The sequence below is a fragment of the Oreochromis niloticus genome, linkage group LG3 (genome assembly GCF_001858045.2).
Source record: "Oreochromis niloticus isolate F11D_XX linkage group LG3, O_niloticus_UMD_NMBU, whole genome shotgun sequence".
Taxonomy (NCBI): Eukaryota; Metazoa; Chordata; class Actinopteri; order Cichliformes; family Cichlidae; genus Oreochromis; species Oreochromis niloticus.
In genome coordinates this window covers 70869715-70935473 of record NC_031967.2, presented here as the reverse complement: position 1 = coordinate 70935473, position 65759 = coordinate 70869715, and the positions used below count along the sequence as shown (strand labels likewise).

At 42.0% G+C, this 65759-nt stretch overlaps 1 protein-coding gene across 3 annotated transcripts; it reads left to right on the top strand.

Annotated features, from left to right (window-relative positions):
• Positions 1–7387: 7387 nt before the first annotated feature.
• Positions 7388–39870, top strand: LOC102078666 (uncharacterized). 3 transcript variants are annotated; one of them, XM_025904228.1, is made up of 7 exons: positions 10483–11165; positions 11684–11771; positions 13161–13511; positions 21415–21738; positions 21830–21928; positions 22629–22946; positions 23019–23232. In XM_025904228.1, exons 1-7 carry the CDS (start codon positions 11058–11060, stop codon positions 23108–23110), a joined length of 1380 nt encoding a protein of 459 aa, XP_025760013.1. In that variant the 5' UTR covers positions 10483–11057; the 3' UTR covers positions 23111–23232. The 3 variants fall into 3 exon arrangements, with proteins under 3 accessions (XP_019212696.1, XP_025760013.1, XP_019212695.1); XM_019357151.2 differs by lacking the exons at positions 10483–11165; positions 11684–11771; positions 13161–13511; ... (2 more) ...; positions 22629–22946; positions 23019–23232 and adding exons at positions 7388–7526; positions 31074–31424; positions 35070–35402; positions 35510–35608; positions 38243–39870; XM_019357150.2 differs by lacking the exons at positions 10483–11165; positions 11684–11771; positions 13161–13511; ... (2 more) ...; positions 22629–22946; positions 23019–23232 and adding exons at positions 30289–30406; positions 31074–31424; positions 35070–35402; positions 35510–35608; positions 38243–39870.
• The last annotated feature ends 25889 nt before the right edge of the window (positions 39871–65759 follow it).

The window sequence follows — 65759 nt, the reverse complement described above, 5'->3', positions numbered from 1 at the left end:
TAAAGGTATGTTTCCTAAATAGTTGTGACTCATCTGAAGAAACCAGCAGTAACATGTAGCTCAGAGCTAACTGCAGTGGAAACAGGATCTCACTGCTGGAGTCTTTACTGCAGGTGGAGGGTTACACTCACAACATTTACACACAGTGGAGAACATGTGGACGCACACAGATCAACACCAGAAAGAGTTTCATAGTTTTATCACAGTTAGGGTGACCATATTTTGATTTCCAAAAAAGAGGACACTTGGCCCAGTCATGAAGAACTTTAATAAAACTGTTTGCTTAAAGAAAATTTTAACACATTTAAACGATGCCTTCTCTGTGCGGTTAATGAATGGTGAAATAAAAATGTGATATAGTCAACAAGGGCAAAAAAATAACTTAAAAGCCTCTGGAATTAAATAATGGTACAGAAATAAGGCCTCATCTGTATAAGAAAAAGTACCAGTACCGGGACGGTATGAGGGAAACTTCTTTTGCAGTTTGTCTGAAAAGCTGCAGTTGCGCTTTGGCATCTTTTAAACATCACCAGGCGCGCTGCAGCGCTGTCTGTCCCGTCTGTGAGTGCAGAACAACAACTCACAAAGCAGCAGCTCAGGGATGACGTCACACATATGGGTCCTCTGTAGGAAAACCTGGACATTTTCATCAATCTCGAAAATTCCCCCGGACGCCCCGGACAGAACGTGAAAAGTGGACATGTCCGGGGAAAAGAGGACGGTTGGTCACCCTAATCACAGTGTGTATTCCTGCCAGCAGACAGCTGTAAACAACAACATGAATTTGTCTGTGAGAGTCCAGTCTGGTCACAGGTTCAGCTTCAATGTGAGATTCTCTCCTTCCTCCTGGGTGATAAGAAGACTGTTTCACCTGGGAATGACCTCGGGCAGCACTGCTGCATTATCTTGTTTAGTTGTTGGGAAGGCCTCCAAACATGATCCACCCACGAGGCTAAAGAGCACGAAGGGGAAAGAATGTTTATCAAAGCAGACAAACAAAACACCATCCTGAGAGTGCAGCCATGATTCTCTCTGTGAGTGTGTGTGTGAGAGAGAGAGAGAGATACCTCCCGCTCAGCTGTTGCTTAGCAGCCGTGTTTACTCTGGCATGGAAACCTAGAAACTGGGTCAGGGTTGTGAGCTGGACTCTTACAAACAGCAGCAGCAGGAGGACGAACATTTAGCAGTGTGTTTGGCAGGACTGTGGTGCATCCATCAGCTCCTACACAGCGTGCCGTCCTACTGCAGAGACTCGAGCTCTGCTGAAAAACAGACCAGGTGTTTGATCCTGTAACAACACAGAAGTCCTGCAGCCATTTTCCTCTCAGCTGTGTGTGTGAGAGGTCTGCTGGGTCAGACAGCTTTACACCAACAAACCTGCTCAGCTCACAGTGTTCGTGTCACTGCGTCACATGACTGTAGCTAAGTCGCGTTTCCACAGCAGCGTAGTGAAAGATAAATGTGCCACAGTGGGAGCAAAAACACAACACTAGCTCCTTTGTTACAGGTGCTGCTATGTTCTTCAGTACTCAGCTGTGATCACATGACCTAAATGTGACCTGCTGGCTTCCCTTCAGCTTCCCTCAGTGTCACTTCACATTGTTCTTTATTTGGGATGTAACTTTTTTTTAGAGCATGGTAATAACACCAGCTCTGGCTTCAGGATCAGTGAGTATTGCTGCTCCTGAGGCCTATAATCAGATTTGAAGTTCTGCTCCTTTAATCAGGCCTACATCGTGTTTACTCTGAGCCCACAGAGTCTTAGGGACTTCCTGTTGTAGCTGCAATGTCTTCCTCTGATGTTGTGTAAAGTGCTGCCAGCTGAACAAGTGTTTGTGTGTGTGCACAGCAACAGAGAAGCTTTTGTAAAAACACATTAGTGATCACCTGAGTGTGATTTCATCTGTAGTTTGTCAGACAGTGATAAATCCTCCCTTCCCACTGTGACAGTTACACACGAGGAGCTGAGTTTGACACACCAAACATGTGACAGTTTGTGAGTGTTGTTGTGTTTAGAACAAACATTCATGCCTGTTTGTCAAAGGCATCATCTCCTCCTGTAGATATGTGAGGTAGAGTGTGTGTGTGTGTTTCCAGCTGGCAGTCTGTCCTGGTACTATAACAGCTGATTAGAGCCACACATGTGAGTGTCAGGATCACTCCCTTCACTTTTAACCACTTCTAGGCCTTCACAGGCTGAAAGTTATTGGGCAACATGTAAAAAGATGTGAAATGGTTTATTTCACAAGGGTGAGTATAGGCTGTGAGCGATCACAGGAGCTGGAAGTGTGGTAACTTTAACCTCAGTTGACTCAGAGCAGCTGTGCATCTCTCCTGCACCTCCTCCTGGCCTCAGTTTGTCCTACATGCCCATCAGAAAACAGAATACAGACATCAGTACTTCAGCCACCTCTCCCCCTGCTTGTCTGGTGTACTATAATATACCTGTCGAACTGTTTGATAAGCTGACACAACATTGTTTTATCTCCTGAAGGTCTGACTCATTGGAAGGAAAATATGAAGAAATGAAGGAAGAAAGAAAGAAAAAAGAAACAGGGGGATCTCCAACTTTCTAACATGATGGTAGAGCTGTGGAAATATCCAACATTCCCACTCGGATGGATGCATTGGAGAACAGCTGGGGGTTATTATGTTATCCCTGGTTATTATCCAGGGATCGAACCACCAACATTCTGATTAGTAGCTGACCTGCTGCAGTGACTGTGGATCAAGGTGCAGTTCTGCTAAAATGTTAAAAACCTCAGTTGAGCGAAAACATCTGGCATTTAAGATCCAATCAGCTTCAGCTCCTTTTTCTCTGTCGTGTGACATCATCAAACCTCATCAAATCTAAAAATCTGATGATAATAAATATCCATCCATCCTCTTCTACTTATCCGGGGCCGGGTCATGGGGGCAGCAGCACAATATAAGTTAAAGTGATTAATAATTAGTGTGAAATACTTATAAACCTTGTGACAGGACATGACTGGGAAACTATTTTTGCTGAATATTTTCCAGAAGTGTCCTCGACTGAGTATCCAAGCAGTCACAATAAGGGAGATATGTGTCCATGTTTGTGACCTTGCTTCGCGCCTCCAGACAGACAAAGACCTGATTATAGTTTGCAGTCTGCTGGGCTCCAGGTGACATAGGCTTCATTAACAGAGTGAGTGAGAGGATCTCTGCAGACACCCACATGCCAGGCATCATGACTGTGATGCTGCTCAGGATGAAACTGAAGCCAACCTGGAAATTCTTTTTTCACGTCTTTCATTTAGTTGAACAGTGTACAGAATCATTTCTAATGATTTAAATGTTGAAATGAATGGAACTGAAGGAGAAAATGGATGGAAAAGCAAATGTCAGGTGAACTGAAGCTGTGCTGACACACTGGGACTCTGCATGCTGCGTTTACTGTCTGCTCAGGACAGCAGAGCACTGCTGCACACAGAAGGGTTACTGTCTGCTGTATATGTGCACGTTAGCATATGCTACTTCCGGTGCGGAAACTCCTGTGGGGAGCTTTGTTTCCGGTGTCCTATTCGCGCCTTGTTTACGGTCCAAAACAAGCTAATCAAATGAATGAATCAAGCGGCGATTTACATTTCTATAGATGTCTTGGGCATTTACCCAATATATCTGTAAATGATGTTCATCGACTTGTCGATATTTTTTCCCCGCGCCTCAGAGCAAAAGAGAAAAGGGATTCAAATTTTATATTTCTCAGCTGTCCCTCATTTATCGCGGGTGTTATGTTCTAAAAATAACCAGCGATGGGTGAAATCAAGTAGCCAATTTTACTTTTTGACGGTGCAAAACGTTTCATCGACATACAGTACTGTACTTCAAAGTCACACTGCTAGCGATCGATGCAGCGATTCTGTACTGTACAGAAGAGACGTCACGGAGGAGATCGTCTGCAGCAGATCAGGACGCAGGACACAATGTGGTGTAAAAAAAAAAAAGCATGCAAACTTGCACTAAAAATCTGCGAAACAGCGAGGTGAAAGGTGAACTGCGTTATAGCGAGGGACCACTGTAATTTTGAAGGTAAGTCACAACATACCCTTCATAAATACTAATGTATAGAAACCCTTAGCAGCAATCGTTCATTTTTTGTGTGGCTTTTTTCACGGTTTGTTAACATGCTGTGTAGGTGTGTACTTGACTAGCTGATCTCGACATAATGGGGAAACATCTGGTTTGACTATTCTTCACCTGTAGTTTGAATGCTGAACATTTGCCTGTTTAAGTCATAAGACCAGTCACTATACAGAGATGTGCTTCTGAATGTGGACGATGTGTCTTCTGATTTTGTAATGCAGTTCTGCTTGTGTTGAGTGATGTAAACAACTGATCGATCTAAACTCTTTAAACGTCAAAATTGATCATTAGATTTTTTATGACACAACAGTGGTGAGTGTTCCCACCTTCTGCTCTTTGTAACTTAACGCGATCTTTCCGTTTTAGAGTTTTGGACATGATTTTGGAGTATATCTTCACAGTAGCGATTGACCGCAAAGTAAAGCTACTGGAAATGTACAAACCCACATCCGGTCTCAAACCAGGAAGTTAGCATTTTCTCGTGCACAGGGTCTATTAATCACAAAACACTTGTATCAAAATAATTTGATTGTTTACAGTTTATTTCTATTTTTATATATTATCATTTCACAATAACAATTTACTGGCCCTTAAAAATTAAGAAATTTAGCTGCAGTTTGATCATACTTATTTTACCATTTATCCACATACACTGAAAAAATGTACTTAATCAGACATTTGAATATATTTTTCATATGTTTAAATCATAGAAAAATAAAGTTTTACTCTTCACCTTGTTAAAGTGTCCTTTTTCCCGGTCAGCTTTCAGAGAGCTCACACTGAGTCTGTGCAGCTGAACATGGCAGACTGCACAGATCACCTCTGAGGAAAGAGGAGGTCGTTCAGCTTCCTCGTAGTTTCACACCTGTTGATGAACTTTGTGTCGGCCAAAGTTCATCAACATCCAGAATGTTTTCAGAGTGATGGCAATATGGGGGGGTGCAAAAATGTTGGGGTGCCACAGAGTAGCCAGAAAAGTCTGTGGGGCGGACAGTTCTCCCCCACTGCCAAGTTTGTGTTACAGAAGGTGGTGGGAGTCAAAGAGTACCACTCCAACAGCCAAACCCATCTGTTCTCTGATTGGATTGATAAATTTGTGATTGAAATGACATTGACCAATCAGCTGAAAGGAAGAAAAATCGGGTCAAAATTTATATGTGTAAGTTGAGAGTCACACACAGCCAGGGAACCTGAGCGCAGAGATTTGCACGTAGTTTTTTGCTTTGTATCTTTAACCAGACCTCAACAAAAAAAATTGTAACTCGTGCAAAAACATTTTTTACAACGGTGGCCAACAACGGTAATCTGGTGTGTAATAAGCAAGGGAATATTGCAGAAAATAGAGATTTTTGATGATAAACTGTCTTTGAAGTACACAGAGAGAGAGAGAGCTGTGCAGGAAGTGTGATTTTATTGTGGTGGAAACAAAACAGCGAAAGTAAGAAGGAATTTGTTTTTCAAACGTGAAGCTTAGTTTTGATCTTCTTTTGCTGCTGGTTCAGTAAATTTTGATCAGAGAGTGACAAACCCTGCAGCATGAGAATCTGTGGCATGTCTATGGGCTCAAATTGTGGTCATAGACATTTTGTACTTGTAACTCAAATGCAAGTTTTGTAACCTTATAAAATAAAATATGTGAAAGTTTTATGTTTGTGCATCTACAGATAAGAATTTGTGTTTGTGTAAAAAATTATGTGCAATAATGTGCATATTTCCACGAGAGAAAGCCCACGCCTGGACCGTCGTTGACCGCCGCCATGATTCTATCCTACATCACAGCCAATGTTCCCTCTAAGCTGCGCGAGTGCGCAATTGCGCACTGCTGGCACGGTCTCTGCGCAGAAAAAAATCTGCGTTGTGCATAAAAAAAACCTGAAATGAAATTAAAGTAAATATGTTAATAATTCTGTTTTGCAGTGTTAGTCAGTAAGTGACTGACTGCTCCCGTATGGGATTAGAACGATGCCACCTTATCCCATAGTCCAGCCAATAATGCAACGTTCATATTGAAATGTATTGTAGTTATTTATTCTAGCCTTATGTTTTATAACACTGTTCAATATTTCAGATGTTCTTTTATTTTATTATCATCTAATAGTTTCTTATAGTATTCCTTCTTACTACATCTTAGTATGTTAATCAACTTTTTTAAAAATATCTTTTATAAACATTTTCAGCTTCTTCAGTTTTCTGTCTTAAGACATTTCTGTTTAGTGCATTTTTCTTTTTACATGCATTTATTATGTATGGACACTCCATATATTTATGTTTTCTAATTGCTTTATTGGGCAGTTTGTGTTATATCATAATGTAAATATTCTAAGGAATTCATCATACACACTGACATCTTGTTTCTGACATATTTCACCCAGTTTTGTTTTATTTAATCGTTTTAAAAGCATTTATTGTTTCCTCTGTTCTTATTCATCTCTGATCTTTATTTCTGTCCAAATTATTAATCTTGTAATTACCTTCACAGACTGTACAAACTGGAAGATGGTCACTGATGTCACTACTGAGAAGTCACTCAGTGCCTCATTTATAAACGTGTGTCTATGAGAGCTGCAGGATGTGATGTGGCTCTGCTACTTTTAGAGATCAGGTTCACACAGTACGTTGCTTTAATGCCTGAAGATTAGGTTTGAACTGTTATACATTCAACACGTCATCAATCACTGTTTAGTTTAATTCATATTTTACAGTTGGTCATCCAAGTACTTCGAATTTTTCCCAGTTTCTAATGGTACAGTACTTTTTTTGGCTATCAGAGTTGTTTAAAAGTCTTTAGGTATGAGGGTTTTTTTAGTTTTTAAGAATAAATTTACCAACAATCCAAAATACATACGTCTTTATTATAATTAAATATAAAGATTGTTATTATTCACTTTTCTTTTTCCTTTTTCTTTCTATTTTTTGTTTACTTTTACAAAAGTAAAAGAAGTAACAAACAAAGTTATGTCTTTGGAAAATGACAAGTGAGTCAAACAGTGCTGCACATCCTCGCTGCAGGTGTGAAGAAGGAAACCTCACAAAACAATGTAAATGTAGGAAAATGTTTTGACAAAGCTTAAAATCCTACTGTCAGTTTTGTAAAATTTTAAGTTTAATTTCTACATTTAATTTCTAAATGACAGCAGAATATTAATTCCACAGGGCAGCAAACACATGTTACTAGAAGCAGTGCACGGTCAGCCGTGTAGACGCTACATGTTGTTTCTCCTCTGAGTTTAATTGTGAAAGTCATTTGCTGTAAGAAAAAAAAGAAAATTTTAATTTGAAGGATCAACAGGAAATGATCAGGGTTCCTCTGTCTAACTTAAGAACACCAAACCTTTAGTGCAGCAGCAGCTGTGTGTATTTGTTATCAGGACTTTAACTGGAGATGAAGATGTTGCTGCCACTCCTGCTCCTCGTACTCGGTAAGAGCGCTCTTTGAATGCAAACACAACGACACAGCTGTTTGTGCTTTTAGACAACATAAAGTCTGTAACATGAGTTTACTGGATGTAAACTGACTGTACTTGACTTTATTCCTTATAACCTCCTCTGGGACTTCATGCAGGGCGCTCACAGGGTTACAGTTGAGTTCATATCTGTTTAAGATGAACTATCTGTGTGTTCCAGACGTCTGTTTCTTACTGATAGAACCACAAACCTGCCAGAGTGTAGTGACGTTTGACAAGATTAACGACTATGGCAAAAAGAGAAGAAGAAAAAGTGTCCAATGATACAGATGAAAATTGGTTGTGTTGTTGTGTGTACCACTGACCTGTGTCCAGCATGATACAGGTCAGTGGTAACAGCTTTTTGTCTTGTAGCACTGAGATGTCTATTTAAGACAAGATAAGATGACCTTTATTAGTCCCATGCGTGGGAAATTTGTTTTGTTACAGCAGTGGACAGTGCAAAGCTGCATAGAAAAATTAGAGAAAAACACTAGAATAAGATTTTAAAAAGATTCTGTACACAAAAAAATAGAATAAAATAAAATACTATATACAGGGTGGGCCATTTATATGGATACACCGTAATAAAATGGGAATGGTTGGTGATATTAAAGTCCTGTTTGTGGCACATTAGTATATGTGAGGGGGCAAACTCCTCAAGATGGGTGGTGACCATGGTGGCCATTTAGAAGTCGGCCATCTTGGATACAACTTTTGTTTTTTCAATAGGAAGAGGGCCATGTGACACATCAAACTTATTGGTAATGTGACAAGAAAAACAATGGTGTGCTTGGTTTCAACGTAACTTTATTCTTTCATGAGTTATTTACAAGTTTCTGACCACTTATAAAATGTGTTCAGTGTGTTGCCCATTGTGTTGGATTGTCTATGCAACCCTCTTCTCCCACTCTTCACACACTGATAATTACGATTATTACGGTGTATCCATATAAATGGCCCACCCTGTACAATCAAATAAAATAGAATAAAATAGAATACAAATGCCATATACAATATGAGTATAATACAACGATGCCACAAAAGAGTATTGCACTTAGTGTTATTGCTATATTTTGTGTATGTGTGTGTTTGATCAGTTGAAGTCTTTGTTGTGGAGTCTGACAGCAGTGGGGAGGAAAGTCCTGCGAAATCTCTCCGTCCCACATCATGGGTGCCGCAGCCTGCCACTGAATGAGTGTCAGAGTGTCCTGCATGGGGTGGGAGATGTTGTCCAACAGGGATGACAGCTTAGCCACCATTCTCCTGTCACTCACCACCTCCACTGGGTCCAGAGGGCATCCTAGAACAGAGCTGGCCCTGCGGATCAGCCTGTTCAGTCTCTTCCTGTCCCCAGCAGAGATGCTGCCACCCCAGCATTTAATAATAAACTATTTGTTTTATGTGTGTGTGGTTGTGTATTTCTGACTGTGTGTGTGTGTGTTTCTGCCTCATTTGATGTTGTTAGAGGTTATTTGTTAAAAATTAAGGGACTGTGGTGCAGTTGTGTGTGCTTGTGTATCATTCCAGTACTTATGTCAAGGTCAGTTACTGTATCCAATTTGTAATTTTTTCTCCTTTGGATCATTTTACCCTCTTCCACACACATTTCATTTCAGTCTAAGACACATTCTTTACATCCAAACAAACAATGCAGCCATATGATGGAACTTATCTTTGCCAATCGGGCTCTCATAGGAGCTGAACCTTATTAACTTACCCTAAACATGCACATATATTGAAAGCAAGTTCATGCTTACCCTAAAGATTCTAACAAACCCTGACACTGCTGCTGTGTGTGCTGGTAGCAGTGAATCTAGCCACTGAGCAGATAGATCATCTCAACTAGGCTAACATAACTAACTCTCCAAGACCTCCCTGTTATGCACACTTCCATCTTTGTTTAATTCCTCTGTTTTAGCAGTGCTGTGTGTATGTATTTGTATAAAATACATCAGCCTGTAAGCGACATTTATAGATATTCCATGTTTTATTTTTGAAAAGTCTCAAAAAGGATGTTGAGCTTTTATTGTAAAAAGTTGGTGGAAAATAAACAAGCAGATGGCGGAACGACACAATAATTGGTTTTGCCGTCGTCGTTGCTGACAAACTGACGCGTCAAAAAGTCCGTTTTCCATCCAGATTATGATTTTTTTTAGATATAAGAAAAGGAGTAAACACTAAGAAGAAGAAATTAAGATAGCCACTGCACAGCCATTTAGAGTCCTAAATGACCTTCTTTTATTTGCTGACTCGGGGTGCCCTACGGTCTTAGTTTTATTGGACTTGACTTCTGCCTTTGATATGGTGGACCATAACATCCTCCTATCAACGCCTGAACATACAGTAGGCATAAGGGGTAATGCCCTTAACTGGTTTAGATCGTATCTATCGGATAGGTCTTACTCTGTCACCATGGGTGGCTGCTCTTCCTCTGTTGCTCACCTCTACTGTGGTATGCCCCAGGAATCTGTGTTTGGCCCTATGTTGTTTTAATTGTATATGCTGCCTCTTGGCTCTATCTTTGAGAAATATAATATCTCCTATAACTTTTATGCTGACAATATTCAAACTTACTTTCGGCTGACTGATGACATTTTGTCGTCATTACACTTTCTGCTAGAGTGCTTGAGAGGTTAAAGATTGGCTATCTGACAACTCTCTTATATTGAAGGAGAAGAAAACAAATCATGCTGTTTGACAATCATACTTCACGGGGCCAATTTGCTGATACTCTTGGACCCCTTGCTGCCTTTCTTTCTGGCACTGTTAGCAACTTAGGTGTCCTCTTTGACAGCTCCTTTAAGTTTGACAAACAAGTATCATCTGTAGTTAAATCTAGTTTCTACCAGCTGCGTCAAATCTCCAAGGCCAAGCACTACATACCGCGCAAGGACCATGAGAATTTATCCATGCTTTTTACTTTGGTCTCCACTCCACACTTTTTCATAGATTGCAGCTTGTCCAGAATGCTGCGGCACGCCTTATGACTAGAACTACAAGGTTTGCCTCTATCACCCCAGTCCTTGCTGACCTGCATTGGCTCCCTGTCAAATACCGCATTGAGTTTAAAATTCTGTTGCTTACTTTTAAAATCATAGAAAATACTGCGTCTCTAAGATCATCAGGACAATTACTCTTAGTACAGCCTAGATCCTGGCTAAAGACCAGAGGTTTGCCCTGACAGCCCTGAGCCTCTGGAACAATCTTCCTGCTGCTATTCGCGCCTCTGTTTTATTTCTTATTTTATCGATACTTTTTTTTGGAGGGGGGATTAACTGTAACTGGTGCCTCGCCAAAGAAAGAGATAATGGTAAACAAAGTTACTGGTTCTGCCATCGTTGTTTCACTAGCTGGGCCCAGGTCCTTTATTAGATTTGGCCACGTTTTTAGTAGATAAAGGCGAATGGCTTAAGAATTGAGCTGCAGTTTGGGGAAAGCCTTGATTGGTGGCGGCTCCTGGGCCTGGGAGATTTCCATGTATGTACAAAAGGGTTAGGTTCGTGTATGGGATTTCCTATGCCCCCTGAAGGTACCATAGGCGTGCATGTCCGCAGCTTCAGTTCAGAGACAAATGACAGCCAAACGACGGACAGTGTGTGCGTTCAAAAGACCGTGAGTTAATGTTTTACTTCACTCGGTTATGTTGGTGTTCAGCCATGAGTGTATTTGATGACTTACCAGCAGTTTCTGCTTCTGTTTAAGTGATGTTATGTATAAGTGGCAGTTCGCTAGCATAACAGATTTGTTCGCTAATTAGCTTCTAGCAGAGAGATTCGTTGTTATCGTGTTGTTGATTCTGTGCTCTGTGTAACAGATGATAAAACAATGTAAAGTTGCCTTCAGTGCATAGTTGTATGCGGTGTGTTAATGCATAATGTCTGACTTTAAGTTTATGTAACCAGTCTGAAGTATAATGTCAGCTTATTTAGTTATATACTGTACTTGAGTACACCTCAGTTGTATCTTTATATTTATTATGTAATTTGATTCTTATTGATTTGTATCATTATGCTTTGTCTATAGAAACCACACACACACACACACACACACACACACACACACACACACACACACTCACTCACACTCACTCACACTCTCTCTCTCTCTCTCTCTCTCTCTCTCTTGACCAGCTGCGGGCACATTCTCAATTGGAAATACAAAGAATGACAACTTTATTCCTGGACTCTGCCTGTTTGTTCCTCTCACATCTGAACATTTGCGAGTGTTCTGACCCGACACTCTGAAGTGATTGCTGCCAGCTCAGATTTCTTTCACCCTTCTAAACAATGTACTAATGAGAAGTGAGGAAGTGAAAGATATCAAACATATTCAGCTGTTTATAAACAATATTTTAAAATATTTTGCTTTGGAATTAAAGATTATAAATGTGTCTATAGCTATAATTATTTAGTAGTGGTGTGATTACAGCACATTTGAGAGAAACAGGAAAATGCCAGACTGTAGAAAGATGTTGTTAAGGTTCATTTTGAGGAGAGAGAGATGGTGGAGATCAGAATAACACACTGACCCTGTCAGGTGGAGTCAACGAATGATTTAATAACACATGTGGAGACATGAATTCTGTACGCAGACAGCATCGATCTCTATCTTCAAAACTTCAGAACACAGTTTTATACATCGGGGTATTAGAACGCCCCCTCTTGCGTAAATTACATGGATACGTCAACTCAAAACCACAAATGTTCTATTTGACAACTTGTGACACAATTAAAAGGACACTGGCTTCCATCTTCTCCCCGGTGGTTTCCCGCAAGTCAGCTCAGCTCTCGCATAGTGCACCTGCTTCTTCATCAAACAGTCATGTACGCAGACACAATTTTCCAGCCACAAGCAAAACTTTCACCTACAAATGAACCCCTCTAACCGTATGTGGGTGTATGTGTGGTTACGGTTTTGGTTTCACTTCCTGCAAAGCATGTAACTTCAAAAACATGTAACTTCCTATCTTATTTTGGCACAGAGTTACTCAGCGTTAGGCCTTTTCTTTCACCATGCAGTCTGCATATAAACATTTAAGATTATAAATCCAACTCAACAGTTTAAAGTGGTTATAACTGCACCTGTAATAAAAGCTTAATTGGGTGCCAATATGTTTAAACATCTAAATGCAATATCACTATTAATAAATGTGTCAATGCAAATGCTTGTTATATGATTATGATGCAATAGCAATAGCAAAATAATGAAACTAGAAATAGTAAAATGAAATAATAAAAATGGCAGAAAAATAACACCTCAATTCCTCACAATGTTCATAATATTTTACAAATAAAAACAAAATAATCAATATTTTATAACAAATGAACTAGAGATTAGAACAGTTGTTGGAGATGTGATCAAGTAAAGAGGTGTGAGACTTTAACTTTTACAACTATGGCTAGAAAAGCTCGATAAATTAACATTTACAGTTTGCAAGTGATTAAGCAGATGCAAGTATGTTTAACATCGCATTTCTTGAGTTTAATGTCTCTGATTTCATTAAACTTTTATGTGACTGGCTGACCACAAAACCCTGAAGATAAAGGTGGACTCTGAGACAAAACTACAGCAAGCAGTTCATTTGTGTTTCTGTTTGTGTGTCCTCAGTTTCCCAGCATGCTCTGGCTGCCATGGTGGAGGTGAATGAGGGCGAAAGATCTGTATTACTGCCCTGTCAGTTCTCAGGTTTTGTACCTGAGGAAGATCCTGCAGTGATGTGGACTCGCAATGATCTTCATTCCAAATCTGTGCACCTACAGCATGAAGGAAGAAATGATCTTAGAGAACAAAACCAGCATTACAGCGGGCGCACATCAATGAGACCTGATGCTCTGGACTCTTCAGACTTCAGCCTCACTCTGAGAAAACCTACAAAGACTGACAGTGGAACATACACCTGCTCCATCAGTGATGGTAGAGAAGAATGGAGACTGACAGATATACAGCTGCAGGTCAAAGGTCAGCAACAAACCCAGAACCTGCTGGAAATACAGGTCAAAAGTACTTTAGGGAAGATCAAATGGAAGAGTAGTATTTTCCCCTCAAAATGCTGACACACTTGAAAATAATAACATTTATAGACCTTCACTGGAAACAGAAAAACAGTACATGACAGAGAGAAGAAAAATTAGAAATTTGAAGAATTTCTTAATTTTTTTCCAGAATATATACACAGTAAAACCTGAAGTTCAATATTCTTCACATAAGAATTTGAATGGTGATTTGAGATTGTAGGTACTGGTGTGAAAATATTACTTTTAGTGCTAGAAATAGTTGGGTCACTTTAAAGTTTCATCCAGTTAGTCCCAATGTGAAAAACATTATCAGGTTGGGATCCATCGCCTTTGGATATGTCCATGTCAGTATCAAAGAGTATTTGAGATGACAGTGGAGGTGGAAGTCTAAGAAGCTTGTAAAGAAAAGCGTCTGGACTTCTTTAAGTTGCTTGAAGACGTTTCACCTCTCATCCGAGAAGCTTCTTCAGTTCTAAGGTCAAAAGGCTGAGAGTCCCAGATTTAAACCCAGTGGGAGTTTCCCCCCAAAGAGGGACAAAAGGACCCCCTGATGATCCTCTACCTAATCACATGAGCCAAGGTGTGAAAATGGGTGTGGGTCACAATCAGCCAGGGTTTCAGGTGAGCTCATTGTGAAACCTGGGTTTAAATCTGGGACTCTCCACCATTGACCCTTAGAACTGAAGAAGCTTCTCGGATGAGAGGTGAAATGTCTTCAAGCAACTCAAAGAAGTCCAAACGCTTTTCTTTCCAAGCCCCTTAGTCTATGATGACCTGGATGACTGAGAACCTTCACAGACATAATGAAAATAGCATTTAGTATTTGCTCCTATGAGAGACACTTTTAAAAATCTAAATAGAAAGGAGGGGGGTTTTTTCTCTGGTGGACTGGCTGTGCTGGAGAAAGAAAAAGTGAATGTTTAATGAAGGCATACAGAAAGAAAGGGCACAGTCTGAGTTCAGAAGAGAGAGAACCTCTCTGCTTTTAAGATCAGACATCAACCTTTCACCATCCCTTAGTTGGCTGCTATAGATGATGCACTGAGCACTTCTTCATTCCCTTCTTTTCATCCCCAAACGCACCCCATGTATTTATATTACACCACTGCATGCCGTTAAATTATGGAACGCCAGGACTGCCATAATGAATTAATTAAATACACCATTAAATAATTAATTAAATGTGGCAATAATTAATTAAAATTGGAATTAATTAATTAAATAAATAGTTATGACACATGTAATTAATTAATTATTGACACATTTAATTAATTATTTATGTATTTCACATTTTAATTAATTATTGACACATTTAATTAATTAATTATTGACACATTTAATTAATTATTTGTGTATTTCACATTTTAATTAATTATTGACACATTTAATTAATTATTTCATGATATATTTATTTATTTCATTTTGGCAGTCCTGGCGCCTGGCTCTCATCATGAATTAATTTTATCTGTCAGCCTCACCCATCAAACTCAGGGGGCGGGGTTAACGCTGATCGACTCAAAACCATTGCTTTGGCCTGGTGGCCATTGTTTTTAGCCCACAACAACCGGCAGAACTGAACTTTGAAAAACCCTGTTTGTGTGTCACCAAATACCGTTTTAATATTTTTTTAGCCGAGAATGTAGTGGTTTAATCTTCATATGTCTGATCGGTTTGTCAAGATACAGCCTCTTTGCAAAAGTGCTTCGATGATTTCGGAGATGTCTGCCCAGTCTCACGGCAAAGCGTGGGATAGACCCGCTCGCCTCGCAAGCAATCGAGCTGTTGTTACCGCCGACAAAGCGCAGGCCCCGGTACACAGCTGTAATAACCCCCGCTGACACTGACTTCTTTTACTGAGGTTATATTTATCGGGGTTTTATTTCCTGATGTTCTTATGTGTCCTACGTGTTTCAGTCGCCAATTCTGAATTATAACTAACATTAAAAACATGTTTAAGGAGGAGAGAGAGCAAATAAATTCGATTAACAGCTGATCTTTGGGTTTCTGTTCAGTAATCAGCGTGACCTGCGTATAAACGCATAAAAGAGAAAACGTTGGTGTTTCCGTCATGTAGTAACTGCTGGCTTTAACTGTACAAAGGTTGTTCGACACTATGAAACACATACAGACTTCATGATGTTCGGCTAATATTTTTATTGTGAATATTAATCATGAGGGTGACCTGTACACCACGGAGCAAGATCAGCATCTCTCCACGATATCTTCAGATCTCTGAGTTAACACAGAGTTTCCCAGCTGACTATCTAACTGTCATCTACGAATATGTCACGGGTCATATCAATATGATTTTACAGAAAAGCATCCTTAATACTGCCAACTATTCCAGAGACGTGAAAATCTACAGCATAAAGAACACAAAAACATAGCAGTCTAACGAAACACTGTAACAGAGACGAACCGTCAGTTTGTCGCAGATCAAAGTGGAATGAAAGTGATTGGTTGAACAGGTGTTCGTGATCTGTGTTATCTGCATTTTCATCAGTGTAAGAGACTCAGCAGCAGATTAGAATAACACTTATACATTTAATGAATTACCAAATGAATCCACGATCGAACCTGTTCCGACAATTTGAGTTTGTATTCCCTCAGCTGCAGACTCGCTGCTGTTTAAATGTTTGAGAGGAAGATTAGATATAAAGCAAACGTCAAACATAGACTCAGTCTGCGTTTACATTTGATATGAGGCCAGCACGTATAGTGGCTGTGTCCTGTTTTAAGATCATACATGTAAAATTGTTGTCTGACCTCCGTCGATCCAGCCGCTCAGAGTCCGTGGTTACCATGGTTACTGCATAAGCAGCTATAATGTAAACATTACGCAGCATGGGTGTTTATGTTTTTCATTGCAAAAGAACTGTCTGAATGGTTAACTGACGTTAACTTGGATAAATTATAGTTAAGGAGTATCACAGATAACGCCCATGTGAGCTGCTGAAATCAGTAGGCTATTACTGAAATACACGTGCTATATCATAAACTACGATATAAATAGGGAGGTCCTATTAACATGTTTAGTTTTAAAGGACACCTTCCTGCCTTTAGTCTCATTCATGAGCAGTATTAGTTTTCTTCTAACATGCAGAAGTCTGCACGATGTGTTTCACAGTTTGTAACAAACCTTTTACAGTTAAACATAACATGACCGAAAAAGCAAAAAAAAAAAAAAAAAAAAAAAAAGAGAGAGAGAGAGAGAGAGAGAGAGAGAGAAATCACACAAATTATATGTTAAGCTCATTTATTTTTAGTTAAGTAAACTCTAAAAATTCTAACATAGCTGGTGCTTAGAATACAGTTAAATAACTATTAAAAACAGATGATATAATATTTCTGTCCAGGTTGCAGTCTGCATTATGAACATGCTGTTGCAAACTCTGCTCCTCTCGGTGGAAATGCGCCTTCTCTTTCCTCTTTGTATAAAAACATTTTAAAAGTCAGTTTAATCTCAAAATTCACTGTTAAATCCGAAACACACCAAATAAAGAAAGCGAATAGTTCAGTCTAACACATGTGCCAATGAACCATTAAACGTCTGTAAAACTCTGCAGTTATGAAACGTAACTTTAATTTGAGCCAAACCGATTTGCTCAGTTGTAAATAAAACAGCGAAGTAAACGTGACCCGACAGACAAAACCTGAGTGAATTAAGTCCAGCGTTTAACCACTGAGAGCTAAAACTCAGGTGAGGTTTCAAAGCTGTGTGCGGTGATTGGACATCAGCTGCCGATAAAGTGGGTTCGCCTATAAAGTCCTCTGTAAGGAAACAAGCTCCAGCAGCTCTGCGCTCGGGAAAAATACTATATTTACTTATGTTGTGCAGAAAAATGCGCTGACATTGCGTTATATCAAGCACCGGCTGCCCAGTTAAACTGTGACTATCACCAGGTAACGTGGGCGTGTTTCTTGAATTAGCAGCAGTTAAACAGCTGACAGGTGAGGAGGACGCATGCAGGTAAACTGAGGGCCTGCTGAGCTGATCGCTGGTGTCCTGAGAAACATGTCAGCTCGTTCTTTATGTTACAGAAGCACAGAGACACAAGACCAGGCGGAAAGAGACGATCGTTCGGTGAAAATGCGAATCTGCGAATGCAACATGTGGAACACGGAGAGTGGAATATGTAAACAAACCGGTTGACGTAACCCCCTCGGTGCACTCTGCATGCTGACTGTTAGCAGAGCTACTGAAATCTCTGAAAACATCTGAGCACTTTTGCAAACATGTTCTATGTTGACAACCTGACCAGACATGTGAAGATTACGGCGCGACATTCGCGGCTAAAACACTGTTAAAAGTGTAGTTGGTGACAGAAAAACGGGGTATTTTAAAACTACACCACCACCATTGCTGCCTGTGATTTGAAACGCATTCTGGGATACCTGGCTGCCTCAAGTCTACAGAAGCAATCGATTATCTAGGATCGACCTGTTTTGACTTACATTGCACGGCAACCAATCAAATGTTAGAGAAGCTGCATGGGCAGCGTTAACCCCGCCCCGTGAGTTTGATGGGTGAGGCTGACAGATAAAATTAATTCATGATGAGAGCCAGGCGCCAGGACTGCCAAAATGAAATAAATAAATATATCATTAAATAATTAATTAAATGTGTCAATAATTAATTAAAATGTGAAATACATAAATAATTAATTAAATGTGTCAATAATTAATTAAAATGTGAAATACATAAATAATTAATTAAATGTGTCAATAATTAATTAAAATGTGAAATACATAAATAATTAATTAAATGTGTCAATAATTAATTAATTACATGTGTCATAACTATTTATTTAATTAATTAATTCCCATTTTAATTAATTATTGCCACATTTAATTAATTATTTAATGGTGTATTTAAGTAATTCATTATGGCAGTCCTGGCGTTCCATATTAAATTGTACTGTCACTCTTCAATAGGTTGGGGTTTTGCCCCTCCTACACCCTTTTTTATCTTCTTTGTCCCCCTCACCCTCCAACCAGTTGCAGTTAGCAGCTGCCCCCTCCTTCAGCCTGGTTCTGTTGAAGATCTCCTTTTAGTGCTTCAGTGCTGCTCAGTGGAGATTGTCAGTTCTCTGAGATATTGTAGACTCTTTACCCTGAAATTCAACAAGAGAAGACTGGTGCTATGTAAATATTACAAAGTACCGTATTTCCCGGACTACAAAGCGCACCTGAATATTAGCCGCACAAGCTAAAATCAGGGGAAAATCCTGTTTTGTACATACATTAGCCGCACCTGACTAAAAGCCGCAGGTGTTTCAATGTTGACTTATCATATGTAAGAGAATATGCACAAAGGGAATTGTCAGGAAAGAGATGGCTGTTTGGAGACATCCCTTTTATTAATATTTTGAAAAACAAATTAGGGGTACATATTTGCATAACTTTTTAGGTATATGTACAAGTACCGGTAATTACAAGTACGAAACATGTACTGTGCTTCATACATGAGTAACAAATGTAGTACATAACAATAACCTACAGCACACCAGAAAAATAGATTCGGACTACCTTTTAGGCTCAGGTGCAGTGACACGGCTTTAACAAGAAGAAAAGTCAGTCATTCACCACCATCTTTCTCTTCTTCCTGCGCACTAAAACCACCAAAGTCCTCTTCTCCAGTGTCGGATACGAACAGGCTCAGGATGGCTACGTCATCCACTCTCAGCTTCTTTCCTTTGTTGTCACTTTCAAAACCAAAGAAATCCTCGTTGTCAGTGTCAGAGTCGAACACCCTCAGAAGGGCCGTGGCAGTGTCCTCCTCTCCATCATGCAGCAGTCCAGCCCTTCGAAATCCGTTGGTGATCGTGGATGTTTTCACACTGTTCCAATTCAATTCAATTCAATTCAATTCAATTCAATTTCTTTATTGTCCCACAAGGGGAAATTAGTTTAGCAGCAGGATAAAAATGAACAGAACAATACTATAAATAATAATAACAATAATAATGATAGAAGGTTCAAGGACAGTTATTTGCCATTAAGGAGACAAGATGCAGTAGGGATAAAAGAGACCTGGAGTCTTTTTGTCCTCCTCGGAGGTACCCTAAAACGGCGGCCGGAAGGCAACAACTCAAACTCGCTGTGAAGTGGATGGTTCACACAATTAATAATAGAATGAGCCTTTCTAAGCACATTTCTATTGTAGATGGCCAAAAGTCCATCTTGCCAGCGCCCTGAAATTTTGCTAGCGGTTTTTACCAGAAGTCCCAACCGATTCTTATTCTTCACTGTCAGGTTACCAAACCAGGCAGCGATACAAAAAGACATCACAGATTCAATAAAACTTCTATAAAACAAAGACAACATCTCAGATGAGACATTAAAAGATCCCATTTTCCTTAAAAAGAACAGTCTTTGTTGAACTTTTTTAGTAGTGGCATCAGCATGAGATTCAAAACACAGTTTATGGTCAAGTACCACACCCAGATATTTATAACTCTCAACTATCCCAATATCGGCAGTTTTAATGATAGTGGGTGATGAGCTATAAGAGGACTTCCTAAAATCAATAATCATGTCTTTAGTTTTTGACACATTAAGTGACAGGAAGGACTCATCACACCAATTCACAAAATCATCTACAACCTGTCCATGGCCTGACTCATCCCCCACTAGAAGACTGACGATTACTGTGTCGTCAGCAAACTTCAGGATATGTCTGTTCGAGAAATTGCTGCGACACTCATTTGTGTACAGAATGAACAGAAGGGGAGAGAGGCAACAACCCTGGGGTGATCCAGTAGAGGAGGAGAGCACATCAGAAAATACATGATTCACCCTCACACATTGTGACCTATTAGTCAGAAAGTCTGTCACCCAGCCGACCAGACTAGTGTCAAGTTTAAAATGATTGTAAAGCCTGTCAGCAAGTAAGAAGGGTTGAATTGTATTAAATGCAGATGAAAAGTCAGCAAATAATAATCTTGCATGGGTGTGGGGGGCCTCAAGATGCTTATACAAGAGATGCAGGAGTGTGACAACAGCATCCTCCACACCTCTCCCTGCTCTATAGGCAAACTGGAAGGGGTCAAGATGGTGTTCAACATGCATTAAAATCTCCTTCTTAATTATCTTCTCAAATGACTTCATCACTAAAGAAGTCAGAGCCACAGGCCTAAAATCATTCAGTACCTTAGGAGAACTGCCCTTAGCAACTGGAACAATGACGGCATGTTTCCAAATCTTAGGTACTGTCTGTAGCTCTAAAGAAAGTGAGAAGATATGGTGAAAAATCCCACTCAGCTGATCAGCACAAGTTCTCAGTACCTGTCCACAGATGTTGTCAGGTCCAGGACACTTGCTTTTAGTGTCAGAATCCACCGGTGGAGTTCAGCATAACTTGCTTTTCGCAAGTTTATCGCCGCTCGTCATCCACACCTCCCGCTGAACGCGTAGTGCTACTTTGAAGTTTGTTTTTCGCGCTACTTCGTACGGCACTATGTTGCCTGGCGGACGGACATGTGACCAACATACCACTCTTGAACCCCGATACTGTGTGTCTGATCACATGCCCTTCCACCAGGCAACGTAGTGCCGTACAACAGCGGAACAAAAAAACAAATCCTCTTATGATATGACAAAAATCATGGACAATACATAGAAAAGCCGCACCTGACTAAAAGCCGCAGGGTTCAAAGTTTGTGCAAAAAGTAGCGGCTTATAGCCCGACAATTATGGTAGTTGGATTTTTTTCACTCAGATATCTTCACCAGTAAAAAGATAGAGTCAGATGTCAGGGATATACATGTTCATTGTGCTCCAGTTACCACCACAATTATACTGCACTGTCTTTTATGGTGATAATGTGGTTCTTGTACTCATACTAGATGACCAAGAGGAGGTGACAATGTGGAAAACGTCAGACTTCATCATCCTGCCCTGTAAAACAAAACCTGAGCTGCCCAAGGACACCACAGTTGAGTGGACTCACGCTGACCAAGTGGTCCATGTGTATTCAAACAGAAGCGACAACCTTAAGAACCAGGATGACCTTTACTGTGGTCGCACAAAGATGAACAAAGACCTGCTGAGAACTGGAGACCTCAGTCTGACCCTGAAATACCCCACAGAGAGAGACAGTGGAGGATACATCTGCACCATCTACAGGGACAAAGACATCCTGAGACAGAAAGTAGTGCTGCAGGTCAAAGGTCAGACATGCAGATTAAGACCAAAGGTCAATGCAGAGGATTAAGGTCAGAGTTCAGTTTTCATGTTGTTATATTTTATATTCCTCCACAGAACCATTTCCATCCTGGGTGAAAGCTGTCCTTGTGCTCCTGGTTCTTCTTGTGGTTTCTGGAGGTCTTTTATTTCATTTCCGGCACTATTTCATGTCAGGTGAGTGTCTCCTACTACACTACCCATAATGCCGATGGTTAGCAGGTGTCCTCTGGTGGCTCCTTGACTGTGGTTCACACAAACTTGTTCCAGAAGCTGAAAGAGTTGAGAGTTACAAACAGCTGATACAGAGAGCTGAAGAGAAACTTCCAGGTTTGTTCCTGTCAGTCAGAAAACCTCCTTCAGACTCAGTCATTGATCAGTGAAACAGCTCCACAACATGACTTTACTAAACAGTGTGTGTGCTTCACTGCATTGATCTGACACAGAGGCTGCATGTGGACAAGCTGTTCTTCTTCTGTGGTGGTAAACAGCAGGCTGACATGGAAACATGTGCTGACAGTAAATGTTGCAGCAGCTTCAGTAAATGTTCCTCCTTGAGTTGTGCTCAGTCATGTGGTGGAGAGCTTCAGATGTTCAGAGCAGACACATGAGATCTTCATGGTTTCTGTGCTGATGTGTGTGAGACATGGCCGACTGTGGAGGCTCAGCCTGTCTGTTCTTCTGCTCTTCATCCAACATGTCTGCAGCACTTTACAGGACGCTGCAGACTAGTTACCAAAGAACGAGTCAGGAACACATCAGGAACAAACTGAGACACAATCTGACTGAGACTAGAAGACAAGGAGGGGACAGGGAGGTCATGTGACCATCACAGCTGCTGCTGATGTCATCAGGTTGTGCTTTGTTGTCCTCACAGTTTACAAGGTGGAGGTGGATTCAGGGGTGGAGTCTGTCCTGCTGCCCTGCAAAACCACAGTTTGCCTGCCTGGAGATGCTAAAGTGGTGTGGAGGGACAGTGATGACAGGAAGGTCTACGTGTATGAGAACAGCTCTGACCAGCCTGAAGAACAGGACCAGGATTACAGAGACCGAACGAAGATAAATGAAGACCTGCTGAAAACTGGAGACCTCAGTCTTACCCTGAAACACCCCACAGAGAGAGACAGTGGGAGATACAGATGCAGAGTCTACGGGAAGATCCAGAGATACAAAACTGTGCTGCTCAGAGTCAAAGGTTAGTGTCTGTGTGTGTGTGTGTGTGTGTGTGTGTGTGTGTGTGTCTGACTGTCTTGTGTCTCCTCTGCAGGGAGAGTTCAGGTCCAGGATCAAACAGGGGACATCAGGAACAGAAGCAGCTCCATTGATCCGACTCCTCTGATGGCTGATCAATCAGTTTGATCTGTGTGTTCTTTGATTATTGCAGGGTTCGTATGCTTGAAATCCTGGAAAGTGCTTGAATTTCAGATGTGGTGCTTAAAAGTGCTTGAAAATGTAACTGTATTTCATTCACAATAAATAGCTATCTGATTGAATTGTTTTCTTATCAGATAGAGAAATAAAATGAGTTGCAAAAAGCAAAAGCAAAATTTCCCCGCCTGGGCTGCCTTGCGTCTGTTTCAATATGTAACCCCGCCCCTCCCTCGGACAGTCGGGGATGAGTGCGCTAACATACCTGTAGGTTGCTGTTTTAATGCTTTTAATGTTTTTAATGATGGAAAACAACAATGGCGGAGTTTGCGCTCTCTGGTCGCATGATAGGTAAGTCCTAGTAAATAATTTTCCAGTACGCGTACGTTACACATGCTATTTTAAAAAAAAAAAAATTATGATTATTATTTTGCTAGCTGTCAAACTCGCTGGAGAAATGATTGAAATGCACTGAGTGTGATGCAGTATGGCAGCGCTATTACGGAATATGCTGTGAACTTAGCTAATATTACTTAGCAGTAACATGAGTTAATTTACTCAAGTGAAAGCTTTAAACATTAGCCCGGTACATAACTAGCTAACTTAAGGCTTTCTGATTAACCCTCTGGGGTCGACGGACCCAGAGTCTCCATTTCAACTTGGGTCGACGTGCGGACTTCAAACTATATACCAGTTTTTAAATTGTGTTGATAGGCCACGTAAAACCGATGTTTTTTGGGGGGGGTATATTCTGAATAAAACAGTGGCGTTTACTCCGGGAAGAAACGGTAAAAACGGCGTTTTTTATGGAGAGCGCTAGCAAACGCTTTGCTTGTGAGTGAAAAAAGAAAAAAACACTCCTTGCCTATTGGTGGAAAAATGTACCATGTCGACCAATCAAAAAATGATACGGCAACATGTGGTATTTGGTTGTTTGGGAAGAGAGGGAAGAGAGAGAGCGATAAAGAGAGAGAGAGTTTTGATACGTGAGAGATTTGTGACGTTTATCGTGTTTGGAGTCTCAAGTTGATGGCCGTTTATCAATGCCCAAGTACGCGAGTACGTACTCGCGTTCTCGGTGAGTACGTACTCGCCGAGAAGGCACGGGAGTACGTACCCGCCAAGAACGCGAGCACGGACTCGTGGGCCGTCTCTCAATTCTCAAGTACGCGAGCACGGACTCGTGATTTGTACCAGCGTACGTGATGATGTCACAGGTCCGGAGTTTTTACTGCCGTCCCCTCCTAATTTAACTGTGAGTAACATGTTATGAAGCTTAACTTTAATCACAGCCAAACCGGTTTACTCAGGAACAAATAAAACACTGAAATAAACCAAACATTAACATTTAGAAGTGATCTAAGTGACTTATATATCATTTTTAACCTCAGTAGTGAAACCTCTATTAATAAAAATAGTGTACATGTACATACGTGTACATACCTTAATAAAAACAAGCAGGTGAGATGTTAGAACGCTTTTATTTCTATTCTAGTGGACACTCAATACTATAGACAGCTGCTGGAGTTTCTTTAACCTGAGTAGTTAGAGGGGAGGGGGGGGGACGATGTGCCGGGAGTCCGCTGTTGAGTTTTGGACGAAATGCATTCTGGGATATATAGCTGTCCCAAGTCTACACCGATGCATGCTCGATAAAATGGGCGGATCGAGAACACATCCGGGACTTTTTCGCGTTCTTGGCGTGATGCGTACTTCGAACTGGAACAGTACTTGGTCTCCGACTGATGACGTATCACGAGTACACGAGAACGCAAGTACGCACAAGTACGCATATTGAGAAACGCCCAGTGTGTTGTCTTGTGTAGTTAGTGTGTAGTGTAGTCGAATTGTTTTGTGTGTCAGTTCTACTAGTGAACGTTACAGTTGCTGCAAAAAAGCCACCAAAGGCAGTTTGCAGTGTAAACGCTGAGTGACACACCTGCTGTCAGACCTGCAGGATTTATCCCTGTGCTGTTCTCATCTGTGTTATAGTGGACACTAACTATTTTTTGGAGTTGCATAAATAATTTGTGTGCCTTCTTATTTGACGAACAGCACAGCTGATTGTTCTGTAAATAGTTTTGAATGGTTATATAAAAAACGTCTGAGCCTTGGCTGCATTTTTAGGTAAATAGTACTATATAACTTTGTTGTTTGCAAAACTTGTTCATATTTTTTAAAAATGTCCAATTTCTATTTGCATTTCAAGTTATGAAAATGATTCCTTAAACATGCTTGTGGTTTATACAGTCAAAAATATCACTTTCTACTTGTATTTTAAATTTTGTCTGAATTTAGATAAATTGTGCTGACACATTATGTCAAAATGAGATAATAACAGATTGGCAAGATAAACAGTTTTTAAAGGTGAAATATAGAGGCCAAATCAAAAGTAGTCAAAAACGGCCAATTATACCCTGGACCCCAGAGGGTTAACGGCTAAAAGCAAAGTTGTCACCAAGTACTGTTTATATTTGTGTGTATTGCTGCAGCTTTTTTGCGTATTAATTTGGTGCCTTTGGGTGAAATAATGGTAATATGAGTGATCCATATGGTCACAAAGAATAGCCACTTGTTTCTGTGCTACCAAGGTTCCCCGGCTTTCATTCAAAATGTGTTTATCGCCACCTACACATTAAACTACTTAAACAGTCAGTGCTGTTCTCCATGCCTGTCTGACTTGATGTTATTAGCACAAACACTTTAAAGGTGATCATTTAGGACTTCAGGAATAATACAGACAGCAATGTAGTTAGCAATAAAACAGTTTTATTGGGAAATAACTTAAAAAACAAACAAACATCTGTCTCCTATTTTTTTGTCACACAGGAAAGAAGCATCAATATCTAGACTTATTTCTTTATTTTTCGTTTTTCTTTTTTCAACAGGAGAAGAATATCTCTAACAAGTTGATTTGTTCACATTTGCACATCTTAATTTTTAAGTGAAATGTGCATTTTGAGTTTATACACTAAGTATATAAGGTGACCGTTCCTTTTGCAGTATTTTTGTGTGGTGCGTTTTTCTATGTCCTAACAAAAGGGGAGCTAAGGTGTCTTTTCACATGGTCTTACTGAGGTGATGCAAATTGAAACATGCATTCTCTTTTTTTTTTGGCGGGGCGGTGCGGCGGGGGGTACTGGAAAAGCTTAAAAACGGATCTTGAAAGTGCTTAAAAAGTGCTTGAATTTGACCCTGAAAAAAGCGTACGAACCCTGATTGATCCGACTCCTCTGATGGCTGATCAATCAGTTTGATCTGTGTGTTCTTTGATTATTGATCAGTGATGTCAGAGTGGAGTCAGTGTGATGTTGTTGTTGTGTGTTTGAGACTTTAAGGCTACGTTCACACTGCAGGCGAAAGTGCATCAAATCTGATTTTTTTGACCCTATGCGACCCATATCCGATCTTGGTATGACAGTGTGAACGGCACAAATCCGATATTTTCAAATCCGATCTGGGTCACTTTCGTATGTGGTACTGAATCCAATACATATCTGATGTTTTAGAAAGCGACTGCTGTTTGAACGGTCATGTCGCATTAAATCTGTCTTTTACGTCACTGACACAAGACAGACGCCAATTATCAGCGCCGGAGAAGACATCGTGAACGCTTCCCGGCCATCCAGTGTAGATGTTAGTGAAACTGTTGGGAAGACAACGTGAACATTTTATTTGTACTGTATAATCTGCAGATTCTGACAGAAATCTGCAACTATTCTTTGAAGCACCGCTCCTCTCTAAAACTGCAATAAGGATAATTATTAGGTTATATACATTATTATGTAAATAACAAAATAACTTAAAGCAAAAATTCTGAAGTCTTTATATTAAGGGCCATCAGTCAAACAATATTGTTTGCTCTGGGTCTAAACAGAGCACGTTGTGTGTGACATCTTCTTTTGCGCATGCGGACCGCTTTTAGCGTTCACATTAGAGCGCCTTTGCTGTCGCATTTTATTTGTAGTGTGAACAAGCAGACAAAAAAATCGGATTTGATCAAAAAATCGGAATTGAGCATTAAGACCTGCAGTGTGAACGTAGCCTTAGTGTCCATGAAGGTCTCTGCTGCCGTAGATCCTCTGAACTGTGACAGAGGTCTCACTCTGGAGGAAACTCTCAGCACTTTCCAGCAGCTCCTCCATCATGGAGGACGTTCCCTCACTGTAACAGGTGGAGGAGAGAGGAGAGGAAGCACAGGTGGATCCTCTGAGGAAAAGGAGCGTTCCTACAAACCACATGATCACATGACCAGAGGACAAGCATGTGTAGAAACACATTAAAGTCAGCCTGTAAACTCATCATGAGTTTTTCTGCTGTAAATGAAGCCGTGTTGTATTTTCTTTAGAACAAAGCTGAGCACAGTAAGGACTGAGATGAAGACATGAGAACAGATGAAGTTAGTTTGGACTTCCTGGTGCTGACTCTGACTGAGGTGACGAGTGGACGCTAACAGTTTCTGTGTCCTTGATGGAGCTTTCTCATCTTCTCCACATCTCTCCTGGACATCATCTTTCTTCACTGTGAACAGCAGCTGGTGTAAGAAGATAAACTCTATGTCAGTCATTCTCAAACTGTGGTACACGTACCAGTGGTGGTACTTGGGCTCCCTGTGGTGGTACGTGGGAAATATCCCCCCGCCCCCCAAAATTAAGATTAAATAATATACCATTGTGGAGGTATGCAAAGATGACACGAGAGTTCCCGAGGCTCCTCTGGGATCCGGAGTCGACCAGAAAACGTTTCCGCGAGCGTGAGTCCTCTATGAAGAGCAGCCTTTCCTTATTGCCAGCGGTCGTGGCCGCTACAGAGTGCTGGTGGGTTCGTTTCCCTTGGCCTTAAAACTGCAAGCTGGCCAAAATGCTGATGGTAAAAACACAGCCCTTTTTCACGCTGCCTCCGTGCCGTGATCCCAACCACCATCGATGAGTCGGAGTCCCCCAGGAGAATCGGTGGGAGTGCAGGAGATGCTGTCGGAACTATCACCTGGATGCTGAAGCTCCTAGTAGCCAGAAGAGCGATAATCCTTTGAGACCAGCAGCAGGGAGTTGATGAGCCAGCTCACACTGGTGCCGATAACTGTCAGAGGAAGACATGAGTAAAGAGGAATCCAGCGTCATCCATTCCTAACAAGGACAGCGTGCTCTCTGCGAGCTCGAGAGCGGTACCATCACCCAGGCCCGAGAAAGAGAGGAGTTTCTCAGCCCGCTCTGCATCGGAGAGGAAATAATAATGGATTGGATTTCATATAGCGCTTTTCAAGGCACCCAAAGCGCTTTACAATGCCACTATTCATTCACTCTCACATTCACACACTGGTGGAGGCTACAGTTGTAGCCACAGCTGCCCTGGGGCAGACTGACAGAGGCGAGGCTGCCATATCGCGCCATCGGCCCCTCTGGCCATCACCAGTAGGCGGTAGGGTAAAGTGTCTTGCCCAAGGACACAACGACCAGGACAGAGAGCCCGGGGATCGAACCGGCGACCTTCCGGTTGCAAATACGCTTCCCAACCCCCTGAGCCACGGTCAATGGCTTGACAGTACAGTTGTTGTTATTATCATTATGTCACATCCTGTTTATGACAGTTAAAATAAATAACATTCATATAAGAAATAAAATTGTCTCATGTAAACTGTATGTGGTGTTAAATAGACCTATACTACTGTACTTTAATGTGGGTCATAAGGCTGGTACTTCAAGAGCCATATATTTTATGAGGTGGTACTCACTGTGAAAGGTTTGAGAAGCACTGATCTATGTGAAACTTGATATCAGTAATAAACTAGGGTGCATCAGTCATTGATTAGTTTGACTGACTGCAAGGAAACGGATTAATTTGAACTACTTCTAAAGATTTATATTCTTATATTCTTATATTCATGGTTTCATATTTACATGTTTCTTCTCAGTTTGTTTGTTTTTGGGCAAATTACATTTATTAAATGAACATGCTCAGAGTTGTGAAACTTCAGCTCCCACAATGCTTTGGAGGCTATCAAAAGAAAATGCATGCATATCAATGATAAATACACACCATGAGGCATTAGTAAGGTATCAGGGCAAAATGAATTCTTCATTTAATTATGGAAGATTACTCCTGCATTAACACACATCATCATGTAATTCATAAAAACAGATATAAGTGGTTTCGTCGTCTTCTGGGTTAAGTCAGCCACTTACTGCTTACCTGTGCCTTACAAAGGAAACAAAGGACAGCTTGACCTGAAGACTCAAACACGTCTCAGTCATGTTCACAATAGAAGGAAACAAACTCAAAGTGATACAGAACATAGAAAATAATATGAGATGAAAATAAAATCTGTTTGAGGTTTAAAGAATGATCAAATCTATAAATGACCAGAGTCTAGGTTGAGAAAAAAAATGTCTTAACTGAAGTTACAGGCTGGACTCAAAAGTCTTTCAGAAGGGAAAATCCACGGTCTCTATGTCCAACAATCCCAGCAGGTAAGTCAGGCTAAAACTGGCTCCTGGGAGCAAAAGAGGACAAAGAAGGCAAACACAGAAACAGGTCAGCAGACTGACCATACAGAGGTGAGTAACCACCACTATAAACCACTGTAAGTCCTCTGTATTTAAAGGAGCCAGCTGTGTTTCAGCAGGATCCCTGCCCTGTGGTGTAAGGTGTGGTTAACACATGAGTAGGTTCTATACTGACACTGTGTTTTTATACGGTTGTCCAGGCTTGTCCCTCCTTCCTCCACCTCTCACTCTTACCCCACTCTTCTTACTTCTAACACTTTTCCTGTTATGTTCTTTTCCTCTTTTCACCACATCCAAACGGTCACGGTCTAACTTCCTGATGAGTCACTTAAATACTGAGATTGAAAATATAGACAAATTATTACAAAATAATTACTTATTTTTCTGTTTTAAAACTCTGAATCATTGTCAATATAGTATGATTTACTTTTAGCTCAATCACAATGCATATATATTCTTTTTATGACTCTGTGTTCAGCACTGTTTTTTTTACTTTAATACATAAAAACTGAAGAAACAAACAAAGTTATGTCTTCAAAATATGACACATGACTCAAGCAGCACCACACATCCTCACTGCATGTTGTTTCTCCTCTGAGTTTAATAGTGAACGTCATTTGCTATAAAAAATATTTTATTTTGAAGGATCAAAAGGAAATTATCAGGTTTTCTCTGTCTAATGTAAGAGGACCAAACCTTTAGTGCAGCAGCTGCTGCGTGTATTTGTTATCAGGACTTTAACTGGAGATGAAGATGTTGCTGCCACTCCTGCTCCTTGTACTCGGTAAGAGCGCTCTTTGAATGCAAACACAACGACACAGCTGTTTGTGCTTTTAGACAACATAAAGTCTGTAACATGAGTTTACTGGATGTAAACTGACTGTACTTGACTTTATTCCTTATAACTCCCTCTGGGACTTCATGCAGGGCACTCACAGGGTTACAGTTGAGTTCATATCTGTTTAAGATGAACTATCTGTGTGTTCCAGACGTCTCTGTTTCTTCCTGATAGAACCACAAACCTGCCAGAGTGTAGTGACGTTTGACAGGATTAATGACTATGGCAAAAGAGAAGAAGAAAAAAAAGTGTCCAATGATACAGATGAAAACTGGTTGTGTTGCCAGTTGTGTGTAACATTGTCAGTGGTGACACTTTTCTATGTTGTAACACTAAGATGTTTATTTACTAATGAACTGTTTTCTCTGTGTGTGACTGTGTTTCTGCCTCATTTGATGTTGTTGCATGGTGAGGTTATGTGTTAACATCTTTGACGTCCTTTCAGTCAGTGTTTGTTGGATAGGAAGAATCCGTGTTTGAATACTTTTCATAAAACATGGCTGAGAGTGACGTTACATACACTTTCTGAAACCACTTTATATGAACCCAAGGAAAAAATCCACTGCAAATACATAAACATGTTTTTGTTGTGTATACTTGTGTCTCCTTCCAGTTTCCCAGCATGCCCTGGCTCCAGTGGTGGAGGTGTATGAGGGGGAAATATCTGTCCTGTTGCCTTGCGAGTACTCAGGTTTTATACCTGAGGACAGTCCCACAGTGCTGTGGACTCGCAATGATCTCAACCCCAAATCTGTCCACCTACGACGAGAGGAAACAGATGATCTGAAAGGGCAACACCAGCGTTACAGAGGGCGCACATCAATGAGGCCTGATGCTCTGGACATTTTAGACTTCAGCCTCACTCTGAGAAACCCCAGACTGACTGATAGCGGCAACTACACCTGCTCCATCAGAAATGAAAGAGATGAATTGAAACTGACAGACATACAGCTGCATGTCAAAGGTACAAAACCCAACACCTGTGATTATAAAGGTCAGAGGTCAAACTAAAGAGTAACAGAAAAGATCCTTCTAGTACTGAAAGCTGATAAAATAGTAATAATGTTCTCTAGAAGCAACCACTCTGGAAACATCAAAAAAATGAACACCAAAGAAGGAGAAAATAGAATCTTATTGGTACAATTTTTGGTGTATCTACTAAATCTGGATGATTTGATCCAGAAATTCTTACATGTGCAGGAAAACCAACAGTTCACAAGCCTAATAGGGACAGACAATAACACAACATGACTGTTACTTGAGTGTGATTACTAACAGTAGTACTGTGAGCACCTGGCACAGTTTTGGCTCACAATCTATCCTGATATTCTTCATGCAGAATAGAGATTTTAATGACTTTATTACTGATATTTATTTTTCACTCACCACCTCCACTGTGTCCAGAGGGCATCCTAGAACAGAGCTGGCCCTTCTGATCAGCCTGTTCAGTCTCTTCCTGTCCCCAGCAGAAATGCTGCCACCCCAGCAGACCACTCCATAAAAGATGGCTGAGGCCACCACAGAGTCATAGAAGGTCTTCAGGAGTGGGCCCCCCACTCCAAATGACCTGAGTCTCCGCAGCAGGTACAGCCTGCTCTGCCCTTTCCTGTAGAGGGTGTCTGAATTATGAGTCCAGTCCAGTTTGTTGTTCAGATAAACACCAAGGTACCTGTAGCTGTCCACAGCCTCAATGTCCATACCTTGGATGTTCAGTGGTTGCAGTGGAGGATGTTTGTGCCTGCGGAAGTCTACCACCAGCTCCTTGGTTTTACTGGCGTTGATCTGGAGGTAGTTCAGCTGGCACCAGTCCACAAAGTCTTGGGTCAGTCCTCTGTACTCCTTGTCGTCCCCATCAGTGATGAGGCCGACTATTGCAGAGTCATCAGAGAACTTCTGCAGGAAGCACTGGGTGGAGTTGTGGGAGAAGTCTGCAGTGTAGATGGTGAAGAGGAACGGAGCCAGAACCGTTCCCTGTGGGGCCCCTGTACTGCAGACGACCCTGTCCGACACACAGCCCTGAGTCCTCACATACTGTGGTCGGTCAGTGAGGTAGTCCAGAATCCAGATAGTGAGGTGATGGTCCACTCCTGAATTCTCCAGCTTGTCCTTCAGAACCGTGGGAAGAATAGTGTTGAAGGCACTGGAGAAATCAAAGAACATGATTCTCACAGTGCTCCCAGCGGTCTCCAGGCGCGCGAGGGAACGATGTAGGAGGTGAATGACGGCATCATCCGCTCCAATGCCAGGCTGGTAGGCAAACTGAAGTGGGTCCAATAATGAGCTCACAAGGTGCCGAAGCTGAGCCAGGACCAACCGCTCCAGGGTCTTCATCAGGTGGGATGTCACCGGCCTGTAGCTGTTGAGGTCCTTGGGCCGTGAAGTCTTTGGCACTGGTACAACACAGGAGGTTTTCCAGAGCTGTGGGACTCTTCCCAGCCTCAGGCTCAGGTTGAAGAGGTGCTCCATCACCCCACACAGTTGGTCCGCGCAGGACCTGACGACCCTCGAGCTGATGCCATCTGGACCCGCTGCCTTCTTGGCTTTAATCCTCCTCAGTTCCCTCCTAACCTGGGTGGTTGAGAGAGACAGGCTGGAGCCTTGTGTTGAGTGTGTATTGGATGCTGTTGTTGGGGGTGGGGAGGCGTGAGCAGGGTGAGTAGAGAAGGTGTGAAGTGTCTGAGGTGTCAGAGGTGGAGCAGCAGCAGTGGGGGTGGGTGAGTCTGCAGCCGATGTTGGAGACTGCCTCATGGATGAATCAAATCTGTTGAAGAAATGATTAAGTTCATTTGCCCACCTCACATCCCTCCCAGGCAGAGAGTTCTGATGTTTGTGGCCCGAGATGGTTCTGAGGCCTCTCCAGACTTCACCAGCGTTGTTTTGCTGAAGCTGGTTCTCCATCTTCTGCCTGTAGCTGTCCTTCCCATTCAGATGCTCAGATCTCAGATCAGGTCGATTCTATGATTAAAATCAGTGTGACTGCATCTGCTTCTTTAGTCACAGAACATCTGGAAAATACTCTCAGCTCTTGATTTCATCCACATTTTATTATGTAACAGTCTTATTTCAAAATGGATGAAATCAGTTTTTCACCTCCAAATTCTACCTGCACAAAATCCCCATAATGAATACGGAAAATCATTGGCTTAAAATTTGTCCAGGTGTATTTAAGAAAGCTAAAATTAACAGATGTACAGAAGTACTCACAGCCTTTTCTGGGACACTAAAAGTTGAGCTCAGTTGAATCTTGTTCCCTTTGATAATATGTCAGATGTTTCTTGACTGGAGTCCACCTGTGGTAGATGCAGTTGATTGGACATGATTTGGACAGGCACACACCTGTCTGTGTAAGGTCCCATGGTTGACAGTACATGTCAGAACACAAATCGAGCCTTGAAATCCAAGGAATTGTCTGCAGACCTCTGAGACAGTATGCATTGAATCGAGTTTGCCAAAAAGTCCCTGAAGGACTCTCAGATCATGAGAAAGAATTCTCTGGGCTTATGAAATCAATATTGAACTCTTTGACCTGAATGCCAAGTGTCATGTCTGAAGAAGACCAGGCACCACTGGTGGTGGCAGCATCATGCTGTGGGACATTTTACAGAGGAAGAACTAAAAGTTTTCCCGAATGCACCAATGTGTAGAGACCTCCTTAATTACAACCTCCTCCAGTGCTCTGGACCTTAGACTGGGTGAAGGTTTATCTTCCAACAGGAAAATGAACATAGAGACAAGATAACAAAGGAGCGCTTCTCGACCACTTTGTGGTGTTTGTTCTTGAGTGGTCCAGCCAGAGTCCAGACAAGAACCCAATCAAACATGTCTGGAGAGATCAGACAATGCCTTTGCACTGACGCTAATCATCCATCCTGATGGTGTTTGAGAGGGTCTGCAAAGAAGAATAAAGAAAATGCCTAAAAATAGGTGCCAAACGTGCAGCATCATACTGAGAAAGACTGAAGGCTGTAATTGCTGCCAAAGTTGCTTCAATAAAGCACTTAGCAAAGTTAGTGATTACATGTTATTCTCATTTTTTATTTTTAATACATTTGCAATCATTTAAACAGTAGCCTGTCATTGTGAGGTATTGTTCAATTCAATTCAATTTTATTTATATAGCGCCAAATCACAACAACAGTTGCCTCAAGGCGCTTTATATTGTAAGGTAGACCCTACAATAATACATACAGAGAAAACCCAACAATCATATGACCCCCTATGAGCAAGCACTTTGGCGACAGTGGGAAGGAAAAACTCCCTTTTAACAGGAAGAAACCTCCGGCAGAACCAGGCTCAGGGAGGGGCGGCCATCTGCTGTGACCGGTTGGGGTGAGAGAAGGAAGACAGGATAAAGACATGCTGTGGAAGAAACAGAGATTAACAACAAGTATGATTCAATGCAGAGAGGTCTATTAACACATAGTGAGTGAGAAAGGTGACTGGAAATGAAAAACTCAACGCATCATGGGAATCCCCGGGTATTGTGTGTGTAGAAGTGTGAGGTGAAAATGAATCTAATCCATGTTGGAATAACAAAATGTGGAACAAGTAAAGCACTGGGAATACTTTCCAGATGCAATTTTTATATTTTGGTTTACTGTCCTCTCAGACCAACAGGTGGAGGTGGAGGTCGTTGAAGGATCAGACTCTGTCATCCTGCCCTGCAACACAACACCTGACCTGCCGGAGGACACCAGAGTGGAGTGGATGAGATTTGACCAAGAAATCATGATGGTCCATGAGTATTCAAATGGAAGTGACCGACTTAAGCACCAGGACGACCGTTACTGTGATCGCACAAAGATGAATGAAGACCTGCTGAGAACTGGAGACCTCAGTCTGACCCTGAATTACCCCACAGATGGAGACAGTGGAGGATACATCTGCACCATCTACAGGGACAAAGACATCCAGAAGCAGAAAGTAGTGCTGCAGGTCAAAGGTCAGAGATGTAGATAAAAACCAGGATACAGTGCAGGACAGAGGTCAGTACAGTGCAGGACTGAGGTCAGAGTTCAAAGGTAATGTTGTTTTTGTAATTTTCCACAGAACAGTTTCCTCTTTGGGCCACAGCTCTCCTGGTTCTCCTTGTTCTTCTTGTGGTTTCTGGAGGTCTTTTATTTTATTTCCGGCACTATTTGATGGCAGGTGAGTGTCTCCTACTACACTACCCATAATGCCGATGGTCAGCAGGTGTCCTCTGGTGGCTCCTTGACTGTGGCTCACACAAACTTGTTCCAGAAGCTGATACAGCTGATACAGAGAGCTGAAGAGAAACTTCCAGGTTTGTTCCAGAAGTCAGAAAACCTCCTTCAGACTCAGTCATTGATCAGTGAACTCAGTTTTCTTTATATAGTGCAAATCATAACAACGGTCAGAAAAAAACCACAACACAAACATGAATCATGAATCTTATAAAATAACAGGTCATTATAAAACCAACAATAACAAAATTCACACTGATCAAATGGAGAAATTCTCTCACTTCTTTAAAATGGACTTTAAACTCCTTCTGTAGATTTTTCCAGAGGCAACAGAGGACAGAGGCAACTTATTCAAAAGCTTTTTCCCCCAATTCTGTTCTGACTCTAAGGACACACATATACACACAAATAAGAAAGAACAAACCCAAACAGAGATTTATAGATAAAAATCAACCAATGAGAAAATCTTCAGATATACAGAGTTGGACATTTAGCAGCAGCATACAGAGAACAGTGACATACATGACCTCCACGGCCAGTAATAAAATATAAAACACAATAATGGAAAGTGTCCAACCTCTTTATTCAATCCAATCCTTTAACTCTTTAACTATTGACCAGGTGCATTCATAAAAGCAGATCATTGTAATCCACTAAAGGTAAAAAGTTACATGGATGAAATGTTTACTCATTTGGAGAAGAAACAACATTTATGCCTCAAAGAAAACTTAGTATAAATTTCAGTTCAGCAGCCTTTCAATGTGAGCTTTAAATGACAAATTATGATCTTGTCATGGTCTGCATCTGGGTCACTGACCCACGACCATGACAGATCTATAATGATACCTAGATATTTATAAGATGTGACTATTTTTTATTTTCAATCCCTTGACTGGTTTTGTTCTTAGAAAGTGTAGATAACAAGTCTTTGCCACTTGAGAATAACTTGAGCTTGAATTTATCTGAATTTAACACCAACTTAATTTGAGTCAAATGGGACTGAACAACATCAGAGGCAGACTGTAGAAATTCAAGATTTGTACTTCATCTGAATAAAAATGTAATGCAGCATTTTTATCTATATACATAGAAGAGCAGTGGTCCTAATATGGAGCCCTGGGGAACACCTTTGGACACACTGTGTTCTAGCTGACAAATAATTTGATAACCAACTCACAGCATTTACAGCTACACCAATATTGTTTAGTCTGTTTACTAAAATGGCAGGACAACTGTGTCAAAAGCCTCCGACAAGCCAAGACAAAGAGCAGCTCAGTATTTTTTTCAGTCCATTGCATTAATGATGTCGTTCACCACTTTAACAGCAGCAGTTATTGTGTTGTGTTGTTTACTGAATCCTGATGTTGGGAAATAATTAATTTGTAAAATTCTTAGGGTTGTTCATTAATAAGCTTTTGTAAACTTAAACACAGTATTTAGATATGGGCCTGTAGTTATTAACATCACCTCTTTTCATCAAAGAGAGAACATTGGTAGATTTCCATATTTCAGGGAACCCAGTGTTCAAAAGCTAAAACTAAAAATACAAAAACAATCTGCAGCCATTTTAAGAAAATAAGGACCAGGTTGATTTGGTCCTGCAGATTCATGGGGATCCAACAGGTTTAAGGTCCTGTGGACCTCCAGGACATTCAGAGGAGAAAAGCCGAAGGATTGAAGCACAGACTGAGTTTGAGTTGTTACAGAGAGCCTCCTGTTCATTAAGCTGTTTGAAATCTGATATAAACATTCAAACATTTTTCAGTAAAGTACATCAATCTTTTAAAACAAATCTGGTATCTTGGTGGTTATATCCCTGTAATAAGATGATATTATTTTCCAGAATTGTTTAGGATCATTAAGATGTTTAATGTTTTTTCAGAGCTAGTACTCTGATTTGGCTTTTTTTAAATTTTAGAAGGTTTAATGATTTCTGCAGAACTCTAAGGACAAAATTAAGCATTATTTCTGTAGATTACTCTGAATGTAATGATGGAGACATGTTTATTTATCATTCTTATCAAAACATCATTAAAATATTTCCATGCCAGCTCTACATCAGTAATGAGGTGGATTCTTTTCCAGTTGTCCAGTTAATTGTCTGACTGCAGCGATCACACAGTGGTCACTGACATCATTTGAAAAACACTAATGTGCATGTGTTAGTTCTAGTTATATACAGGTCCAGGATCAATGTGATGAATTTAGAACCAGTAAATTAGAGGTCATCCAGGAGATTGTCTCTTTAAAACAGGCCTGTAACTGATTTAACAGGTGTTAATCATAAAAATCAAATGTGTATCATCTGCATGGCAATCACACAAATCTATGAATAATTGCTGTGTGTAAAGGAAACTCCTCATTTACATGAATATACTTGAATCTATCAGATATGATTCAAACCATTGCAGTGAATTTCCTTTAATAACTCTGGTGTGTTCTAGTGTTTGTAGTAAGATGTTGTGTCTACACTGAGGTCTAACAGGACAAGCACAGGAATAAGTCCACTGTAACAGGTCATAAGGAGAACATTAGTAACCTTCACTACAGCTCATGTTGTGCTTTGTTGTCCCCTCAGTCCCCTGGGTGGGGGTGGACTCAGGGGTGGAGTCTGTCCAGCTGATCTGCAAAACCACAGTTTGCCTGCCTAAAGATGCTAAAGTGGAGTGGAAGGACAAGGACAACAGGAAGGTCCACGTGTATGAGAACGGCTCTGACCAGCCTGAAGAACAGGACGATAAATACAAGAACCGAACAAAGATGAAGAGAAACTTACTGGAACCTGGAGACCTCAGTCTGACCCTGAAACACCCCACAGATGGAGACAACTCCACCTACACCTGCACCGTCTACAGCAGGGAGGGAAACATCCTGCTGAAGAGAAAGGTGGAGCTGAAAGTCAGAGGTCAGTGCTGTAGATACAGGTCAAAGGTCAGAGGTCAGACCCATGATGGTGGTTCAGTCTCAGTGGGCTCCATCCAATAATGTTACAGTGTTAGCATGTCTGATGTTTGTGGCTGTTTTGATTTCCAGCCAAATGTAAAAGCTTCAGCAGATGAACTGTAGGAGCAAAGTTCATGTGTGAGACTTCATCTGAAAGGTAACATCTTCTAGTTTCTGAACATGTGTTTGTTTAGCATGTGGCTAAAACACAGGCTAAGCTAAGTCAGTTCAAACATCAGTAAAAACCTTCTTTTGTCATGATTCGGCTGTGTGGCTGGCAGGAAGTGGACCCAAACGCAAGCTCACGGAGGCAGGAATGAACTCAAAACACAGCTTTATTGCTGGACAGGAAAACCATACAAACTAAACTGGAAACTATAACATATTACACGGAGAAACACACGGCCAGAACTGAGGGAGACGCAGACATAAATACACAGAGGGTTAATGAGGGAAGTGGGAGCACACGGGGAACACAGGTGACACTGATAATCATAACAAGACATGGCAGGAGTAGTAAACACGACACTGACGGGAGACTGTCAAAGTAAAACAGGAAGTACAGAGGTTCAGACAAGCGGAGAGAGTGCACGACATAACGGGCTGGGAAAAACATGGAATAAAACACAAGGAGGGGAACGAGGGTCTACAGATACACAGAGGAGCACACAGGGGGTAATCAAATAAGGAGCATCTTAACAGAACAACCTAGAAACCAGGGCACAAGTAAAGAACAAAACACAAAACACACGAAAACTAAGAATACTGGGCCAACATGGCCCAGGATCATGACATCTTTGGTCCTCGTCTATAATCAGTCATATCTGAGTCACAATAACTAGAAGATGATTTCTAGCAGAACTGTGAAAATCTCCACATCCTTTCTCCATGTTATCATCCAAAGCTGTGTGAAGTTTCAGAGCTCTGCAGCTAACAGAGACTTTCAGTTTGCTGCTTTCTTCCTCTGACAGCTCCATTCTTAGGGAGCGTTAGTTCTCTGTTTCACTTTATTCCACTTATTCAGTCTGATGCTCTCTGATCTGTTTCTCTTGTTTAGTGTCTTAAATGCTGCCAGTGCCTCTCTTTGCTTTAACCAACCTTTCGCTTTATTTCTGAGCTTTTTAAGGACTTTAACTGATGCATCAACCTTTGAAAATGGAAAGAAATCAGTCAGATTCATGGCTGCATCAAAGTGTCACATGTAGTTCTCCCACATCAGCTGGATTATATCTATAGCAGCAAACAGCAGCTGATCCACAAATCTGTGTCTGTGTTAATAAAGTTGGATCAGTTCAAATAGTTTGTTGCTCTGCACTTGAAAGCAGCAGTTTTTCTAATGCACCACCTTCATGTTTCCTTCATATTTGAATCCCCCTGTAGATACTGACAGGTAACCATGTCACACAGAGCTCAAGCCTTTGAATCCAGCTGTGATTGTTGATTTTCTATTGAATGGACTTTTTCAAATCCAGCTGTAGGCCTGTGTTTGTGAGCTCATTAACAGCTGTTTATTTAGAGATACGTGGTCCTCACAGGACAGCCACTACAAACATATGATTTTATAGAATATGATGCATTACTGCAGATTCAACACAATAGAAAGGATTTGAAATGAGCTCAGCCTTAAACATGTGCAGCAGTAATATTGATCCATAGACACTGATGGGAACATTTTTCTGCACAATAAGTACTTTGACTTTTCATACTTTATGTCCAATTTGCCAGTACTGCAGTTTTGTGTGTAGTGAGGTGTTTTCATGGTGTTTTATTGGTGCTTTTACTAAAGGAAGGCTTCTATCAAATTCTTCCAAATGTTGTCAAACTGAGCTGTGTGATGAAGTGAGTGTGACAGAAACACTCAGACTGTGTTTCTCTGCTTCATCAAGTCAAATCTGGTCCTCAGAGACTGAATAAAGTCCTGTCCCACTAACAGCAGCTCCAACAGTCTGTTCACTGCTTTCTTCCTGTCAGTCTTCATCTTTCTGCTGCGTCTCCTCTTCACACTGACCACTTTCTATCTAACAGTGAGCTCCCAGTGAAGCAGCAGCATTCAGCCTGTTAGAGTCAACACAAATGTCTCCATCCAAGCTCGGGTTGTGCTTTGTTGTCCTCTCAGTCCCCCGGGTGGAGGTGGATTCAGGGGTGGAGTCTGTCCAGCTGCCCTTCAACACCACACTTCACCTGCCTGAAGACGCTAAAGTGGAGTGGATGGATAACAATGCAAAGGTCCACGTGTATGAGAACGGCTCTGACCAGCCTGAAGAACAGCACCAGGTTTACAGAGACCGAACGAAGATGAATGAAGACCTGCTGAAAACTGGAGACCTCAGTCTGACCCTGAAATACCCCACAGATGGAGACAACTCCACCTACACCTGCACCGTCTACAGCAGGGAGGGAAACATCCTGCTGAAGAAACAAGTGGAGCTGACAGTCAGAGGTCAGTGCTATAGATACAGGTCAAAGGTCAGAGGTCAGACTCATGATGGTGGTTCAGTCTCAGTGGGCTCCATCCAATAATGTTACAGTGTTAGCATGTCTGATGTTTGTGGCTGTTTTGGTTTTTATTTGATTTCCAGCCAAATGTAAAAGCTTCAGCAGATGAACTGTAGGAGCAAAGTTCATGTGTGAGACTTCATCTGAAAGGTAACATCTTCTAGTTTCTGAACATGTGTTTGTTTAGCATGTGGCTAAAACACAGGCTAAGCTAAGTCAGTTCAAATCTCAGTAAAAACCTTCTTTGGTCCTCGTCTATAATCAGTCATATCTGAGTCACAATAACTAGAAGATGATTTCTAGCAGAACTGTGAAAATCTCCACATCCTTTCTCCATGTTATCATCCAAAGCTGTGTGAAGTTTCAGAGCTCTGCAGCTAACAGAGACTTTCAGTTTGCTGCTCTCTTCCTCTGACAGCTCCATTCTTAGGGAGCGTTAGTTCCCTGTTTCACTTTATTCCACTTATTCAGTCTGATGTTCTCTGATCTGTTTCTCTTGTTTAGTGTCTTAAATGCTGCCAGTGCCTCTCTTTGCTTTAACCAACCTTTCTCTTTATTTCTGAGCTTTTTAAGGACTTTAACTGATGCATCAACCTTTGAAAATGGAAAGAAATCAGTCAGATTCATGGCTGCATCAAAGTGTCACATGTAGTTCTCCCACATCAGCTGGATTATATCTATAGCAGCAAACAGCAGCTGATCCACAAATCTTTGTCTGTGTTAATAAAGTTGGATCAGTTCAAATAGTTTGTTGCTCTGCACTTGAAAGCAGCATGTGCAGTTCACGAGCGAACCCCACAGAGCTTCAGACTGTCTCATGCTCTGTTCACTAACGTTAGCAAGTTTAATGAGAGATAAAGGACATTTAAAGATTTCAAGGCGGGAAATACTCGTTTTTGATTCATTTGATGTGTTTTAATAGGATTCAGTGAGTTAAAAAGTAGGGTTAGCATGTAAGCTTGCTAAAAGTGTTAGCACATGTGCAACGTTTGAGCTGTGTAAGTTACTAAGTTTGATGTGGAGAAACTAACAGATCTCAGAATGTGTAGCCCACATTCTGAGAAAAGTTTAAAGGCTCATGTTTGTGTCCAAAATGTGAAAGCTCTTTGACGCAGCTTAAACAGGCAACTGTTGTCATTTAAAGATGTTTGGTCTTCATTGGATAGAATAGAGAGAGACAAGGAGACAGATTGATTTTCTATTGAATGGACTTTTTCAAATCCAGCTGTAGGCCTGTGTTTGTGAGCTCATTAACAGCTGTTTATTTAGAGATACGTGGTCCTCACAGGACAGCCACTACAAACATATGATTTTATAGAATATGATGCATTACTGCAGATTCAACACAATAGAAAGGATTTGAAATGAGCTCAGCCTTAAACATGTGCAGCAGTAATATTGATCCATAGACACTGATGGGAACATTTTTCTGCACAATAAGTACTTTGACTTTTCATACTTTATGTCCAATTTGCCAGTACTGCAGTTTTGTGTGTAGTGAGGTGTTTTCATGGTGTTTTATTGGTGCTTTTACTAAAGGAAGGCTTCTATCAAATTCTTCCAAATGTTGTCAAACTGAGCTGTGTGATGAAGTGAGTGTGACAGAAACACTCAGACTGTGTTTCTCTGCTTCATCAAGTCAAATCTGGTCCTCAGAGACTGAATAAAGTCCTGTCCCACTAACAGCAGCTCCAACAGTCTGTTCACTGCTTTCTTCCTGTCAGTCTTCATCTTTCTGCTGCGTCTCCTCTTCACACTGACCACTTTCTATCTAACAGTGAGCTCCCAGTGAAGCAGCAGCATTCAGCCTGTTAGAGTCAACACAAATGTCTCCATCCAAGCTCATGTTGTGCTTTGTTGTCCTCTCAGTCCCCCGGGTGGAGGTGGATTCAGGGGTGGAGTCTGTCCAGCTGCCCCTCAAAACCACTCTTCCCCTGCCTAAAGAAGCTAAAGTGGAGTGGAAGGATAACAATGCAAAGGTCCACGTGTATGAGAACGGCTCTGACCAGCCTAAACAACAGCACCAGGTTTTCAGAGACCGAACGAAGATGAATGAAGACCTGCTGAAAACTGGAGACCTCAGTCTGACCCTGAAATACCCCACAGACTGGGACAACTGGACCTACACCTGCACCTGCAGCAGGGAGGGAAACATCCTGCTGAAGAAACAAGTGCAGCTGAAAGTCAGAGGTCAGTGCTGTCGATACAGGTCAAAGGTCAGAGGTCATGTAGGAGTTTATTCTCTAAATGTTTTTAGTTTGAATCTATTTTCAGTTCATTCAAATAAAAAAATTCTTTGATGTTTAAATGAACAGACTAAGAAGACGATTAAAAATGGAGTTGAAATGATCATCACTTCAAAATAAAAGCCTCTGGCATGATTTGAGTTTGGATCAAATCAAAAGTTTTGTTAGTTTAGTCCAAATCAATGTAAACGTATAAATATCAATAGTTTTTAAAGCTGCTGAGATCATTCAAACACTTTGATCCAGTCATTTGGATGTTGTCACATGTCAACCAACCAACACCTGGGTGGAGTCCCAGCTGAAGCTGAGAGATACTCAGAGATCAGAGACAGAAGCAGCTGCATGTAAGCGTTCTACAGGACGGCTCACACAAACCTGATGTTACTGATGTCTCCTAGATAGATCTCATGGACCAAAGGCTCTCTGTGTCATCTTCAGTGTTGGGACTAACACGTTATTAAGTAATGCGTTACAGTAACTACGTTATTATTGTGGTAACGAGCACGGTAACTAGTTATTATGCCAAAATCAGGAACGCATTAATCATTACTGGGATTTAGATAGGGTCGTCATTCGTTACTTCGTGTGTTGGCATCGCGGAGCTTCCACAGATTCAGTAACCTTAGCAAGTGGTTGAGGCCAGCAGGTGGATGAGGGAAAGGGGACGCAGGAGAAAGAGAGACCTGAGGCGGCCGCCGGTGTTGTGCCAAAGTAGTTACCCCCAGCAAAAACTGTTTCCCCATCTACAAGAGCGCGCAAAGTAGGAGGAGCCACTTGCCCAGCTCCGTTCTGTACGCTACTTGTCACTGATCTGCAGTCGATGCAATAAAGAGTAAAAGCTGGAAAACAACAGACTCGATGTATTTTAATACTAGCTTCGCGACATTGTAATGTGCCGTGTGGAAGACAATTTACCTGAAACTGTACACTGAAATAACCTGCTGGAAATACTTTGTCTAGAATAAGACTTTGATACTATAATACTGTAAAACTAGACGCGATCATGGCAACACGTCGCTCTCCGGTGAATTTACACTGGGTTTACACTTTGTAGCGAAGCTATCACGAAAGACTTTATTTGCAAAATAAATCACAGTATAACCAATAACTACAGTAACTTTGGAGACCATTTTCTTTTTTTAGACTTCTTAATTTAACATCTACATCTATATATGTAGATATGTGTGTTCTCAACAATGTGTGCCATAAGAACACTAGCTGTGGACCTTTAGTGTCAACTATGTACAAGTGAAACAAATAAACACGTCTTCTGGTGGTGGGCTTTTCACGCAGAGCTGGTGGAACCACCGCAAACACATCTCACACTGAATCTGTAAATAAATAAATAAATAAATAAATACAAATTCCAATAATAAATATCATTTACGGGAATTGATCATAACATTTAGCAGTCGTTCTTTATGTAATTACCCATTTATTGTCAGTTTCATGTTCTTCTTCCCCGCAGAAATGACAGATGTTTGTCAGGTCATCTGTTTTAAAAAATGAAAAAATAGCACATACAGTATACTACCTACTGCACTTATTACTTCATTCAAACAACTATATGGTTTGTTTCTACAGCCATCATGATGAAAAAATTCATGATGTCAGAACACTGAATGGTGGAAAATGAGTTACATAGGTAGGAGGAGAGTGGTGGCAATTTACAGCCTGTGTGTGTTTACGGCCTTTTTTGTAGACGGAAAGTCTATTGACTCTTTTCGCAAGATCTTTTCAGCAAACTGAAAAAGAGATTCTAAGATGACTAAATAGGCTAATATCGTAAATGTTATTTTATAGAAATTTGTTTTCTGTGAATCAATTTCTTTGTACCATCTGCAGAATAATGTTTAATGCTTTCTTAAGCATCTTTAACAGTGACGTATGAATCACTTGAGCATAAAAAAGGTACCTATTTAAAAGATGAAGCAGTGTTGATGATTTCAAAAGAGATATTAGCCCAAATATTTGCAAATCTCAGCATTGATTGCAGTGTGTCCAAAACACACACACACGCACACACGCACACACAAGATTATTTCTAGAGAAACCAACCTTGAGTCTTGGACCTTTTCTCTTCCACATGGCAGTCATTGAAAATGAATCAGTGAATGCTGCTTTTGCTGAATTGTGGCGATTACATTGTTTCACCATGATCGCAAGATATGCATGCAATAGACTGCGAATACAAAATTTAATTATTTTTTTTACTGTTGTCAAGGAATGAAACACTGATAGTTGCATTGTTGTCAGTAAAGATCACTGTACCTCACTTTCCAACTCCATGTCCGGACCATTTTGTTGGATATCCCAGTAGAATAATTTGTAAGCATCAATTTTTGAGAGTAGAACATGAGCATTCTTTCCAGCCCAGGCATCCATTATGTCTACAAAAAGTAATGAGAAAAAGAGATAAGTCGGCAGGACAAAATGTAAATCAAAATTTAAAATGCATAATTTCTTATGTAGTTGTCTGACAAAAGACGTGTTTCAGGGTAAATACTTTTAAGACGCTGATAAAATGGGCACATGGTTTAACATTGTATTTTGTAGAAAAAAAAGAGCACTTAAATTTGCTTTTATTTGGGGGTAAAGTTACACTTACAATGTTCTCCTCTCATTAATCAAAAACAGTTCACTCTTATTCATATTACTTTTGTATCCAGAGAGCTGACTAAAACCATTCAGTATATTAAGTACAGCGGGTAAGGAGGTAAGCGGGTTGGAAAGAAATAGAAGAAGGTCATCGGCATACAGTGAAACTCTATGCTCAATCCCCCCCCTCCATATGCCTTGTATGTCCCCACTACCATGGACTGCAATTGCTAGTGGCTCAAAAAGCAAAGGGCTTAAAGGGCAGCCCTGTCTCATTTCGCGGTGGAGCCTAAAATGGTCAGAGTAGCGACAGTTAGTTACCACTGAAGCCGTGGGGCTTGCGTAAAGAAGTTTGATCCATGAGCAAAATAAGGGGCCCATTCCAAACCTTTCTAAAGTAAAAAACAAATATTCCCACTCCACCCTATCAAATGCTTTTTCTGCATCCATAGCAATAAGGCATTCGGGCACAACATGGCTGGGGCCATAGATAATATTAAAGAGTCGCCGTATGCTAAAGAAGGTGTTGGGTCTAAACTCAGATCCCGCTGTATCCAGGACTTATTCCCATGAAAGAAAAACAAGGCAACAGCGTTCGATCGATTACTTGCGCAAGGGAGGCCTCGTTGGTATCTTAGCTCATCACGAATGACCCCAACGATGGGCTCCTCTCACTGCCTTTTATTGAGAGACAGTTCACACAAAACACAGCAAGCAACGCCCACATGGTTCTAAGGCATTGTATGTATATGTGTGAACTTCTATATGTAAGTAGGAATGTGTGTGTGTGTGTGTGTGTGTGTGTGTGTGAGAGAGAGACCTCCTGCTGACCAAAGGGTCGTAAACGCAGGAAGCTTACATCAAAAGAAGCAGATCTTCCAGATAGGATGTATCTGCAATAAAACATTACAGCCCCCCCCAACCAGAACCTCGAGAATCTGGGGGGAAGGACAGTGGAATCCCTTTCATCAGAGTTGGCAAGCATAGAAATGACAAACATTAACAATTCACTCTAACAGAAGGTGTGCCGATTTTTTTATAAAGCCAGTTTGGTCGGGAGAGATTATAGCAGGAAGAATTTTTTCCAGCCTGTGCGACAGTAGCTTAGACAGAATTTTAACATCCGTGTTTAAAAGAGATATAGGCCTATAAGAAGCACAGTCAGTCGGGTCCTTGCCCTTCTTAAGTAACACTGTGATACAGGCCTGGTGGCATGATGAAGGAAGTGCCCCAGAGTCTAGCGACTCAGTAAAAGCTTTGCAAAGGAAGGGAAGATTTCTCCTCTCAGGAATGCCTTCAGAGCCTCCCACACCATCCTGTTTGGCATATCAGGTGTTCTATTCTCGTTAAGAAAAATTTTTACATTAGAAGAGATGTTAGAAACAAATTGTTCATCCGTGAGCAGCAATGGATCCAATCTCCAGAGCTTTCTCACAGAGTCACAGCCCTGAAAGGCTAATTTGAGCGCAAGGGGGGCATGATCAGAGACAGTAATCATAGCTGCAGGATCTAAAACTGTTAATTAGCAAATTGTCAATAAAAAAATTATCTATTCTAGTGTAGGTGTGGTGTACATGTGAGAAGAAAGAATAATCTCTACCAGTAGGGAACAAAAATCGCCAGGGATCCGTGAGACTATAATCTTCAAGAAAAGACTTGATATAAGTTGCAGATTTATTAAGAGTAGCAGGTTTGGGGGATGAACGATCTAAAACCGCATCCAAATAAAGATTAAAATTGCCCCCCAGAATTAAAGAGTGAGTATGTAAGTGCGGGAGGTGTGAAAACAGGCTTTGAAAAAATTGCACATCATCAAAATTGCGTGCATAAAGATTGGCCAAGGTCACAGACCTGTCGCAGAGTTTGCTAGACACTATTATAAACCGTCCGTTTTTGTCTGACACAACAGTGGACGGAACAAATGGGATGTTCCGATCGATAAGAATAGTTGTACCCCTGGCCTTTGCTTTAGAATTAGAGTGAAACACCTGTCCTGACCAACATTTCGCCAAGCGTGAGTGATCTGAATCCTGCAAGTGAGTCTCTTGCAAAAAAACTACCCCGGGCTTAAATTGCTTCAGGCGTGATAAGACTCTCTTTCGCTTTATTGGGTGGTTCAACCCCCTCACATTCCAGCTAACAAAGGTAAGATTACCACTCATGACGGAAGTCCCACATTTTTATGTGCAGAGTTGCCCAAGGAGGGAAGGGAGGGGACGAAAACAACAACAACAACAAAAAACATGACAACCAACCCCACCCCAGAAAGAAAATGCCATACAACAACATATCACTGTGTAAAAAAAAAAAAATAAAAAACCTAAAACAATACCACCCACCAATATCACCCCAGCAGGTTGCATTAAAAAGCAACCCCATAAGCCCCTGCTTTCTTCCCATACTAGTCAAGAACGCCCCGTACCACTAGCATCATACCTGCACCCTTGAACATTAGCCCCTAAACTCCAGCCAGGGTCCCAAATTTCAGGACACGAAGAAGAGAAAGAAAAAAAAAGAACAAGAACAAATCAGCCAAGCAACGAACCAGTTTTACCTTAAAATGAACAGCAAAGAACATATTGCTATGCCAACAGCGCGGCTGTATAATCTCAGTCACAACGAGGACGCCACTTAGGCTAGTCCGACCCGTTGTAGTAGTAAATTAGGGTGAGTGCTCTAACCGGCTACAGTGTCCACCTCAGGATGGAGAGCTTTGGTTTTCTTCCATGGTTTGAATGAAGCGAGAGGCCTCCTCCACTGACTCCAATCGCCGGATTTTCCCATCTGGAAGAGTAATGTGGAGCCTGGCGGGGAAGAGGAGGGAAGGTCGGAGGCCTCTCCGGTATAATTCGGCCATAACATCCTTATACTGGGCTCGCTGCTTCTGGACGTCGATGTTGTAATCCTCATAAAACTGGAGTTTATGTCCGCAGTACTCCAACGTCCCTCGGCGTCTCCGTGCTTCCCTCATCAGCAGCTCCTTAATCTGGAAGCGGTGGAAGCGGATAATGATCGAGCGCGGCCTCCCATCAGGGCCCGGTTTGGGCATAAGGCTACGGTGGGCTCTGTCAAGCTCCGGGGGGGATGGCAAGGTTTGTGCGCTGAAGACCTCCACCAGTAGCCGGGAAAAGAACTCAGTTGCCCGTGGACCCGGCTCCACCGATTCCGGCAGACCCACCAGACAGATGTTCTGCCTTCTGCTTCTACTCTCCAGGTCGGAAAGTTTAGTTTTGAAAAGTTTGGTTTCCTCCTGTAGTGAGTCATACTTAGCTTTGAGCGCTGCTAAACGCCGAACGACATCCGCTGAGTTTGTTTCAAGCTCACCAATACGTAGTTGTTGATTTGCAACTTCCGCTTGAATCTTGTCCAGCTTACCGTTAATTACATCCGATGTAGCCTTAAAATCTGCGGCTATGGCTGTTCTGTGCTGTTCGAGCAGGGCCACAAGCGCTGGGTTCAGGGCTGCACTAGCATCTTCTGCTGCGCCAGCGTTAGCACAACTCTCGGCAGTAAGGTTTTTCTCGGTTTGTCTCCTTCCCTTGGACATCCTTCCAATGTGACACTCATAAATGACCCAAAAAAGTTCGTGTCTAACAGCAAAATGGGGCTCAGAAAGTAAAATTTAAAAAAAGTTAGGCAGGTGCTAGTGGCCAACACACCTTACTCCATTGCTGGAAAACAGAAGTCTCTTGTGGCTGGTTCTGGTGGTTCGTTCTCTTTCTGTGCTGTTGCTCCTGACCCTGGATCTGATTCCGTTGTTGCTATACCTTGTGGAACTGGAGATGGATGTTGGGTTTGAACTGGTAGTGATGCCATTGGTGCTGTAGCCTGTGTAGCTCTAGGAGGTGGTGGTGGTGGTGCTACTGCCACTGGTGCTGCTGTAGTCTTTGGAGCTAGAGCAGATGCTGGTGCTGCTGCAGCTTGTGGTGCTGCTGGACCTGGTTGTGCTGTTAGTAATGTGGCTGCTGTTTTCTTTAAACCCCAGTGTGGCACTCTTGGCATGCTGTCTTTGCTTAACTTTAGTTGGTCAATATTTACTTTTGGAATAATTGTCCCATTGGAATCCTGAAGATCTGCACTTTTACCTTGGATTGCTGTAATAATGTAAGGGCCTAAAAAGTTTGCTTCAAGTTTTCCCCCTTTCCTCTGCTGGCTTCTTATGTTAGCTCTTAAAACTTTGTCACCAACTTTGAAGACGACATCTCTCTTCATCATTTTTATTTTGCCCTTTGTTTTTTCCTGAGCTTTGACCACATTGTCTTTATTTTGTTCATAAGGTTAATTATTAGAGTTGCCAACCGTCCCCTAAAAAAAGGAATCGTCTCGTATTCAGAGAAAATATCACGCGTTTCGTATTGAGGGTGAAAAGGAATGCAGTTTGTCCCGGACTTCAGCTACAATGAAAAAGGCACAAAGCTGGAGTTATTCTGTGTCTTTGCTGCACAGCTGCCTCTTCTTCTCTCATTCTCTCCCCTCCCTCTCCTGTTTCTACTTCAATCATGAAACTGATCAATGATCAGCTGATCGGCTTGTCTGTCGCAAGTCCCGTCTCTCTTGTTTGTTTATCGCCCACTTTGCGCCAGAAAGAAGAAACCAACGGAGGTCGCATTAAACAACAGCAGCATGTTTAAGCTTGATCAGCTGTTGTTAGAATTTATTTAATATTACCTTCTAATATCAGCTGATGTTTGCTGGAGCCACAGCTGTAAAGCTGCTGGTCATGATATCGGTTTGGATATGTGGTGAGAGGGAAACATGCAGATGAAACCAGGAGATGTCCTTACTGAATCATCAGAGCTGAACAGGTGATGGAGAAACAGGTTTACCTTTTAGGTGACATGAATGAGTTGAAGGGAAGTTATGAACTGTTTCTGAGAGACAAATAACACCAGAATCCTTTTTTTAGTAGCTGACAGCTGGTAACTGTCAGCTATCATCTTCTTACTTCCGGCGCCGCTCCGAGCTGGCAGCCAGTATCAGCAGCTCCGACCTGACCGGGTCCTTTTTTGTCTTTAATATATGTTTCTCTGTTGTTTTTGTGTTTATTGTTTTTATTTTTCTATTGTGGACTGCTGTCCCCCACAATGGAGCTCAGAATTCTATGGACAATGGTGTTCTTTATTACATTTTTTACGGCATCTTTGTCCGGAGAGCGCGTGGAGGTCCGACCTCCCATTGTTTACAGCAGGGATCAGCTGTTAGCCCTCGGAGCCTCCGCTGCCCTGCCTACCACCGAGCAAGCTAACATCCCGCGCGAGGTGAGGAGGAAGCGACGCGGCACTCGGGCCGGGATCGGGCGTCGCAGTAAAGTTAGGAGGTACCGGCCAGCGATTCCATCTATTATTATGGGGAATGTGAGATCTCTCCCCAATAAAGCAGACGAACTGGCAGCCCTTACCCGACATCAGAGGAGCTACAGGGAGTGCAGCCTGATGTGCTTCACAGAGTCGTGGCTAACTGCGCTAACTCCGGACTCACACGTAAACATGGATGGTTTTCATCTGATCCGGGCCGACAGAACAACGGAGAGTGGTAAGAAGAGAGGAGGGGGTCTGGCTGTGTTTGTCAACGATAGATGGTGTAACTCTGGGCATTTATCTATCAAAGAGACGCTATGCTGTAAGGACATTGAGCTGCTAGCGGTTAGCATGAGACCGTACTATCTACTGCGAGAGTTTACACACGTGATTATGATAGCTGTGTATGTCCCGCCCTCTGCTAACGCTGCAGCAGCCTGTGAGGTCCTGCACACTGTAACCAGCAGACTCCAAACACAGCACCCTCAGGCCCTTTTCCTGATCTCTGGGGACTTTAATCACATCTCCCTGTCCTCCACTCTCCCCACCTTCACCCAGTATGTTACCTGCCACACCAGAGACAATAAAACATTGGACTTATTGTATGCCAACACCAAGGAGGCATACAGCTCATCACCTCTCCCTCCCCTGGGGGGCTCAGATCACAACCTGGTTCATCTCCAGCCTGTGTATAAACTTTTAGTACACAGAGAACCAGTAGTGAAACGCACAGTAAGGAAATGGTCGGCAGAGACTGAAGAGGCCCTGAGGGACTGTTTCCGTTCTACTGTGTGGGACAACCTCTGCAGCCCTCTGGAGGATGACCTCAACAGCATCACAGACTGCATTACGGATTACATGAACTTCTGTGTGGACAACACTGTACCCATCAAAAAGGTACGGTGTTTTTCTAACAACAAGCCATGGATAAATCCTGAAATTAAGGCTCTCCTCAAGGAGAAGAAGAGAGTCTTTAGATCTGGAGACAAACAGGAGCTGAGAGTTGTTCAGAAGAAGCTGAAATGGAAGATAAGGCAAGGAAAGGAAAACTACAGGAGGAAGATGGAAGAGCAGCTGCAACAGGACAACATCAGAGGGGTTTGGAACAGCCTGAAGACAATCTCAGGACAAAAACCAACCCCCCAGGCTGCAGGAGACTTGGGGTGGGTGAATGACCTAAATAAATATTTTAATAGGTTTGATCAACCACCCACCCCTCCCACAGGATCGTCCCCCCTGCTGCAATCTCCTTCATCTTCAGGGACTGCCTGTCCTTCATCTCAGGACTTCACACCTCTCAGCTTCACACCTCCCAGCTCCCAGTCATTACACCCACCCCAGGCTTCTGTGGACTCCAACATACACACCCCTCCCCCAAAATCCACTCTTTCTATCTCAGCACTTCAAGTGAGGAATGAGCTTCGCAAGATCAAGGTGCGGAAGGCTGCAGGTCCAGATGGCGTCAGCTCCAGACTCCTGAGATGCTGCGCAGATGAACTGTGTGGCATCCTAGGTTATCTGTTCAACCTGAGCCTGTCACTGGGGAAAGTACCACAGCTGTGGAAGACATCCTGTGTGGTACCGGTACCAAACAGAGCTCTGACTCACCTGGAGAAGCCTGGAAGCACTGTGAGGATCATGTTCTTTGATTTCTCCAGTGCTTTCAACACCATCCAGCCACGACTTCTGAGAGACAAGCTGGCGCTATCAGGAGTGGACCACCACATGTCCCAGTGGATACTGGACTACCTCACAGAACGTCCACAGTATGTGAGGTCACAGGGCTGTGTCTCTGATACACTGGTCTGCAGTACGGGGGCCCCACAGGGAACTGTGCTGGCACTGTTCCTCTTCACCCTCTACACTGCAGACTTCTCCATCAACTCCCAACGCTGCCACCTACAGAAGTTCTCTGATGACTCTGCCATAGTCGGCCTCATCACAGGTGAGGACGACTCAGAGTGCAGACAGTGGACTCTGGACTTTGTTGACTGGTGTCAGCAGAACCACCTGCTGATCAATGCCGGGAAAACCAAGGAGTTAGTGATGGATTTCCGGAGACGCAGACCCACCACACTGACACCGGTGAACATCCAGGGAGTGGACATTGAGATAGTGGACTCTTATAGGTACCTGGGTGTTCACCTGAATAATAAACTGGACTGGAGCCACAACACTGATGCTCTTTACAGGAAGGGTCAGAGCAGACTCTACCTGCTGAGGCGGCTGAGGTCATTTGGAGTACAGGGAGCGCTTTTAAAGACCTTCTATGACTCTGTGGTGGCATCCGTCATTTTTTACAGTGTGGTATGTTGGAGCAGCAGTTTATCGGCAGCTGAGAGGAAGAGGTTGGATAAACTCACCAGGAAGGCCAGCTCTGTTCTGGGATGCACCCTGGACCCAGTGCAGGTGGTGGGAGACAGAAGAACTCTGGCCAAAATAACATCTCTGATGGACAGAGTCTCCCACCCCATGCATGTAAATGTTGCTGAACTGCAGAGCTCCTTCAGTGACAGACTGCTGCATCCTCGATGCATGAAGGAGCGTTTCCGCAGGTCCTTCCTCCCTGCAGCTGTCAGACTGTACAATCAGAACTGCTCCCAACAAACACAGATGTTTACATCAGCGTTGTAACAACTTGTATTGTTATAACTTGCACATTACTTTCTCAGCTTGTATATACACTAACTTATTGAAAGTTACATGTCTACTTTTTAATGCACAGGTACAATAAACAATCTGCACTTTTCTCATTATTCTAAATATTCTTAACTATTTAAACATCTTTCAGTATCCTGCTATGTTTGCACACTATGGGTACGCTAATTTAAACAACTGTACTGTACTCTGCTCTGGTAACTACTGTCCATGATGTAAATATGTAAAAATTGTGCTTCTGTTCTGTGTCCTGTTCTGTTTGTATATGTGTGTTTTTGCTGCTGATACAACCAAATTTCCCCTTGTGGGACAATTAAAGGATTATTCTATTCTATTCTATTCTATTCTAACTGTGCAGGGGCGGGTCTAGCAAAGTTTTGCCAGGGGGGGCAGGTAGGGCATTAACAGGGAGAGGGGGGCACAAAGTACTTTTCTTTCTTATTCTTGTTTGAAATATCTAGCTTTTATTAAATAATTATCTGAATCTTACAACCAACGATTGATAAATTAATGCATATATACCATCAAAACAGTGTACATCACTGTCACAACAGCGTTTGTTTTCATTCAAAGGTTTCATGATTTTTCCTATAATGGCGGGCCGGTCTCTAGTCAAAATGCCCAGGCCGATTTTTTTGGCTGACATACCAAATTTCCTCAGCCTCCTCAGGAAATACAGCCGCTGCTGAGCCTTCTTGACCAGCTTTGTGGTGTTCAGTGTCCAGGTGTGGTCCTCACTGATGTGGATGCCCAGGTATCTAAAGGTGCTCACCCTCTCCACTTCAAGGCCCCGGATAAACAGTGGCTGGTGAGGCCTCCTCTTCTTTCTCATGTCCACTATAATCTCCTTTGTTTTATTTGTGTTGAGGGTGAGGTTGTTGTCCTCACACCATGACACCAGACCAGCCACCTGTCTCCTGTAGGCCACTTCGTCGCCTCCAGTGATGTGACCAATCACTGCAGTGTCGTCCGCGAACTTCAAAATGATGTTATCTTTATTGCAGGTGACAAAGTGGGTGTACAGGGTGTAGAGGATGGGACTGAGGACGCAACCAGTGTTTGTAATAATGCTGACTGATGTCCTGTTTCCGATCCTGATGGACTGGGGTCTGCAAGTCAAAAAGTCCTTTAGCCAGTCTCATAGGGTGGGGTGCAGGCCGAGTGTTGCCATCTTGTGAGTGAGTTTATGTGGGATGACAGTATTAAAGACCGATCTGTAATCAACAAAAAGTACTCCGATGTATGAGTCTTTGTTTTCTAGGTGGGCGAGTGAATAGTGAAGGACAGCAGCGATGGCGTCTGACGTGGACCTATTGGGCCGGTAGGCATACTGCAGGGGGTCCAGAGTGTCTGTGATGTTACTCTGGATGTAGGCCAGCACCACTCTCTCAAAGCACTTCACAATGATTGGAGTGAGTGCAACTGGTCTATAGTCGTTCAGGCAGGTGGCTGAGCTTTTCTTGAGGAGAGGGATGATGTGGGGACAGTGTTCTGGCTGAGGGAGAGGTTGAAGATGGAGGTAAGAACCTCCACCAGCTCATTGGCACATGCTTTAAGGGCCCGTTCCGGGATGTTGTCTGGTCCTGCTGCCTTACGGGGGTTGTTCCTCCTCAGGTCTTTGTACACCTGGTCTATTGAGACTGCTGGCAGGGGTGGGGGTGGGGGTTGGGTGGTCTGGAGGGTCTGGGAGGGCCTGGGAGGTCTCGAAGCGGGTGTAGAATGCATTGAGATCATCCAGCAGACTGCCTGCAGAGCTGATTTCGCTGGTGCTGGTGGTGGCCCTATACTCTGTGCTGCAGACCTTGCCACATCCGCCTGGGGTCAGCAGAAGAATAGAAGCCATCCAGCTTCTCTCTGTACTGCCTCTTAGCCGCTGTGATGGCTTTCCTCAGTCCATACTTCACACCTTTGTACTCCATCTCATTGCCTGATCTAAATGCAAGAGACCGAGTACGCAGCATGTGTTGTACCTGACTGTTGATCCATGGCTTCTGGTTGGGGAACTTTCTGACTTGTGTGGTGGGCACAATATTGTCAACACAGGTGCTGATGTACCCAGTCACATGTTCAGCATAGTCCTGTATGTTGACAGAGCAGTTCTCCATGGTGGCTGCACTTTGAAACACATCCCAGTCTGTTTGTGCAAAGCATTTATTAAAGTCACAAGCAACGATAAAAACAGCATCTAAATACGTAGTCTCTAATGCGCTGATGACGTCATAGAGTTTGCCAAGCGCTGCCGTGGAGTCGGCTCGCGGCAGGATGTAAACAATGGCCAGAAACACAGCTGAGAACTCCCGCAGCAGATAGTATGGGTGGCATTTCAGCATTAGAAACTCCACATCTGGCGAACAGTACTTATGAACAGTCTGTACGTCTTCACACCACAAGTTATTAATCAACGCACACACACTTCCCTCAATAGCCTTACCAGAGGCTGCAGTCCGGTCTCCTCGGTATACGGAGTGGGTCTGCAGCTGAATGGCGCATTCCGGGACTTTGTCTGAGAGCCAGGTCTCAGTGAAAATAAGAGTGCAGCATTCTCTAACTTCCCGTTGTGTTGTGATCCTGGCTCGTATCTCGTGGAGTTTGTTTTCCAGAGACCTCACATTGGCTAACAAGAGGCTGGGTAGCGGTGGTCGGCCTGCCCGAGCTTTTAGCCAGCATGGAGCCCCCCCCACCCTTTCCTCACTCACGTCGTCATCTTCGAAGCGCTCTCCTGGGGTCGGCTGACTCACTATGGCTCGGTGTTTCAGGGCCTTCCTGGGAGTGGTGGTGGCGGTGGCTACTGAGGCGAACAATGACTTGAAGCTCCGGTGGGAGGGTGAAGTCCAGTGGATGGGTAAAGTCGCAGCATTCTCTAATCCCCCCCCCCGCGTTGCTTATGTTGTCATTTCCGAAGTGCTATCCTGGGGTCAGCTGAGTCACTAGGGCTCGGTGTTTCAGGGAGTGGTGGTGGTGGTGGTGGCTGGTGCAGCGAACGATGACTTGAAGTTCCGGTGGAAGGGTGAAGTCCAGAGGATTGTATGTGTTACCGATGTCAAGTAGTGCCTGTCTCGGGTATGTTAATAGTGCACTGCACTTATCGAGTGCAAACAGACCGAAATGTTAACAATAACAAACAACAAGTCGGCATCTGAGAGTGGAGCAAGCAAACACGTCTGCCTCAAGGGGCAAAATGTTGAAATCAGAGCGCTGTAAAGGAAAAAGCTGTGATTGGTTCATAACACGTCAATGAGAAGAAAGGAAAGCTTCAGAGCAACATGAATGAAACAAAGTGTTTTGATGACGACTGAAAGCCAAAACTGTGACTGAAATCAGAATCCAGTTCATCTCCAGCCCTGTCAGCAGTTCCAGCTGTAGTGCTGTTACAATAATAGTCATCACTTCTAGTTTCACAGCAGGAAACTGGGAACATTCAGCGTCTCAAAGATTGACCTGTTAGCACCTGCAGACATTGTTGAGCTGGGTCTGCTGATCTTGTGGAGGTCTTCATTTCTCCACTATTTGGAGAAGCTTCAGCAGGATCCACAGTCAGAGTCAAAGTGGAGTTCTAGCATGGACGTAACGCTTCAAGAAGCTTCAGACAGACAGTGTTCTCCAAACGTTCTGCTCTAAAAGGAAACTTTGAGCTGGCTCTGTAATTGTTGTAGTCAGAAGGATGGAGGCTGGATCTTTGATGAGTGCTTGCACACAGGCTGTCTTTAAGTATTCTGGGACACAGCCAGAGGACAGACAAGTGTTCATTATTGGAAGCAGCCGAGGGGCAGGGACATCCCAAACTTCACTCAGGAACTTTGGAGGAATCATATCTACACAGCTTGATGAGCGTTTCAGTTGTGCCACAGTCCTTCAAAGCTCCTCCACAGAGACTGGCAGAAAAGAAGATCAGATATTGTGGCTGGGGTCGGGGACATCAAGAAAACAATCAGGAGCTGCTGGTTTGGATTTCCTCTCATTCATTTGATCCTTCAGAAAGTTTAGAAAGTGAAGACGTTCCTCACTCGATGCTGTAATCTGATGAAAACTTGCAGGATTTCAAAGACGCTCCACTGAGCTCCAAAGAGCTCTGGGCTGTGCTTATTAGAATGAATTAAAGGAGAGAAATAGCCGGCCCTCGCCTCATTCACCTGTTCATTGAAAGCAGTCGTTCATGCTTTCATTTCTTGATGACGGAGCTGAAGATTCACCTTCTTCCGTCTCCTTTCTGCCCTCCGGCATTGTCTTTTCAGACTGTGAATGTCTTTGTGAATCCAGGGCAGCGAGCGAGCACCACGTTTAGTCCTGATCTTAAAAGGTGCAGTTGAATCTAAAGTGGATGTACGAAGGAGGTTCAGATCATTCAGAGTGTTTGTGTGTGTGAGGGAGGAGGAATACCAGTGGTGGTAGGAAACACTGATGAACATGTTTCTCCTGTTTCCTCATGAAAAGAGCGTCAGCGTACTGACACAGCTTCTTTTGCCTGATCACTTGGAAAAATGATCTCAAACAGAATCCATCAATGATCAGATAGAAACACATCAGCTCAAAGCCTGGAGTTCATACTGAAGCCCACAGTTATATGTAGGCCAACAACACGCTGTTTGAAACCAATGAATTTACTGTACTGAGGAACTCTGTGGCAAATGAGTCAGTAAGATCATCAACATGGATCTTAAAATCAGCAGCTCAGATCATGTGATCACACATAAGAACCATGGAGCAGGAAACATCTGAGAGTTCAGCTCCAACTCTGATGGAGTCTTAGGAGGGCGGAGATACCTGCACAGATAGGAGCTGTTTCACACTTTACTTTAACAAGCAGCACCTCCAAACTACACCCTTCATCCACCTTAATAGGGGAGCATTTGAAGCCAAACCTCCACCCACCCAGCCACTTTCTCTGGGCTGACTGAAACAATCATATGTGGGGTCAGAGTTCACAGGCTAGACAGTCCTCTCCAGATTTCATCATGTTTCTGTTCAAAACATCAAATCAAGCTGACGGGAAGTTGTAAAATCCTTCAGAATAAAAGCCTGACTATTCAGAGCTCCAACATGAAGAAGAGCAAAGTGAACCGAGGTGGATGGAGGCAGCAGAGAAACTGTAGGGTGGAGCGGAATGCTTCATCAATGGGATGATGCAGCAGATTTTCTCCACCTTGCACAAACTGTCCTGTTAGTTATTATGACTGGAATATCCAAAATGTCTCCAGAGGCTCCGAGTCCAGCTGAACATGTATTAGTGTTTAGAGTGGAACTGAGATGATAGGGACTAGGACCTGGGGGACGTCAGTCAGTGACGGAGCGGTCAGCAGGTGTGGACAGATACTTGATGGAGTGTTTCCTGCATGCTGGACTCCATATGATATGTTAGCAGAGAGTATCTGGCTCCTGATTGGTTGAAGTGGAGCCCATCTGCTGCAGAAAGATGCCTCCTGTCCCAGAAAACATTGAAGTTGTCTCTAAAGCCCAGGCTGTGGGAGTCACACACAGAGGAGAGCCAGGTGTGGAGGCCGAGCAGCCGCTGTTAAGGTTCAAAAATATAGGGAAGGAAACACAGGAGGAATGCAAGTAACCACACTGGTCCAAAGGGTAAAGACGATGATTTTAATGAAATGACACGCGTGGGAGAATGAGCGGACTCCGTAAGCAGACAGCCCCACAATCTCATCCTCCTAACATCAAAATACAGTTTTATATGCATCAGAGTATATTTAGTGACGCCCCCTCATTGCGTCATCACATACATCAGCTTCAAAACCACAAATGTTCTATTTGACAACTTAAGGCACAATTAAAAGTACACTGGCTTCCATCTTCTCCCCGGTGGTTTCCCGTAAGCCAGCTCAGCTCTCGCATCGTGCATCTACTGCTTCATCAGTCAACTTTCACCTACACCCTAACAGTGTGTGTGTATGTGTGTCTGTGCGTACACGTGCGAGGGCGCGTGCATGCTGTGTACTGCGTACGTGTCTGGATGTGTATGTCTCGGCCTTAAATGCTCTCTTTGCTTTCAGTTTCACTTCTGCAAAAGTATGCTCTGCAGACGCGTTTCGTTTCCTGTCTCATTTTGGCACAAAGTGTATTTTCCTGTCTCTGCCCTCTACACAGAGATCATAAAAGCATTAATAACATTTAAATTATAGATTCAACTCAACCATTTAAAATGGTTCTTCTTTGGACCTGTAATAAAGGCTATAACCATATATTTGAACATCTGAATGCATCTAGGAAAGCAACATCACTATTAATACTGAAATGTTAATGATGATTATAAAAATAGCAGCAACTAATAGCAGGAAAATATTTCTATTCCTCTCAATCCCCTCTCTTGGTGACCCTTAAAAAGGGTCACCATACACTTATAACATTACTCTGACCCTCTCTAGAAATGCCAGCTCCCCCTAAGAACACTCCATGGGTAAAGTCAGGTTCGTCCTTGGTCCCTCTCTCGTGGAAATCTCCTCCTGTAAAGGATAGAAAACACTTTCTCCCTACTTTATTCAAACCTGATTCCAGCTAATATTACTCAAAGCATGAACCTAATTTTGTATTTGGTTTTTTGACTTTTATTTTTATATCTCATTCAACCGTACTCAGCATTTGTAAAACTCTCAAAGCACTGCTTGCACGTCTCTGCAGGCTTCCTGTTGGTTCCTTATCTGATCACCCACATCCTGTGCACAAAACTGTCACTGCTGCAAGGGCCTACCTCTCATCTAAAGTCACCTATCACAAGAAAAATCCTAAACACTTATTCTACTAAAGGATCAAAGAAAAAACAACCATTTTAATCAACTAAGTTTAAGCATATAATCAATTACCAGGGTTTTAATAGTTTTGCAATTTTCATTAGTTTTTATTTTTATTTCGTTTTGACTTCAGATTTTCAATTTTATATTAGTTTTAATTAGTTTTTACCAATTGTTTGATAGTTTAGTTTAGTTTTTATTTTTTTGAAAATCCTTAGTTTCAGTTTAGTTTTGATTAGTTTCAGTTATAGTTTTAGTTGCGTTTGCAATAATTAAGTGTAACAAAATCCCAGTTTCATCATATCAGTCATGCTCTTCTGCTTATCCTTGGGTATGTTGCTATTCCAGCTACCATACCCTGCACCCTGGACAGGTCGCCTGTCTGTCGCAGGGCTAACATGCAGAGACAGACAACTCACATTCCCACCTATGGGTTCTTTAAATAAATAAATAAAGGCAGATGAACAACCATTGATACCAGGCAACTATAAAATGTATATCTTGGCCCCAATGAGACTGTTAACTCTTGCAGCACCGGGTGTTAAGGCAATTGACTCACACAGTTATGTAGATATCCCAGTCCTGTTGTCTCGGGATGCATCACGTTGCCTTGCCTGGGGTTAGCTTCTGTTTCTGGGGATGAGGGTTGGGCGTGCTCCCTTACCTTCTCCAGGTAAGCTAGGTTAGCCTTCTTGTGTGAGCTTTTCAAGTGCACTTTAAGGTTTGTGGGATTTCTTTCCCTTTAGAAATGTCCCTCATAATTTGTCTCGTTCCACTACAAGACACTTGCTTTATCCAAAACACAGTCATATTCAAAGTAATCCCAAACTGGACTCTGACGCTTTCTCCCGACTTTTGTTGACATGATGCTACGCGTGGACGGAGCAGCGACACAGACGACCCGACTGAGGTACTTGCCACCTGCTGGCATAATAAGGCACAGCAAGAACATAACCTGGAAAATACACTTCATTCTCACCCTAGACTAACGTATGACACATACACATAAACGAAAACTAAACACATTTTCTCTATAAATTCAGTTAATTTTAGTTAGTTTTGTGAACGGTCATTTCAGTTTTAGTTAGTTTTCCTTTTATTGCAAAGTCTCGTTTTTATTTTTATTTCCGTTAACGAAACTGTTTTTTATTCGTTATTTCGTTAGTTTTCGTTAACGATAATAACCTTGTCAATTACTCCTAAATAACTTTCATCATAGCTAAAAGCTCCCTAGGAACAACTTCTGTGTGTTGACACTAACTTCATTGTAACACTCACAGTTCCTGTGTTATAACCTGTTTTAATATATCATTTTATTTCATTTTACTACTCTTAATGTAATGGTACATTCTAATTATATTTTATCAGTCATTATATTTTATCAGTTTTAACCAAAATACATAAGCTTTTCCCCCCTTGGACCTGGTTTAACCTTCCTCTTGTGTTAGCTTTCTGTTATCATCTCTTATGTTAACGGGTCGGTTTTGACCCGTGAATTAAATCAGCTATAAAATACACTAAAAACAATAAGTTATCATCCAATTTGTTTCTCACCTCTTGGTTACTTTGTTAGGCTTCCTGATCCATGAAAATGTTGGTTTTAATACCTTTGGTGTGGGCCTCTGGGTCTTTTTTTGTCACAATACCCCTCGATTTCAATTAAAAAAAAATAGTAAAATTAACCTCAAGTGAATCATATTAATAAATAAAAGGTTTTTGTGTTACCTGACTATTACTGAGGGGTATAGGACACATCTCTTAAATAAATCTGTTTTATAGATTTTTTCATTTTAAGATTAATAACTAAAATGACATCGATGGTGTTACGGGTCAATTTCGACCCATAGATATTTACATCAAGAAAAGACAAAAAAATGTGTTTTTTTTCAGCAGTAGACCTTTAATATAAACTGAAAAAAAAGAGAAAGTCCACTCCTCCTTTGTTTTGGTTATAGTCATGGGTAATTGTGGGCTTTTTATCACTTCCCAGTGATACAGCTACACCTTTGTGAAGTTTCCTTTGTGAAGTTCTTGTCCGAGGTCATATCTGGTAAAAAAATAAAATAAAATATCACAGCTGATATTGTGACCCTGCAGTCCAGTGGTCATATCAAGGACCACACATTTTCATTGGTTCTTCTCAGGGATGCCACTCGCAGCTTTGACTGTGAAAATCTGTACATTCCAGGCATAGTTGGTTTTTGCATCACAAGGTTCCCAGATTTTTCTGCCGTATTTCCCTGGCTTACTGGGTATGTATTGCCGGAAGGGGCATTTTCCTCGAAAAGTGGACAAGACGTTCATCCACTGTCACCTCTAGCCCTGGGATGAACATCAGCGGAAGAAGCTGCACCCATCTCACCCAGACATCCCTGATGGGAGCAAGCTTGTCAGACCTCGGTCTGGTCTCTCTGTTGTCAAATCTGAGGTCTCTTGAATCAAAATGATATCAAATGTGTGAAGTGACATCGTTGCCCAGAAAATATTTCTGCCTGTCGATGCGTCCCATAAACTATCAGTGGCCTCATTGCAGTATCTGTACACTCCAGCAAGAAGAAGAACACATCCAGGTATTCCTCATCAATATCTTTCCACATGTCGCCATGGACTTTTTTTCCTTCAAAGGTTTATCATAGTAATGATGATTCTTTTTAGTGACAATGGCATAAATGGCTCAAAACATCTCTTGATGTCACTGACTTTGGTCAGAGCAAACCTTGTGATTCCAGGGGTCATTTTGATGACATTTGCAGCAGCTGCCCTGTCATGTACATCATGAGGTACTGAGCTCCAAAAGATCTTACCATTTTTGGACTTGAATCTTTCAGCAGGAGTAGCTTCAGCACCAGCGACCTCCACCTCTGATCAGATGTGTCTGTGTCTTCTGGATGATACTCCACATTGTCTTCCTCCTTAGAAACCTGCCCATCTGAATCGCTGTGCTGCTCTGTGTCCTCTCCTTCATTTTCACCAACAATATGATCCAGAACTTGGCTCACTGTGAATCTTCTTCTCTTTTGTATGCTGGAAATTGTAAATGTGCCCTCTGGAAGTCAAATGGCCACTCAAATGAGTGAATTCACCTCACATGTCTTGACATGCCGTCTTTATTTTGTTTTGTTTTTGTGCAGGTGTACTGGAAAAACACGCAAAATAAGAATCCCCTAAAGCTCATATGATTAGGAGAGGAGCTTGGTATCAGTGTTTTAGCTGACAGTTCACTTATGATTTCAGTTTTGGCTTTAATTATTGCATTATACTCATAATATTATACCTGGGTCGAAACCGACCCTAACAACACAAAGGTCATAATTTCAAATAGGGCATTTTATAATTTAGTGAAAATATTTTTTTTTGTTTTATTTTGTAGAAATAGAGGTTTCTGACAAAGTCAAAAAGCCTTGATACAATAAACAAATGTATGTGATTTTTTTATGCATTTGAAATTTAAAATGGGTCGGTGCCGACCCTAACACAAGAGGAGGGTTAAAGCAAAAACTTGATCCCTTCAACAAGTATTTGTTATCCTGTAGCTGCACTTTATATAATAAGACTCATTTTGGAGCTGCATGTGTTATCTCCATATTTTACATGTCACCCCATTTAGTTACAACCGAAACTCCTATTCAGTTCCTCTTTTCTGTCACTTGTTACAGGGCCAACTCAAATTCAGTTAAAAGCTAAATGAACTTCAGGCCCTAGGCCTCAAATCAATACTGTCCTGTGTGTTGATGAACTCTATATGTCTATAAGCGTGTGCAATCCTTCAAAACTCAGGTCATTCTCACAGTAGATTGGCCAATCATAACGTTAACCAAAAGTCTGTGACCCTCAAGAGACGACTCTCTGAGCCACAACTCCGTTAAAGACACAAAAATGCAATGTGTATGAAAAAATCCTTTCTACATATATAATCTCCAATATTATTCATTTGAGTCAGCGAGACTTTTAACATCCTCATAAAAGCTCTCCTCTACCCTAGAAATAAATCTATTTGCTATCTGTTTCTAAAGCCTACATTCTAACAACATTCTAGCATTATGTCACTGTGACATCTTATCCTAAAAAATCAAAAAGAAATCCCACATTTTCTACTCATCAAATGTTCACTATTTTCCCCAAAGCATATCCTTTATTCCCACAGTTTCCCCTTTAAGTTTTGTGTACAACTTCTTATTAACCCCAGCAATTTATCTTCTAAACCTAATTCAGTTCATTTTAATCCTTTCTTTTAACAAATCCTCAGTTTTACTATATCTAGATTATCAAACAACCCCAATCGTTATAAATCCTAGTAAAACCCATTTCAAATTAAACAAATTAAATCTTAAACCCCTCTCTTTTTTGACACATCTCATGTGGCAAAAAACTCAAAATGCTCCACCCAAGCTTAGGAAATTAAAAGGAAAAAAGGTTAGTCATTTCATTTCTCAGAACAGCTCAGCAATTGTCCTCTCCGGTATTTTGCTCCAGCCCTGAAGACCTGTGTTTAAGGAACAAAATCAATTAAATTATTATGTCAAATCTTCTCAAACTCGTTGCTCCATGGAAAGTCTGGATCCTTGGAACTTCCTGGAAACAAAACCTGTACTTTACATCTCATACTCTCCCTTTATGATCCAGTCTGTGTCATGACAAAAACAAACTTAAACAAAACAGTTATTAATCATGAGTTACCTCAGTTCATGGTAACTTGAGTTACCTCAATGTTTCCCTTTTAGCATTTAGCATTCTATAATGTAATAACATGGTCTAACCCAAATCAACAAAGCAGAAATTCACTCAAAGGAACATCAGCATCCCCAGATTTAAGTCTTCCACTTCTCCTGTTTGTCAACCTTTTATTTATTTCCCCCCTTGGTCCAATCACTCACATTCACTCACACATGATATTTTTTTTTTGCTGATCTGCAGCCTTCTGCGCACGTCATCAGATGCTCCACATCAGCAAAATGAGCTCAATCATTTGTTTTATTTCGTTTTCCTTTCTAGGAAAATAGTTCGCTATACTTTTGACTGGATTGACACGCTGCAATCATTTTTTAGACAGAGACTCGCCGCCAATCAGTCTCTGATCGTAATCAATTATAATTCTGTAAAGCCCACCTGATTTTCGTACTTGG

Coding starts and splice junctions, on each gene's coding strand:
- LOC102078666 (XM_025904228.1), top strand. CDS start 11,058: ATGGGATTTCCTATGCCCCCTGAAGGTACCATAGGCGTGCATGTCCGC. Junction 11,772..13,160: donor CCTCTCACATCTGAACATTT/GCGAGTGTTCTG, acceptor GTGTGTCCTCAG/TTTCCCAGCATGCTCTGGCT. Junction 21,739..21,829: donor AGTAGTGCTGCAGGTCAAAG/GTCAGACATGCA, acceptor ATTCCTCCACAG/AACCATTTCCATCCTGGGTG.